Source organism: Taudactylus pleione, unplaced genomic scaffold (assembly GCF_031769625.1).
Source record: "Taudactylus pleione unplaced genomic scaffold, aTauple2 ptg000609l, whole genome shotgun sequence".
NCBI lineage: Eukaryota > Metazoa > Chordata > Amphibia > Anura > Myobatrachidae > Taudactylus > Taudactylus pleione.
This window is the reverse complement of record NW_028285011.1, coordinates 5,209,887-5,281,791: the sequence shown is the minus strand read 5'-3', so window position 1 is coordinate 5,281,791 and position 71,905 is coordinate 5,209,887. Positions and strand designations below refer to the sequence as shown.

General features: G+C 45.3%; 3 protein-coding genes across 6 annotated transcripts in view; 2 read left to right on the top strand and 1 right to left on the bottom strand.

The window, feature by feature from the left end:
• MGAT4A (alpha-1,3-mannosyl-glycoprotein 4-beta-N-acetylglucosaminyltransferase A) overlaps window positions 1-16,361 on the top strand; it is a 114,082-nt gene extending 97,721 nt beyond the window's left edge. For both annotated transcript variants that reach the window (XM_088454113.1, XM_088454114.1), the window contains exons 13-16: window positions 4,696-4,774; window positions 8,833-8,899; window positions 15,611-15,723; window positions 15,806-16,361. In XM_088454113.1, the coding sequence (XP_088310239.1) occupies window positions 4,696-4,774; window positions 8,833-8,899; window positions 15,611-15,723; window positions 15,806-15,835 (289 nt within the window). In that variant the 3' untranslated portion in view covers window positions 15,836-16,361. The remainder of the gene's footprint in view (window positions 1-4,695; window positions 4,775-8,832; window positions 8,900-15,610; window positions 15,724-15,805) is intronic.
• A 12,027-nt stretch (window positions 16,362-28,388) lies between these two features.
• On the bottom strand, window positions 28,389-55,168 carry UNC50 (unc-50 inner nuclear membrane RNA binding protein). 3 transcript variants are annotated; one of them, XM_088454108.1, is made up of 8 exons: window positions 55,029-55,168; window positions 53,883-53,928; window positions 52,424-52,490; window positions 49,739-50,050; window positions 48,680-48,800; window positions 36,048-36,187; window positions 30,221-30,319; window positions 28,389-28,630 (listed from the first exon to the last, which is right to left on the bottom strand). In XM_088454108.1, exons 4-8 carry the CDS (start codon window positions 50,016-50,018, stop codon window positions 28,494-28,496), a joined length of 777 nt encoding a protein of 258 aa, XP_088310234.1. In that variant the 5' UTR covers window positions 50,019-50,050; window positions 52,424-52,490; window positions 53,883-53,928; window positions 55,029-55,168; the 3' UTR covers window positions 28,389-28,493. The 3 variants fall into 3 exon arrangements, with proteins under 3 accessions (XP_088310234.1, XP_088310235.1, XP_088310236.1); XM_088454109.1 differs by lacking the exon at window positions 55,029-55,168 and adding an exon at window positions 54,865-54,999; XM_088454110.1 differs by lacking the exons at window positions 52,424-52,490; window positions 53,883-53,928.
• A 28-nt stretch (window positions 55,169-55,196) lies between these two features.
• COA5 (cytochrome c oxidase assembly factor 5) lies at window positions 55,197-69,302 on the top strand. The gene is made up of 3 exons (XM_088454111.1): window positions 55,197-55,411; window positions 67,498-67,581; window positions 68,997-69,302. Exons 1-3 carry the CDS (start codon window positions 55,310-55,312, stop codon window positions 69,036-69,038), a joined length of 228 nt encoding a protein of 75 aa, XP_088310237.1. The 5' UTR covers window positions 55,197-55,309; the 3' UTR covers window positions 69,039-69,302.
• Window positions 69,303-71,905: the final 2,603 nt, after the last annotated feature.

The window sequence follows — 71,905 nt, the reverse complement described above, 5'->3', positions numbered from 1 at the left end:
AGAGTGTCTACCTTTTGGTAGGGTGGAATGTGCTCAGTTCCATTCCAGGCCTTGCCATAATTGACTCCCCTCCAGATGGATCGAGTTTTTTCCATCGGATCGCTGTTCGAACGATGATACTTTCTCCGGAGGCGAGTTGGTCTCTGTCCGGGTGGCTATGGCCATCTCGTCCAGGGTGTTCTTTGCTACAGACAGTGTCTGGTCCGCATTCGTTTCGGGGCAGTTGGACGTCTGTCGCTTCTGCCCTGCCACTTAACTTGTTGATACTTTAGGCTGTCTTGGACCTTCACTCTGGCCTAACCCATATGTCACGGTAAACCTGAATAGGTTCAGTCCGACAGTGTCACAACAGTGGCTTCCATCTAGGCAACACTGGTAGTTGGGTGGCAATGTCAGGAATGTCATCCATTCTGACATAGTCCAAGGGTCTTCTCCTGGCCAGCTCTGCAGTGTTTATTCCCGGAGCTCTCCATTGGGAAGCGGGCTTCCTCAGCCGTCACGACGTGCATCCCGGGGACTAGTCTCTTCTCCAAGAGAGGTTTCAACTCCTGGTGAGCAGAGGGGGCCTCCCTGAGGGGATTGACCCTCATGGCCTTCTGACTCGATCACACATTACCGGTGTTACAGTCCAGCTCTAGGAGTACTGAAGCTACCTTCAGTGACTCTTTGTCAGTGAAGTGGTCCTTCCACTTTGTGTACCTGTGTCCTCCGGTCTCCCTTCTTCCTCGAGGTCTTCGGAAGTTTAATTCGAGACGGAGGGGCTTTCCTTCTGGGGGCTCCAGTTCGTCCCAGACATCACTGGTACTAAGATTTTCGGAGTCTCCTCATCGATGCTCCGTTCCTACTGCTTCACTATCTGGACCTGTTGTCTCAGGGTCCTTGTTTTTCCCTGGACCTGGATCATTTGTCTTTGACTGCGCCCTTACTGTGGTCCTAGGGCTTCCCTGGCTCTGTCTTCATTGAGATGTTTAGAGCAGATAGGCCAGACTTTGCTGGGATCTGCCACGGACTGTGGCATACATAATTCTTATGGTATCATACCTGTCGATACGATCCTCCGGTGTCCAGGATTTCCAGATATTCTGGCATTCCTTCCGGCTGGCTTGGGTTTCACCCTTGGCCTGGCCTTCCTCACAGTGCGGATCTCTACACTGTCGGTATGGTTAAGATATGGAATTGCTCCGCTCTGGTATCCAGTTCATCCTTTGGAGTGTTTTCTGGATTATGCCTCCACGTCCTCCCTAGGGACTCCTGGGGAGTTAGTAGTGGTTCTTTGTTCCCTCCGGGGACAGTCAATGGAACCGCTGGTTGTGATAGCCTTTACATGGTCTATTGTTTAATCTCTCTCTCTCTCTCTCTCTCTCTCTCTCTCTCTCTCTCTCTCTCTCAACCAGGAGAGTGTCTGAATTGGGAGCGTTCTCATGTGGCTCCCTCTTCTGGAGGGAATCAGCGTTCTCATGTGGCTCCCTCTTCTGGAGGGAATCATGTCAGGGTGTGAGTTGCTCTCGCCCTGTGTTTCTTCTTAGAGTGGTTTTTAGGTTCCATATTATTCTGGAACTTATGGTACGGCCATTCAGTCCCCAGTCCTCTCGGCTGGTGTGGCCTCATTGACTGTGGTCCAGCCTCTTTGGCTTTATGTGATCCGTTCAAGTTCCTTATGGTAATCGGACTCCTTATTGGTGGTCTGCGGTTTCTGGTTTTCACAGGAAACGATAGCCGGCCTATAATGAAATGTTGGCTGGATGGCCTCGTATGTCTTCCTCAGGGGCCTACCCATGGGTGGGCATTTCTGTCGTTGAGGCTTGTTTTTTCTCGGACCATGTAACCCTCGTGGGCGGCTCGTTGTGGCGCCTCGGCTATTTTGCCTTACTAGGTGTCCACGTGGTCTTCTGTCCATACCTTTTTAAGGTTCTAGGCATTGGTTTCCTTTGCCTCTCAGGATGCTTCCTTTTTGGCGTCGGATTCTCCTCTCAGCACAGGAGCGTCCCCACCCTTGGTTGAACTGCTTTGGGACATCCCCAAGGTCAACCCTGTGGACCCCCTATGGACCCTGAAGTAGAAAACAAGAGATATGGTAAGAACTTACCTTTGTTATCTCTGTTTCTACGAAGTCCATAGGGTCCACAGGGCGCCCGCCCTGACGCACCTGGCTTCATATGGGCTGTGTTACTGGTCACCGGTTTCCCGTCTCCTTTTCTGTGAGTATGGTTCTAGAGTGTTCCAGTTTTCTCTCTCTTTTTCTCTCCTCCTCCGGCCTTTGGCTACTTACAAACTGAGGTGCCTCTGGCTGGGGGGCGGGGTTATAGGGAGAGTGGACCCAAGTGCATCCTGGGAGCTAAAAGCTTTAACTGCGTGGTGCCCGGATTTGGTTCCCAACCTATACCCCAAGGTCAACCCTGTGGACCCTATGGACTTCGTAGAAACAGAGATAACAAAGGTAAGTTCTTACCATATATCTTGTTATTTGCAGAGTAGTAGTGAATTACAGTAGCAGTACTACTAGATCAGTGAGTTAATGGGTAATTATTTGTACAAACTTAAGGTGCGTACACACAACGATTTTTTGAATGATTTAACTATAATGACGTCGTTATCGTTAAATCGTTTCAGTTTCTGAGCTATAGCGATGAAAGATAATCATTCAAGCGCGCTCCCGTTTGTAGTTTGTAGTTCATCGTCCCTTCTGACTGTCCACCATAACGATTTTCGTTCAGAAAATCATTCATGTTGTACAGAATGAACGATTCACAGTATGCATGAATAAAAAATCGTTCATAAAAATCGTTCACAAAATCGTTAATTAATTTAGTAACCAACGATTTTTGTAAACTATTTTTGTTCACTTTTTCAAGGGAAAATCTGAACGAAAATCGTTGGTTTATAAAATCGTTACGTGTGTATGCAGCTTTATACTTAAATATTAATGTATTATTTCAGCCTAATATAATTATGATATATAAAAGCCCAATAGATACTAGTTTGTGCGGGCAAATAGTAAATATAATATTTTTTAAGGTAATCCTACCCGTAGACTATTGGTGGGCAATAAGCGGTCTCCCAGCTGTTGTAGAACTACACACCCCAGCATGCCCTGCCACAGTTTTGCTATTTGGCCATGCTAAAACTGTTGCACAGCTTGCTGGGAATTGTAGTTTAATAACAGCTGGAGGGCCGCTTATTGCCTACCCCTGCCTTGGACACAAGTAACGGTGAGTGAGGATTATTTAATGTTCATCTATACCCATAATAAGTCACAGACTTTTAATCACGTTTTTTCCTCTCATTTGTATTCTTTCCATCTTAAATATCTTGTTTGCTAATATAGATTATGATTTTAATTGATTAAAGTATGTGAACAGTGCATAACTGGAAATCCATTTGTACGTACAACAGTCTAAATGGTCTTATTAGGCATAGTTGGTTATTGACATTTCACATTGCTTATGACACCACACTAAGGGTATATGATGAGCAGAAGGAAAGCCATAGTGGTTGCACTGTACGGATCTTATGTAGAACTTTGTGTACTGTGGCCAGTCCTAGAAGCCTCACATCAGAATGGGAAATGGGATTAAGAACAAATTATACAAATTATTATGTGAGGTTTCATGTGACCTGAGGGGCTGATTCAGCTTGGATCACAGTTGCTAATACGCACGCAATTGGAAGATTGTTGTGTACTGCGTATGCATCGCAGTGCGCAAACTGGCCATTGCGATCGCAGTGACTACACAGACCCATTGCAGAGTGATTGAAAGGAAGCACCATTTGTGGGTGGTGACGGGGGGTCGTTGAAACGCAGGCGTGCCAATGCGTTTGAACGTTGTTGCTTAGGCGTGCCTAAATTATCCACTGTGATGACGTACGCAGCCTGAGGCCTGATAGCGTGCACTGAAGTTGGCAATTTCTGAATAAGGTCTGACCTTGTGCAAGTGTGCGTGAGGCTGCGATGGTACTCTATTGTACCGATGTTTTCGCAGTCTTGCTAAACATTACGTATGTGTGTAAGGTAAAGTGGGCGTCCTTATGTAGTGCGGCGGCATAGCTATTGCATCAGCATACTATGATGGTTGAACTGTGTGCGTAATCGCAGCTGCGATCGCAATAGCGATGCAAGCTGAATCAGGCCCTAAAACAGGACAGTACTGAAACTCTTAAGTGCCTCCAAAGGGTATTTCCAGTTTCTTTTGAAGCCCCCATAATAATGCCATGTTTATTTCTACTTGATGATCTGTAGGCTGTGCATGTCTCTCTCCCAGTAGCACATTTGTCGGGTGCCTGCAGTCTCATCGTCATGGCACCCCCCTATAATGTGCTATAACATAGCACATTACAGGGGAGCCCCAAATCGTAGATACATGTTCCTTGTCCCCTAGTATGCAGTGTGCTAATCTTTGTGTAAATCGCTAATGTATAAAATAAATAATGTGTGAAGGCAGAATATTTACAAGGGATTGAGAAAACTTTAGAGGTACAATAATAGCTTATTATTTTCGCTTCCTCTGTTAGGTGTGTGTTATTTGTACAGGAAAATACATTTATGTAAATTAATCCTTACTATGGCACTAGGAAATATTGGACACAACCCTTCAGCAGATGTAGTTCTTGGTAATGGAGGAGTGCATACAGTAGTGGCTAGTTTTGTCTTTATCCTCAATATTATTCTTTGTTGCTAAAATGATTCTTTGATTGTAGGTATCTGTTTCGCAGTGGTAACCCTGAACACCCGGGCGACCTGCTAATGAACACAACTGTGGAGGTTCTATCTTACCAGGTATGGTAACCGAAGACAAGACTTTGCAGCTATATTGATCACTAATGTTTTTATATTTTGATGGATCCAAGACTGTCTGTCCTATGTATCAATCTCTTTGTTACATAAAAGTATGTAGGAACAGCAATTTCTGTATAATTTTATGTATTGCTCCTATGTACTAAAAGCACAAAGCAGGAGATTTCACAGAAATATCCGGCAAAGTGCTAATCAGCGCTGCAGATCATAGTCCCCATTCTTATTAATGGGTACTACGATCTGACCCCTATGTCCTAAACTCCTTTTAGATGGTGTAAACTACTGTAAGCCTATGGGGGCTCCCGGTGCAGATGAGAGACCTTTCGATTTCTCCCCCACAGCCCCCAGCTGGCTTCAAAAGCTGACACTGTGTGCATGCGCAGTGTCAGCTTCCCCTGGAGAAGTCTTCACAAAGCGGTTTGTAGTTTGGCCACGGTAGTACCATCTTCAGATGTTGTAAACTGCTTGGAGCCTATGGAGTAATTTTAATTTACTATGGAGGAAACTGATGTACACATAAACATACAAACCAAGCACAATTAAATCCAGAACTAGTCATGTGAGGAAACAATGCTGACCACTGTTCAGCACTCTTCCTTCCGTGAGGTGATGTAAAAACCCAGTCTCGGGTCTCAGGTATAGCTTATATTCTCTCCTTGCCCCTGACATGCCCATCCCTGGTCACTGGCAACTCTGTAATATGTAATTGTAGCAGTAATGTAGGGTGACAAGTCTACTACTGCTCCCTCCGGTAATCACTTTAGTGCAGCAACTGACAGCGTGATATGTAGGAACATAAGTGGGAGTAGTGTTCTTCTCCTGCCCTCCAGCCAAGTTTGATGTAATGGAAATGTTAGGGAAAGTAAAGGAGGGAACATTTTTTTTTTTTTGCTTTCTGACAGTCAAGATAGTTCAAACCGCATGCAACCTTGCCCTTCGTAAATGGGGTAGTTTACAAATCAAATCACATGAAAACCTGGTTTGATCAAACTCCACAAAACATCCATCTCCGCCTAGAGCAGGGATGGGGAACCTCAGGCCCGGGGGCCGTATAAGGCCAGCAGAATCATTTGGTCTGGCCCTCCAAAGCTTTTTTTCTGTTAGCCTCATCTGGCTAGCAGGGTGCCTAGAATGGCATCCTGCAGCCAGAATCTATGCAGCAGTGCCGCGTGGAGCATCCTTAGGATGCTTCAGACAGTCACACCTGTGTCTTACAGCTCCCCAGAGCATCCTGAGGATGCTCCAGGTATTGCTATAATCACCTGCGATTGTGGCCCTGCCCTCGTGTGACATCACTTAGGGGGCGTGGCCTGCACCAGCCCGCAAATAATGTTATATATATCAAAATGGCCCTCGGCAGAAAAAAGGTTCCCTACCTCTGCCCTAGAGTGTAACTTATCAATTACTGTTCTAGCATCAACATGTGCTAGGAGCTATGGATAGATGGTGGAGGCTGGTTAAGTTCTAATATCTAAGATCCATCTTCTATTGTCCTGTGCCTGGCAACCACTGATTACAAAAAACACCTAGCTTTGGTGGATTAATTGAGAATATAGTGACTGAAGAGTGAGGACACTCGGCTTGTTAAATGTTTTGAAGTTTCTGTTAAGGAGGGTGGTGAGTAAGCTCATCGTCTATCTGTGAAACCTCAGCACAAATATCTCCTATATTGGAAGGGGTTGCGGCCGGCGGTTCGATTCCCGTCAGCGGCAGCCAGACAGGAGCAGAGTGCGACGCAGCGGAAGCCCGACAGCGCTGGAAATCCCGATCGTGGATAGGTAAGTATCCACTAACCTAACTCCCCTAACCCTCCCTAGGGGTGCCTAACCCTAACTTCCCCCCCAAGTGCCTAACCCTAACCACCCCCTTCCCCGCTACCTAAACCCAAGTCCCTCTCGGGTGTGCCTAACCCTCCCGGGGGGTGCCTAACCCTAAGTCCCCCCCCCGGGAGCCCTAAATCTAACCCTCCCCCTGCGGCTGTCCGCTCGCGGCGCCCGGCATCACTACGATAGTGATGCCGGGCGCCGGTCTCCCAGCGTCGGGGAAATGTGGGCGTCTACATCTAGACGCCCGGTATTTCACCCATGCCGGGATAAGACAGTCGGGAAGCCGGCTGCCGGTATATAGGCAGTCGGCTTCCCGGTTTACTTGCCTCCTGTTTTGTTATACATAGCTAAGATTTGTGATCTAGCTTGGATGTGTTTGTAGTTTATTAGCCATTGCCAGCTTTGTTGCTTTTAGAGAAGTATTTCTGCTTCATAGCAACAGTCACTATGTGAATGTGGATCATTACTAGGCAGTTTAACTCCTTCAGCCTATTTAAGGTTTTTATCTTTGCTTTAGTTGAGAGACTGTTAATATGGCTTCTTTTATTCAGATTATAGCAAAAGGGACGCAGTCAGGTGCCATCATTTAGGAGGAGATTTGGATATATTGCAAAAATACTTATTTACCGATATGCTCCAGTCCATGCCTGCTATTTATACTTGTACACATGTTTGTACCCCCCCCCCCAGCTACCCATTTTTCTATCCTGCACATTAGAAAAACCTGGCTGGCAGAAGTATTCTGTGCATGTAGGGGAAGGGTAAAAAATACAAAAATAAATAATAAAGAAACCCCAAACTGAGGCAGAGCTTAGGGAAGATCTGATACAGCATTTGTATAGAAACAGCAATACCTGGGACTGAGGACAGTAGAACAACTGTCAGAGAACTAATAAGTTAATAATAAAAATTAAGGCATATCCTCTTTATAGTGATGTGAGTGTCTACCACAATCTTCATGCCAGTATTGAGTCATTAATGGCAGGAAATGTCCTTTACCCACCCTTTGATTGGGGGACCTCCAGGCCTGTAGATGGCGTTGGGTGTACTGTGCCATTTGACATGAGTAACCAGCATCAGGACAACAACTTGTATTTGGTAATTGACTACAGGCAGATAGATGACTCTCTCTTGTACTCAGTAGCTTCATGGTATTTCCCCAGCAGTAGTGTACCTGAAGCTCCAGAAGGGTTTTTATCACAACTGTGAACTCCATTCTGTAGATTGTAGTTCTGGAAAGGCAAGCCTAGACTTACAGTGCACTGACTGGAAGTGACTTTCAGGGGAATATTCGATTATTTAGAATGTGGCCTTTGGTCTGGAATAAGTGTGCTCGTAGTAGGACCATTCTTCATCATTTAAGAGGTCTCACTCAGGTACTGCTTGGATAAACTTCTGCAATAAGGTTTTCACATGAGCTCCCAGGCCAGCTGTCCATCATCTTGTATTCTAATGTAGACATCAGCCTTCCTTGTTCTTTATAAGACATAAGTGTATTACTGGATTCTGCTTATTTTAGTTCTGTCTGCTGTACTTTCTGTAATGGACACTTAAATATCAGCAGTGATATCTTCTATACAGGGCAGTGGGGATGGAATTGTAGTAAAAGTGATTTGTAAATGTAAAGTGGCTGCACAGGCCTCTTATTCATAACTTCACCCTTGCCTCAAGTGCTCAGATATAAGATTGCTGTTGGTAAGTTATTGTAACCACAGAGCTGTAAGTATTGGGGCGCCAGCTTTGGGGTTCTGTTTCTTTGCAGAAATGTGTTACCCCCTGCATATTAAGGTAGACTGCTAATAATAAAATTGCGTGACTGCATATATCTCATTTTATTAACTGCTGTGCTGTGGACTGTTCTACTTGTGCCTCGATATTTTTGGCAGCTGGCACCACCCATTAGTCAAGTAATTTTATTCATTTCAATGGTCATCACATGATTAGTCTTTAATGGTATAGTAATCTAGTCCAAAAGAATATTTTCATTAGAAAGTTGACTAAAATGAGACTATACCATTACACTGCCACTCAGATGTTTGTTTCATTGGAGATTGGCTCCGCATATACAAGAGTATTACAATTCCCTTTACAAAGAAAATTCATTTTAATATTAGGATAGTGGTAAAAGTTGGTCAGTATACATTTTACTAATGTCCTACAAATCTCTCCAGTTCTTTTGAAAGTACATGACTACATTTTTATGCTTCTTTTTAGAAAGACATTTTGGACTTAAGGAAGGTTACCAAAGACAAAAATCTGTCAGATGGATTCTTCAGAATAGGTGAGATCTTGTTCCCAGCAGTTTATATGGGGTCTATTTACTAAGCCTTGGATGGAGATAAGTAGCAACCAATCAGCTCCTAACTGTCATTTTTCAAACACAGCCTGTGACATGGCACTTAGGAGCTGAATGGCTGGTACTTTATCTCCATCTAAGGCTTCGTAAATAGACCCCTATCTTGGCATATTTCCATTATACTGCAAATGGCAGTTACTGTTTGCTTTTTATAACCAAGGTATACAGTATAGTCCTAGTAACATGTAATATTTCTTAACATAAGATCTGCCAGTCACCTTGCTGGATATTCAATGTAAACAATCAACTGGAACATCTAGAAAAACATGTATAAACAATATATTCAGAAACTATGTATTTGTATAGCAAGGCTCATCCAGTAAACAAACCTTAGGAACATGTCTTGGTAATGAGTTATTGAGAGACTTTTACTTGTGGTGTTTCATCTTAAAAGCCACAATTATGCTGAATTGTGAGATCTGCTAATAAATGGTTGGACCAGGTGACATCCGCATGAAAGTCAAATGTAAACTCTTCTGAGCCTAGATGTACAGGACAGAACACGGCACAAAAATCACACACAGAAATATTCTTCCGACTCCTCTGACCCTTCCTACAACACCAGACAAAGAGATAGAAGAAAGAAGGACTATTGAAAGAAACCCCATTGACTAACAAAATGAGATCTGTTGAACAACTAGAATAAGCTCCAAATCAGTCATGAATTGTTTGATAAGGCTCCTGCTTAAATTATGTAGTAATAAAGTCTGAAAAGCTCAAATCCCCTCCCCCCCCAAAAAAAATAAACTAAAAATACACACAACATTCCAGCAGATTCCCGGCGGTCGTCCACTTCAGATGCTGTTGAATCCTGCTTGTATGGTACTTCAGTTCCCGATAGTGGGGGGGGGGGGGGATACAGTTGTTAATTAGGCATCCTGAGCCCAGTAAGAGTAATTCAATTGTTGCTCTGTTCGGGCACGAACACCGCGGCGCCCATTATTTCTGCTCGCCCCCTCATGAGAGGTGTCATGCAGAAATGTGTGAAAAGTCTGACTTTTCGCACATTTTACTTGTTATGTCCAATAGTTTAGACAGGTTTAGCCGCTTTATGCCACTAAACCCGGTCTATTTGGGCGCGACCAGCACGACACATGAATGGGCGCCTGGTAACACAACAACAGTTGTTTAAAGTGACAGGCAATACGGTGCGCTAAAACAATTGAATCTCCCCCAGTGAGTCTCCATCCTACTTAGCTCATTTGGATCAGCTATCTTGTGAAGGAGCTGGGTGTCCTGGCACAGTGAAAAGGGATATAGGCCTAGTTGAGGTATGATGAAGTTTAGGATTCGGTAGAGCAGAGGTACCTGTTGTTGTACCAGGTGGTTTTCAAGCCACACTGATCAACATACTGTATCTCTGATCAAAACAGATGTAATTCAAAAAGGTTCGCCCCCCCTCCTCCCCCCCAATACTACGGTACAGTGTGAGCAGCTGCACCTGCAGTCACACACAGAACATAGGCATGCCGCATATCATTTTAATCAGCAGAAACTGCTTGTGCGTCCTATCTGCATTGAGGTGCGAATAGAACGCATTTGTAGGTAAAAAGTTGCACGAAAATACGCTCCGCACTACTGAGTCACACCACAGCATGGCACGACTAGAAGGGCTGTTTATCGCACAAGGAAGTAAGATGTATGTGGTTCCATCTGTAGATGATGGCCGTCCCTCATCACATCACACATACTTTTTTTCCCCTTAGTAATTTTAATCTACTTAGTGCAACCCCATGACCACAAATGAGTTATGCTACTTCCCTAGTATGTGAAATATCTGTATTACTCTATTTGTTTTATGTAATGTAGGATATAGTTAAAAGGGCTGGAGAAAAAGTCGTTTACATTTTTACATTTATTTTTTTAGCCAGAGAGCCAGTTTCAAGCCTCCTTTTTATATCCAACACTGATAGATTTAGTACAAGCTGGCTGTAACGATAACTGGTATGACATACAGGTTACAGTGGTTCTACAGGTGCTTTTACACATCACAGGTTACACTTTTGGTAAACAAGCCTGCGCATCTGCATTGACATGTACACGATATAAGTGCAGTGGGAAGATTTGCGGTTTCCATGATTTTGTCCATTTGATGATGTCTACTCCAGTGAGGCGCAGAGGCGTAAGCAATATTATGTAGTGTATGATAACCAATGTTACATAGTATTGGCTCCATAGATAAAATATTACAATTCTAATGCTTTTTAAAAAGCATCTATACCGGGATGTAGTTATGTGACCCCCACACGAAATGCCGGTGGTCGAAATCCCGGCGCCGGAATCCCGACATCAGTTGAGATGCCGACACCGGAATCCCGACAGCCAGCATGCCGAATATAAGTATAGTGGCCCGGATTAGCTGTTAGCCGCGGGGGAGTGGGGATGGTGTTGGGGTCAGGCTGCAGACAGGGGGGTTAGGTTTAGGCACCACCAAGGGGCAGGGGGGGGGTTAGGTTTAGGCACCAACGGGGAGGGTTTGGTTAGGGTGCGGGGGGGGAGGGTTAAGGTTAGGATGCAAGAAGGGAGGGTTAGGAGGTGAAGGGGGGAGGGTTAGAATACTTATTTAGCCACTGTCGGGATTCTGAGCATCAGTATTTTGACAGCTGGCATCCTGACTGCCGGTCTCTCATATCCAACCCATCTATACCCGTATGCTATGATCACCATTTCATTTGGGAAAAGTAATACATTTTATTGTAATATGTTCTTATAAAATACATTATTGAATGTTTATTGCATCCGGCACTGATGGCTGACTTGCTGATCTCAGCTCTAGAGACCAGGGAAGTTGCAGAAACAACGATCAAGTGTTGCGATGGAACGTGCTATTTTAGAGATTAAAGGCCTGATTCACTACGGTTCGCTATTCTGCTTATAGGCACGCACCACAGTTGCCAATATCAGCGGTGATCTTAAATCTGTACATTCACATTGCGAACACAGCCTGACATAAGAACTCCCACTTCCCTTTACTCACATCTGTATACTAGGGCAACATAGCAAAACTATTGGTAACATCGGACCCATATGCACACTTGCACAAGCCATGACCTTACTCAGAAACAGCGACGCACACTATCAGTGCTATGGCTACTTATGGCATGCAGTGGATAATTTATGCACGCCCCTGCAACGGTGTTGAAACGCACTGGCACGCCTGTGTTCGCCCGACCACCCACAAATGACACTTTCTGTCAATCACTCTGCTGTGGGTCTGCGTAGCCTCTGCAAATACAGTTCCCATCACAATTGCTAGTTCGCGTATGCGCACTGCGATGCATGCGCAGAACGCAACGATCGACCGATTGCTTGCGTATTAGCAACTACGTTCCTTGCTGAATCAGGCCCTAAGTTCTGGCAATAGTTGTCGACCGTTCTACAGAATGCCGTTCTGCACTGTATTTCTAAATGACCTTTTTGTGGATGTAATAGTTTATGAATTGAGCTGGGATGATGGTGGTAAATTCCTTCTGCTGTGTGGTGATTGAGGTACGGGAAGGACTGGGAGAATTTATGGCCAAATTCTCTCGAACTCTGAATAGCCAACAGCTCCATCTACACCATGCCCTCAGAATACTTTCCCTACATGAGAACACCCTGTTACCACTGAGTTACTCCTCCCTTCAGCAGTAAGTGGAGATACGTATGAATTATAGTTGTGTATGCTCCGCTATGTAACATGCTTAGTGTGAAAAACCGCAAGATCCGTCTGCAATATGAATTTGCAATGCAAATCTGTGTCAGCCCCTTTAGGACTTGGTAGCTATGGAAGTATACCTAATCATCGCAAGATAAGCTGTCAGCCCATCCTAGTTATCACACAACAACAACAACAAGGTGTTGAATCCGCACTAGAACAAATATATAGATGAGCCTATAATTGGCACATAAATCTTTGTTACACAAAACCCAACTCAAAGTATTCCATATACAGAAAACCTGTATTACATGACAAATGTTGGTGGTGTTCCCCCTGAGTCAGAATACACAAGATTCGTACAAAAAGGAGAGAAAGCAGACTCTTTTTTTTTTTTTTTTTTTTTTTTTTGTGGGGCACTCTTATTGATTTGTATGATTCAGCTAAAATATAACCTTTATTAATGTGGTATTTAAAATTAATGAGTCCAGAAATTATTTAAACAAACTGTTAATTATGCTCGGGGTATACACGGCAAAATTTTTTGTTAAAAAAACATCAGATCCGCATATATCACTTGACGTGAGTTTAGTATCTCTCATTAATAATGTGGCTACCCAACTCTGCCACTCCTACTAATCATTTAAGAGGTCTCACTCACTCATATGTATTTGTGCCAATACCTACACCCAATAAATGAGCATTGATCTCATGTGATACAGGAACCAAGAGCTCTGAGAGTCGTATCTCAATCTGACCACTCACTCTGTGGTTTGATGTTTTATATTCTGACGTTATGTTTATATCTACGGGCATGCTGAGATCGGATCAGATGCCATGAGAGCGGAGGTTGTCATTTCCTTTTCCCTTTATTCACTTACTAATAATATTGTGGCAGTTGATATACGGACAGTAGTTGGAGGATGTAACACTGACGCACAAACACATGCTCTCTGTATAAAGTGATACATATGACACCAGTGCTCAGAGATCTAACACCGCAGTTCATGTATATAATTGATATATGGATGTGGTAATTATTTTCCTATAAACAGGATTAAATCCCATGATAATATACTGGGAACACTTGTATCACTTTGCTGGTAAAGAAATAACATGTCACAAGCATAAAAAGTCACAATGTATATTTAATGAATGTGATAAACCAGGTTGGAACTATGGGCCTGATTCAGACCCACTTGCGAGCAGCTGTCTGCTCGCAAGTGGGTCGATGGTGTGCACTGCGCATGCGCACGACGGAGGGAGCTCCTTCGTGCGCGAGACGCGACGAGCGAAGGACTTTCCTTCGCTCGTAGTGTCTGATCAAAGGGGGCGTGCTGTCGATGTTGATTGACAGCACGCCCCCTTTGGTGGGCGTGCCGGGGGCGTACCTGCCAGACGGAGGCGTTCCCAAGGGAACGCCTACCGTCAGAAGCTGGCCCCACTGACATCACTAATGATGTCAGTGGGAATGATTTTGGCTCTCATAGAGCCAAAATCATTCCTGGCCTTGCGGTTGAGAAACTCAACCGCAGGCTTCTGCTCGCACTGGCGATGGTCGCGATGGTCAAGACCATCGTGACCATCATCCTGCACGCTCGTATAGGCTGTGGGTGGTGACCCACAGCTATACGAGCGTCCAGGAGGACGCTCCATATTTATGGAGGTGGGCCCTGATTCAGAGCGAGCGCTCTGGTCAGAGCGTCCGGCTCTGAATCAGGGCCTATGTGTCCATTACATGGTTTTGTGATATGATATAAATCAGACTTGCTCCGTCGGCCTATACCATACTTGCCAACTCTGCTACAATTTCAGGGAGTCTCCCTGACAATGAGGGAATCTCCCTGTCTCCCTGAAGAGTCTAGCAATCTCCCTCATTTCATCCTTACCCCCATTATGAAGCTGTTATATTAAAAAACAGAGATATATACATTCAAATGTGATCATTAGTGTCATTTCCTTGCATTGGTTATTATAAGGCACAATGATCCCTATGAATTTCTGCAAAGTATTAGTGTGTTTTCATCAATAAACAGATCTTACTAACTGCTTTTGGGCTGGTTTACATTTGGACTAGGGATGTGCAGGCTCGGATAGGTTCGAGTTTGCACGTGGAGTTCGGATTTTTCCCTCCAAAAAAACGGAACTCAGAACGAGGCAAAACGTCATCTTACATGGACGAACATCATCATTCCTGGACAAAAGACCAGGAATGATGATGTTCGTCCATGTAAGATAACGTTTTGCCTCGTTCTGAGTTCCGTTTTTTTGGAGGGAAAAATACGAACTCCACGTGCAAACTCGAACCTATCCGAGCCTGCACATCCCTAATTTGGACGTAAGTCCGGTTTAGGACATGCCTCTCAGATTTATCAGTTCACGCCCACTGTAACACGCTCTCATAGGTGCTGCTTTCACAATCTCCCTGAAATGGTTTTTCAAAAGTAGGCAAGTATGGCCTATACTATTTATTGCTGGACTGAAGGGTATTGTATTAAAGCGTATACTAAAGATTTTTTCTTTTGAATTTAATACGCAATTTATTACATGTGGGTGCACTTATGTGGAACTCAAATTCGCTGTTGATTGCATGTCCTACCTATATATTTGATGACTAGTAGGAGTGGCAGAATTGGGTAACCACATTATTAATGAGAGAAACTAAACTCACGTCAAGTGATATTTGTGGATCTGCTATTTTTTTTAACAAAAATTTTTTTTTGCTGTGTATACCCCGAGCATAATTATTAACATAGTTTGTTAAAATGAATGAGTCCAAAAATTATTTAAACTAATACATTAATAAAGGTTATATTTTATCTGAATCATACAAATCAGTAAGAGTGCCCCATAAAAAAAAGTCTGCTTTCTCTCCTTTTTGTACGAGCCCATCCTAGTTGTAAGGGAAATGAGAGGTAAGCCAGAGAGGATAGAATACAGAATATATTCTTTATACATCTGTTAAAAGCAGCTTATTGTTGTTGTCATTTGGCTTGAAGGTTCATTTGAAGATGGATTTGCAGAAGGACCAGTAGACCCCAGTCTAAATCCTATTTCAGCATTCCGACTTTCAGTTTTACAGAATTCAGCGGTTTGGATCATTCTTAATGAGGTTCGTACCAAGACAACTGCTCCAGTGTTCCTATTCTATCTGCATGTGTGTAATCTATTTTCTGTTTATCTTTATTTTTTAGATTCACATTAAAAAGATTCCAACAGACTGATACTTTGAAAAAAAGGAATCTATTTAAGAAGTGTCATAGGTGGACTGCCACCGATTGTATCATCACTGCCTGTTAGACATGTGCATGTATCTCCTTTGAAACCATTCTTTTCCTACCTCTGTGAAACCTACTGTAGCTAAAATATTGTATGTATTAATTTACTGTAAAGCCTAAACACCCCACCTGTGAGACAGATCTCTGGCACAAATCTCTAACTATGTCTATTGTTTAAAGGGTACATACTGTACAATTTTTTTCATGTACATTCCATAAGAACACCTTACACATATGCAATGCACAACATATGCAGCCCTAATGCACATCTCTGTATCCACTGGTATAAGTGGAGGCTATTGTGTTCCTTACACCATAAGAGGGTCACATAAACGGGATGCCCGTTGTGGTATATTCTCACACACAGACAACATTTAAGCAAGAGAAATTGGCAAGAGACATATCATACCTAAATACATCTAACATGCAATGTGTGCAGGATGTTATTAAAAAGAAATCTATTTTTGTTTTACCAATATGTGTATTTTGTAGATAATCAAGAAAATATATAAGGATAAATTATATATTTAAATATCCACCTGCAACTAGCTAAAATGTATGATTTAAGAGAACATATTTGTGGTACTATATGTTTTAATTATAGATTTCATATGCTTTCTGTTGTCACATTTTTCTGTATATATGAAATAAGCATCAGTCATATAGGGAAAACATGGTGGCTGTAACCCCTATATAATCACCTTTTTTAATACCTGTTGTTTTGTTTTTATTTTCCCTGCTGGCACTTATTCTAAGAAGTGTCAATAATTTCATGTGACAAGCATTATATATTTTACAGCATGATCAGCTAATCCAAATTAAATTTTGAAGGTTAATTAAGCTCCATATGGCATTTACTAAATGTCAATGTATAGGTTTATCTATTTTCCATCACTCTGCAATAACAAGACAGGACTGGGCAGATCAGAAGCTTTGTGTGAATGACTGACACAATCTCCTAGGTAAATGCACGTGCTGGATTTTTGCACTGGTGCATGACCAGTGCGTGATGTCAGCTTTGCACTACCTGTGCGTAGACCAGGGGTGGCCAATAAGCGTCCCTCCAGCTGTTGTTGAACTACAAATCCCAGCATGCATTACAACATTTTTAGCATGGCCAAATAGCACTACTGTGGCAGGGCATGCTGGGATGTGTTGTTTTTTACAACATCTGGGAGGCTTATTGCCCACCCCTAGTGTAGACTGTACAGAGATCTCATGGCGGGCACTGATAAAAGCTGGCACTAATGAAAATACTGGAAACAGAGTTGCTTTTAATTGTAGACTTAGAAGGACCTGGCTTGAATTACTATTTATTTTTCTAAAAGGAACCATTTTAAGAGTGTTTAGGTTGCACTAGTCCAAGTTAGCAAATTCTTTCTGATATCATGTAGAAAAGGGTACAGTTTTCCCCCATAACAACATGGATGCATATGCATATAGTGTGGAGTGTAAAAAGTAGTTTAAAATTGTACAGCATGATGCATAAATTATACTTTTTTTCTTTTTTTTTTTTTGAACCTAATGTTTTGGGTAGTAGTCCTTTAAATTGTCAGCCATTATATTTTATTCTTCTGTATTTTTGTGAATAAGAACACTCACCTTGCACATTTTGGAAGTTATTACAGCACTAACTGCTGCTTGGCTAAATTTATCTGAATTTAATATTTCTGGTGCCCTGGGAAGTTGTCAGATCCTGAGTAGAAAACTATGGGGGGGCGATCCATTTAGCCGCGATCTGTGAAAAATTGTGATTTTTTTACGCCGATTACCACAGTTTCTCCCCAATTTTTTTCCCCTATATAATAGGATATTTTGCCTGAAAACACATAGGTTCGTGATAAGCTCACGAACCTATGTGTTTTCGCCATTGAGGCAGTGAAAAAAACAACATTTATCGTGGATTATTTTTCAGGACTCATCAGGTCCTGAAAATAATCCACAATAATTGATGGCGTTGGACAGTGTTGCTAATTGGATACCCCCCCCCCCTTTAAGTGTTGCATCACTGACAGTCTCCAGTTACAGTGCTGGCTGTGACAGTATGATGGGGAAGACCTAGGATTGTGATTGGATCCCAACAACAAGAGGGAAAGAAGTTTGAAGTGAAAGACAGTCAGTGTTGTCATATGTTCATAAGAAAGCAAGTAGGGTTAGTACAGTTATCAAAATAAATAATAATAATAAAAAAAAAAAAATGAATATACTCTTTAAAATAAGACTCTAACAGTATGAGCACTAATGATTATTTGCTGACTTCATGCCTCTGAAATGCCTATACTGTGTGTCTGTAATTTGTCTGTACCCCAGTTAGCAATTGTTTTGTTGGCAGAAGAGATGCATTGGTTAGGTGGCCTGGTGTTTGTGGAAGGATAACTGCACTGTCTATTTGTCCGTACACATGGAGCGATCAGACCGTGATCAGATATCGTTGTCTGATCGTCCTGCAGGTGCTGGATGTTCGATATTTAACAACCAGCACATGCACCGACCCCAAAATGTCTATAACTACCCACGATCGTTGATCGCGGGTCCCTATGGTGACCAGGCTAACCTGGTCGATATATCCACCAGGTTGGCCTGCATGCATGAGTGATGGTCGATATCGACCATCCGTGCCCGCGCATCGACCATCGTTTGGAGGTTGGAAGGGGCCCAAAAACAGGACAATATGATCGATAACGATATCATTATCGTCCTGCAAAGTTGGACCGTGTATACGCACCATAACACTAATGAAGATACAGCAATTAATACTGTACATTTTAGGATCCATGCAGCTTAAATGTTGAGCAACTAAAAGTGTTGCATAATAGAAAATTGCATTAGAAAAGCATTTTATTTGTAATATAACTCATTTGCAAAACTCAGGAACTGTGGTACAAAAGTGCCTAAAATGGCATACTTATCTATCCAGTATATATTCTACATGATCTTATTTTCCAATGTATTCACCTAACTGACCAAGCTAATGTCAGCTTTTCCATTATATTATTGTGTACTTGCAGAGAAGGGTTTCATCTATTTAGCTATGCAGATAAAATTATTTTTCTTTTGCAATTCCATTGACTTTTGAAATCCCTATGTGTATATTCATTTCATTGTATTCACATTTATACTGTAGCAGATACTTTATACTATTTCATGGTAATTAATTGTCTTATAGAAAGGCATATACTGAAGACTTTATTGCTACACACGTGATAGAGGGCCATTGCCCTACATACTTTGTGTGATTATGTTGTTTATGTGGCTGGCTGTGTAGTTTTTTTTTTGTTCAGCCTTAAATCAGTGCTGGTTTGAACATAGAGCCTGATTTACTACCGATCGCAACTGCAATTACGCACGCAATCGGCTGATTGTTGCGTTCTGCACATTCGTATGCATCGCAGTGCACGAACCGACTACTGTGCTCAGGACTGCGATCACAGTGACTACACAGACCCATCAGAGTGATTGACAGGAAGTACCGTTTGGGGGTGGTGACGGGGGGAGGGAGTGGTGGGTGAAACTCAGGCGTGCCAGGGCATTTGAATGCTGCTGCATGGGCATGCATAAATTATCCATTGCGATGCTGTACGCAGCCTGAGCACTCATAGCGTGCAACAACGTTAGTAATTTCTGAGTAAGGTCAGAGCTTGTGCAAGTGTGCGTGAGGTTGCGATGGTACTGATGGGTTAGCAGTCCTGCTAACCAGAGGTGTAGCTCGACGATCTGGTGCCTGGAGCAAATGCATGATATGGTACTCCCAACCCACTTCTACTAAAGTAAACACACACGTCAGCTATTATCACACACAGCAGTTACCTATTGTCATACACACCCTTACAGCAGTCACCCATTGTCACATAGAGACAGCAGTCACCCATTGTCTCATACACACACAATGCACCCTATACCAGTTCTCTCACCTTGCAGGCTTTGTGCAGCTGGCTGTGATGGGCTCTCTTTACTTCCTTCTCCAGGGTTCAGTCTGGGACCGAAGCTCTGTCTGTCTCCCGGTCAAGGATGTGGAGCAGAGGTGAGATTGGTAGTGTAGCATGTACATAGGAAGAGCTGCTCTCCATGGCGCTACTTCTATGCCAAAATTGCCCAGGTCTAAGAAAGTAATAAACTGCTGTCAATTACCCTAAACACAAATGTTCTGGCACCCCTACCAGTAGTCGCCACCTGGAGTACCCTATCCACCCTCGCTACGCCCCTGCTTGCTAAACATTATGGGTGTGTGTAAGGTAAAGTGGCCGTTCTTGTTGTGCTGCGGCGGCATAGCGATCGCAATGGATTAGCGTACTTTCTTCAGAGTCCATAGGCTCCACAGGGAGATCTTGGGGTGTATGTGATGGAACTGAATCCAGGCACCACGCAGTTAAAAGCTTTCAGCTCCCAGGATGCACTGGTCCACTCTCCCTATACCCCACCCCCGAGGCACCTCAGTTTCGTTGGTGCCCGGCCGGAGTCCGGTCACCATTACGCAGGGGCTGCTTAGGCAGCCCTTAAGCTTGTTATTTTTATGATTTATTTACTTTGACTTCTAGTAGTGTGCGCAGCAGCACTACTATCTGTGGGACGTCTGCACTGCTGCTTCGTCACCCCTCTGGAGCTGCAACGCCAGTACTGATCTGGGGATCTTGGCGTGCATTCCGGTGGTCAGCGCTAGCCAAGGCCTCTGCGGAGGACCCAGAATGCAGCTGGACATAAGGGGACAGGTAAGGCGGGCCTATACCACCGGTCTCAGGACAGACCGGAGGTCGCTGGGTGTGGACGCAGGCTCTAGCCACCGCGATCCACTAGACCCCCAGGGACATTAGGTGCGGGAATCAGTGTCTCGGGAGTTAACAACCAGCCAGGGAAGACAGCTTCCCTGTTTTAGTGGCTCCTCCCTTCAGCTCAGGGCGCCTTTCCTCTGAGGTCTGGCTTCCCTGAGGACGGCCATTTTCTTCAGTGGTGCAGTCGCAGCTCTCTCAGGACAGCATGTGGTCCAGTCCTCCTACTTACCTCTCCCTTGGGTTAGCGTATGTAGCACTATATCCTACCAGACACTGAGTCTGTGTAGTTGATGGTAGTGCCAAATTTGCAGTGTGAATTTTGCATTTTATGAGACTTATGCTAGCGCTGCCTGTCAGTGTCTTTTTTTCCCTAACTGTCAGCATACCTTTCCTCTAATTCTGCCATAATACAGGTGTAGTTAGGGTGGTTCTTGTACCATATATATATATATATATATATATATAAAAAAGGCAATATTTGTGAGGTCGGTCACATACTGTTGTGCGCTGCACTGTGCCATATTTAGGCACAGGCTCCTGTAGCTCACCCAAGCGTCAAACTGAACCAGGGTGTCGTATACTTAGGCAGTGGGCTCCTGCAGCTTATCCAAGCATCAGTCAGGACCAGTGTTGTGCGTGTGTATATATATATATATATATATATAATGTGATTGCACAATGCATATTGTGTGTCAGACATGTCTGACAAGGGTAACGAGCACAATGCTCCACCCGTTCTGCTATCTTGCAGGTTATGTGCTGCAAGTTTAAGTGAGGAGGATTTGGTTTGGGAAGGGTTACGTGTGAGGTGTTATAGTCCTCCCTGCACCTCAAACCCTCCTACAATGGTACAGGAACCCCCTTGGGCTGCCTTTTCTCAGGTCCTGGCGTCCATTGCAGGCCGCCTGGCTGTACCAGCTGTTTTTCCCCATATGGGGTTACCTCAGCAAACCATCATGCCCTCTCAGGGTATACCACAGGTTATGCAGACTCCTCCTTTACCACAGCAGTCTGTCATTACCTTACAGTGAATACCAATGCACCCATCATGGATAGACGTTTTCTCTACTTCAGTGCAGAGCCTGGCGATTTCCTCTGCTGCCCTTCAGACCATGTTGCAGGGTGAGAAACCCATGAAGCCCGCTAAGCAGTCCACACAACTCTCGGAGTCTGAGATGTCATCTGACGACGGGGCGATTGCAGATGCATCTAACCCTGATTCCCCTCTGCAAGAGGCGGAGACTAGGTCAAATATTAATATTCCTGCCTTGGTGCGTGCGGTCAGATCCATATTGGCAATAGAGGATGACGAGCCTGCCGCTCAATCCAAACAGCCTCAGTTTAAATGGGTAAAGGTGACTTCGGCAGTATTCCCTCTATCACACCAGCTGGTAGAACAACATGCCTACTGCCTGGCATTCTCCTGGTAAGAGGTATCAGCCTCAAGAGTGTTTGGCTTCAGGTTATCCATTTTCCGAGGCTCATTGCAAAAAATGGGAATCGCCCCCTGCGGTGGATTCTCATGTTACAGGTTTAATAAAAAGTGCTACGTTACCTATGCCTTCCATTTCTTCCTTAAAGGATCCTACAGATAGGAAGGTGGAAACTTGCCTGAAATCGATATACTCCCTTTCGGAGCTATTGCCTGAGTGTCCATGGCTATCTCATGGGGTAGCTAAAACTATAGGAGAGCTGGGCCGATGCGCTTGAGGACTCCTTACCCACGGAAGCTCCTGAGAATCAGGTGTCGTTGGTTGTCCACATTAGGGATGCGGCTGCATATATTGCTGAGGCTGCTCTGGATGCTAGTCTACTGCCATCCAGTGTCTCGTCCGCAGCCATGTGTGCTTGCCGTTCCTTGTGGCTGCGCTCTTGGAGGGTGGATGCTGATTCTAAGAAAAGGCTGGAAGCCAACCCATACAATGAGATCTTTTTTTGTCCAGACCTGGACAAGATTGTTGACACATTGGCAGCATCGAAATCTGCGTTTCTGCCTTCAGCATCTGTCCCTTCAAAGGCTCGAACTTCTTCCTTTCGTCCTCAAGGAAAACCCAAAGGGCAGTCCTTTCCTAGACAGTCGCAAAGAAGACTGCCAAGCCTAAGAAACAGGCCTGGAGCACAAGAAACCAGAGCATAAACCCTCAGCCTGATGGGGTGGGCCTCCCTCTGGGGGTTCCAGATTAGGAGGCAGACTTCAGTTCACCCAGTGCTGGTGTCAAACCACCAAGGACGCTTGGGTAAGTGAAGTGGTCTCTCATGGGTACGCCCTCCAATTCCTTCGAAGACCTCACCAGTTTTTCTGCACAGGCCCTTCTTCGGACAAGAACACAAGGCCTTACAGATCCAGAAAGCCATACAGTCCTTGCTGCAAGCAGTGGTAATTCTACCAGTCCCACTGTCCCAGCGAGGAAATGGTTGTTATGCTACTCTCTGGTGCAGAAGCCGAATGGGTCTCATCGGCCTATCCTCAATCCCAAATTCCTCAGGGTGCCCAGGTTCAGGATGGAAACCTTACACACTATCATACTGGCTATGAAACCTGGGGATTTTATGGTATCACTGGATATTCAGGATGCATACCTACCTACATGTCCCTATAACACCTTCTCACCAGCGTTATCTCCGGTTTGCTATACTACAGCAACACTTCCAGTTCTGGGCGCTACCCTTTGGTAAACACCCTTGGGGCTGTGGCCAGTCCAAAGTTATGGTTATCATGGCGTCACATCTGCGGAATCAGGGGATCCGGCTGCAACCATATCTGGACCTCCTCCTGCTGGCGGGTTCTCCAGAAGTACTTCACCACCACCTACAAATGACAATTACCTTTCTACAGGCGCACTGGTGGTTAATCAATTGGAAAAAGTCCTCCCTGAATCCCTCGCAGAGGATGATTCATCTGGGGGCCCTACTGGATTCTCAACAGCAGAGAATCTTTCTGACTTCAGACAAGATCTCCACATTACAACTAAGAGTACGCAGATGCCTCCACAGTCGCCAGGTGTCAATACACTCGGCGATGCAGGTTCTGGGATCCATGGTGCATACCTTCGACATTGTGGAATATACCCAATTTCATTCCAGGCCTCTGCAGAGGCTGATCCTCTCCAGATGGAACGAATATCCCCACCAGATGAAAGCTCAGACAATAGTGCTCTCTCCGGAGGTGCGTCTGTCTGTCTTGGTGGCTACTGACATCTCATCTAACAGAAGGTCTCCCCTTTTGGATCCCGGACTGGGTACTCCTAACAACGGACGCCAGTCTTCAGGGCTGGGACGCAGTGACCGGTCCGCACTCTTTTCAGGGTCGTTGGACAGCAGTCGAAGCTACCCTTCCTATCAACATTTTGGAACTTCGGGCGGTGTACAGGGCCCTCAAGCTGGCCAAACACATACTTCACGGAAAACCCGTGCAGGTTCAGTCCAACAATGCCACCACGGTGGCTTACAGCAGCCATCAATGCAGCAATGACTATCACGCGTTCTGACATGGGCAGAGTCACCTCCGGGCCATTTCGGCAGTGTTCATTCCAGGAGTTCTCATTTGGGATGCGGACTTCCTCAGCCATCACAACGTGCATCCAGAGGAATGGTCTCTTTACAAAGAGGTGTTTCAACTCCTAGTGGACAAATGGGGCCTCCCAGAGGTGGACCTCATGGCCTCCCGACACAATCACAAATTGCCAGTGTACGTGTCCAGAACAAGAGATGCCGAGGCAACCTTGGTGGACCTTCCAGTTCGCGTACGTGTTTCCTCCAGTCTCCCTTCTTCCTCGAGTTCTTCGGTAATTCAAACAGGACGGAGGCACTGTCCTGCATGTGGCTTCAGCTTGGCCCAGACGTTATTGGTACTCGGATCTTCGGAGTCTCTCCATCGACATTCTGTTCCTGCTGCCTCAACATGCTGACCTATTGTCGCAGGGTCCTTGCCTTTACCCGGACCTTCTGTCTGATGGCATGGCTCTTGAGACATCCCTCCTAAGGTAAAAAGGATTCCCTAGCTCTGTCATCAACACTATGCTAAGAGCGCTTAAGCCAGCTTCTGCTAGGATCTACCAGAGTGTGGCATACATATTTACAGTGGGGTCGTCCCAGGAATTATGACACCCAGGTGTTTCGGATCTCCAGAGTCCTGGCCTTCCTTCAAGCTGGATTAGACCTAGGACTCCTTGTTCTAGCTGAAAGTGCATATCTCTGCACTGTCAGTATGGTTCGAACATAGAATTGTTCCTCTTCTGGATATCCATCCCTCCAGGGTGTCCTCCGGATTCAACCTCCCTTTGTCCCCCCAGTGGGATTTGGCAGTAGTTCTTCGGATCCTCCATTTGAACCACTAGATTCGATTGAACTTAAGTGGTTAACAGCTAAGACTCTTTCTTCTGGCGATTGCATCTGCCAGGAGAGTGTCAGAATTGGGGGCACTCTGTCACTCCCCCTTCCTAATATTTCATCAGGACAGGGCTGTGCTTCGCACTCACCCTGAGGGCCTGATTCAGGGCGTCCCTATTTTTTTTTTTTTAAACCGGCCTCCAGGCCGCTCGCACGGCTGTGGCTGACCACCCACAGCGTGTGCGTGCGGCCTGGCGATGGTCGCGATTATCGCGACCATCGGGCTTGCGAGGAGACCCTGTGGTAGGGTCTCAGGTCTCGCAAGCCCGAGTGGACTTCCTGCTCTAATCACTAGTGATGTCAGTAGGGCCGCCCACAAACGGCAGGTGTTCCTTCGGGAACGTCTGTCTGTGCAGTCACCCCCCCACCCCGCCTATAAAACTGGGCAAGCTGTCGATCAACATCGACAGCCGCCCTGTCTTGTAACGAGCCCCGGAGTGATTTCTCACTCGCTTCAGGGCTCGTGCACATTGCACGTGAGCAATGGCCCACCATCGACCCGCTTGCGAGCTCGTCTGAATCAGGCCCTGAGTTCCTTCCTAAAGTTGTTTTTAGTTTCGACATTAATATGGAAATTATAGTGCCAACCTTTCAATCACCAAACCTCTCGGCAGGTGAGGCTTCTTTGAAAGTGGTCTGCGCCCTCAAAATATGTGAACCGTACCTGTTCCCTCCGGAAATCAGACTCCTTATTTGTGCTCTATGGTTTCCACAAGAAGGGATGGCCAGCCAATATACAAACATTGGTTAGATGGCTTCGTATGACTATCTCAGAGGCTTACACCCAGACTGGCCTGCCTGTTCCGGCTTCTGTTAATGCTCATTCTACTCTGTGGGTCCCTCATGGGCAGCTCACCGTGGTGCCTCAGCTGTTCAGTTTTGTAAGGCGGCCACATGGTCTTCTGTCAAGACCTTTCTAAGGTTCTATGCCTTTGATACCTTCGCCTCTCAGGATGCGTCCTTTGGGCGCTGGATTCTCCGCTCAGCTGAGGAGCGTCCCCACCCTTAAAAGGACTGCTTTGGGACATCCCCAAGGTCTCCCTGTGAAGCCTATGGACCCTGAAGAAAAAAATTAGAGTTATGGTAAGAACTTACCTTTGTTAACTCTCTTCCTTTGAAGTCCTATTGGGTCCACAGGGCACCTGCCCTGCCGCACCTGGCTTCAGATGGGCTATCTTGCTCGTCATCGGTTTCCCGTATCCTTCTCTGAGAGAGTGTGATTCTAGAGTGTACCAGTCTTCCTTCTCTCTTCTTCCTCCAGACTTTGACTTATTACCAACGGAGGTGCCTCTGGCTCGGGGTATAGGGAGAGTGGACCAGTGCATCCTGGGAGCTGAAAGCTTTTAACTGCGTGGTGCCCGGATTCAGTTCCATCACCTACACCCCAAGGTCACCCTGTGGACCCTTCCAAGAAAGAGTTAACAAAGGTAAGTTCTTCCCATAACTCTCATTATCGCAGTGAAACTGTGCGTAATCGCTATTGCAAGCGGTAGTGAATCAGGCCCATAGTCTGCTGATGAGTCTACTGCACAGCCAATCCAGCAAGATGTTGAATTCTTTCCAGGGACCACTCTACTTTACAATTTATTGCTACAACCTTCTATCAAAGACTAAACATGGTCTTTTTACTGTAATTGTTTGCAGTCACTGAAGCAAAAATCAACACTACATAGAGTGTGACTACTGCCTACACATCTTGTTTATTGATATTTATACAGTAAGTGGCTAGTTTTATGTTTTTGTTATTAATATATAAGCTGAAGTACCCAGCATTGCCTGGGTTTATATCTTCAAGTTAAGTTAAGTTAACTTCAAGTTAAGTTAGGCATCCCAGAACAATTACCACCCCTCTGTGACGTTTTTGTCCAAATCCATCCAGTGGAAGGCTCAGAACAGGCTCCCTGGGTCAAAGTTCTGCCCAGCATAGACACGGGAGGTTCAACCGGGACCTGAACCCCCCGAAAACCGTGCTAGGATCCAACTGGACCGCCTTGCGTTGGTTTCATCCCAATCAGTGCATGGGTGTCCCAATGCATAACCAGGTAGACAAACAAACACACCAATGAATTTTACATGCAAGATATATAGTTAAAGTCAAGATTAATTTTCACAACTAATTGGTAGTGTATTAGAGGCTTAATGTATTGCATACTTGGGTATTACTTTGTAAAAATTACAGCTGCTGCTTCATTTTATAGGCTGGTATTACACATTGAGTCTCCCATATCCAAATACGGATTATTTTATTTTTTTTTAGCATGACTGACATAGTGAAACCTTTGCTTTCTGATTGTTCAATGTACACAAACTTTGTTCAAGGCAAAAAAATATAAAAAAAATATTGTATAAAATTACCTTCAGGCTCTGTGTGTAAGAAACATGAATTTCATCTATGTACACAAACTTCGTTTGAGCCACTGAATTATTGAAAATATTGTATAAAAATACCTGCAGGCTGTGTGTATAAGGTGTATATAAAACCTATTTAGATTTGGGTCCCAGTCCCAAGATATTTCATTAGAGTGTGCAAATATTCCAAAATATGGAATATTCCGATATCCAAACTAACCCTGGTCCCAAGCATTTTGGATATGGGAGACTCAACCTGTATCAGTAATGGAATAAAAAGCACAAGTTCCCTATAATATTTGCACCAGTTTATGAAAAATTCACCTATACAGTTGGTTGCTGGCCTATAGTTGGGAATGCAAAACTTAGGACGCTAGAGGGAGATTAATTGAAACAAAGAAAGTCAGAAGAATTATAGGTGTATTGCTATCAAAGTTAAAATGGTTCTTTACTATAAATCCACGAGTAAAGCCCCTATAACAAAGCCAGTGTATATCTTTGGTGATAATACAGATAGATAAGGGTGTTGTGAACACTAGAAAGAACTTTTGCTTGATTATTCTTTAAGATCTAGAAAGGAGTATACATTTTTTTCTGCATCCTCAGAATGTTTAAATTCGGCCATAATTACCCACTTTATAAGAGTCTGGGAGAAACCCCCTAATATAATGCTGCAAATCTCAGTACTGTACAGGGGTGGAGAGCCACAATTCAGTGCATATTGTGTTGTCAAGCCCCAATGGGACCAAACCTGGGAGCCTCCCAAACATTAAGGCACAGTGAGCAAGTAAGGTCCATGCATACACTGATTCCTTGTCAAATGTGGCTCTCTCCGATATAAGGATATGTGCTTACTGACTACAACCATGTGTATTGTCCCTTTCATGCCACACCTTGTTGGTTTTGATCTTGTAGTGTATAACTAAGCAATGACAATATTTTAATGTACTTTCAAATCATTTATAACCATTTCCCAAATAAAATTCCAAATAAGATTTCTTAAATCAGAGACTTTACCTATATTCTACAACAAAAAGTAATATTTACAATTTGTACAAAATCAACAATTGTTTAAACAATGCAGCCAGCAAAAAGTCCATTCAGTTTACTCTCTGCTTGTAGAAAGTGCAGAGCATTTCGGTGAAGTTCCAGCCAAAGGCCAATGACAAGACGTAGAGCAGTATCAATGCTGAAAACGGATAAAGTAATATCACTGTGTGTTTCAAAAATGGCAGAGCTAAAAAGAGGAAAAAGAAAAATATTGTTTAACACAAACACCATACCCATGCTTTTCACAAAAACACATTTCCTGTCTCGAGGAACACTTTATTCTTTTAACCGCAAGTACAGTACTATACGCTTATAAAATTATTGAAGTATCTGACTGAATATCATACAGAACATTCATAATAATCTAAAATAATACTTAAACTAGCTCTCATTTTCATATAAATTATAAAAGATGAAAACCAGGATAGCCTTATTTTTGTACGTTGTCGTCTTCAAAATTTATCCTGAAACACAACAGTTGCATTGATCATGGATATCTGCAAGTAATACACTTTGGGGCCCATTTATCATTGAATATTTGAGGTAAAATCTCCGAAAACACCAGTTTTTGGAGGTTTACCTCAAATTTCTCCTTCATCCACTAGGGAACACTGAAGTATTAAGGAGGGGCCGCAGCAGGTATCGCCGTTATCTCTCCATTCCCGCAGGTTTCTATGGGGGATGCGATGCTGCCAGATTTACCAATATCCGGAATGCGATGCATTCCCGATATTGGGCCCCTCAGCTAACGCCATCTGAAGATGGCATTAGCTGCTGTAGCCTATGGCTACACACCGCATAATTAGCCGTCAGCAGGTTCCTCTGGAATCCTCCGCAGGCAATGGCCGCCAGTCACCAGGACTGCACATGCACAGCAGCCCCGGCACTGGCCGCCAGCTCTCCAGAGACATTGCAGGTTCCTGCATATCCCGGAAGATACATCCGGCCGTTATGATCGCATTTTGCAATGTGATCATGGACGGTACTGACAAATTGCAAAAGCGTATCATTAATAAATTGACCCCTTTGTACCAGATTAAAGAGCCACCCTATTTAAACGCTGTAGAGGAGAAAGAGAGCAGAGCACATCCTTGAACATCAAAGCAGACCTTGTTAATCAGGAAATCATTGTTTGCTTGCCTTTCTCTCTCCTGATACTGCTCATATCCTTAACAAAAAAAAATACAGAGAGGGGGGTGTCCCCCAGCACACTAAATTGTACCTGCAGCAATAGATGAAAACTATATGGTAATAGTCAAAAGATATTTGTTGAATGCATTGACAAATACATGGTAAGCCATCAGGCCAACTTCACAGAAGCTCCCGTGCAGCTCAGTCGCACACAGATATACAAGTGTTACATAGCAAATGAAATCAGTGTAGTTCGGTGTGGTCGTGAAGCAGTTTTGCGACACTCATTTTCTGGCGAAAAAGAAACTCAGCGCAAGCCCAGTTGCGCCAAATATGGCTGTTTAGCGCGACTAGAGTAATAGTGTACTCGACACATCTGTAATGTATTTTTTTTAAATTATAAAATTACCCACTTTCACATATAACTTTTCCAATAAGACTTAAATAAGTGTTTCAATTCTGTATTAAGTACAGTAGATTAAACTAATGCATTCTCACGGAGCATCTAGTACTGAGGGAATTGTATACCTTTTCATGAATCCACTTCAAGAGGAGATTTGAGCCTTTCAAAATGGATAACCATTATTACCACTACCATGTTACAAAAAAAAAATTCAATGTTGTAGAATAAAAGAACAAAACTCACCGCTGTATCCAAGGAATGTAATATAAATGTAATAACCAATTGCAATCAACCAGAATGTGTTTCCAATAAAGTACCCAACGAACCAATTTGATGCGACCACTGTAAAAGACAAAATAAATTATTCCAAAACAAGGGCAGGTGACACCAAGGTACTGGTGACTAATAGCTATGGGGGTTGGGGAAACTAATATAAATGAATTTAATCAATTACTTTTAAGAATTAAATAGAAGTTAAACGATGACTTGACTTAATTTTACATGTACATATGTAGATACACTATATGGACTATAGTATTTGGCCACACCTGTTAATTATTTAATTTGTTTCAATCAGACCGGTTGCAACAGGTGTATAAAATCGAGCAACTAGCCATGCAGTCTTCATTAGCAAACATTTATGATACAAAATGGGTCATTCTGAAGAGCTCTGTGACTTCAAGTGTGGTTCTGTGATAGGATGCCACCATTGCAATAAGACGGTTCATGAAATTTCATCCCTGCTGGATATTCCATGGTCAACTGTAAGTGATATTATTAGAAAGGGGAAGCGTTCCATTGAGCCTCTGGCGGAGATGATCAGAACCCTCAAATCCATACATGGTCCCTTGCTCGGAGGCTTCTCCCATAAAATAAACTTATTCGCAGATGATATTTTACTGTGTTTACTCCACCCAGAAGAGTCCCTTCCAGCATTGCATGCCATCTTGGATCAATACGCAGCAGTGTCCTTTTACAAACTCAACACAGCAAAGACAGAAGCCCTCCCTCTTAACCTCCCAACTGTAATTTTGGAGAAACTACAGGAGACGTATAGATATACATGGAAATCTAGGTCCCTCAGATATCTGGGGGTGCATTTAGCTAGAGACCATGATCTTATTGAATGTAATTTTGGGCCCCTCTTGAAAGCTTATGAAACTTTAACAAAAGAATGGATGCTACATGTGGTGTCCTGGCTAGGAAGGATTGCGGCTGCAAAAATGGTGCTTCTCCCATTTATTTCGGACCATTACTAGACCCCTATCCAAATCCATATGTAACAAATTTTACCAAATACTCACTAAATATATTTGGAAGGGGAATCAACCCAGAATAGCGAGAAATACCCTCTCCCTCTCTAAGGAGACAGGCGGAGTGGCCTTCCCAGACTTGGAGAGATACCATTCAGCGTGTATACTTAGCCAGGCAAGGCACTGGTTCATAATAGACTCTCCCAAACCCTGGGTAATTATTGAAAGGGAACTTATGCGCCCCTTTCCCCTTCCTGATCTATTCTGGCTGCCCTCTTCTGAAATCTCCTTCAGACCGGGATTCTGTAAAGCAGTCCAGACTACAATAGTATGTTGGCATGCCTGTGTTTCCTTAGATGAAGAGATTTCCCTGCCTTCTCCTAATCTGTCTCTCCGATCAATAGCCAATTTGATCCCTGATATGCACTTAGGTTCCTGGGCGAGGGCGGGCCTCTCTTCTTTGGGGGATGTATTCGCGGGGGAGGATTTGGCTTCTTTTGTGTCCCTTCAGACGCAATTTGGTTTAACAAGGCAGGACTTTCATAAATATTTACAGCTGACATTGGTTGCACAGTCACCTCCCTTCTCCACTTAAAAAACCTGCCTTCCCATCGCTGCTGCTGACTCGCCTGCGATCCTCTAATCACAAAGGTGGTATATCTTGGTGGTATCAGTATCAGATGTTAAAAAAAAAAAAGGGAAACTTCCGTGTCAACTTAAATGGGAGAGGGATCTGGCTGTGAGCCTTTCTGATGAGGACTGGAATATTATTTTTCGTTCCAGTTTTACTATATCCAAATGTATCAACCATTCAGAAATGTATTACAAATTACTTCAGAGAGCATATTTTACTCCTGAAAGTATGCATAAGATCTGGCCCTCTGTCTCGCAATATTGCTGGAGAGGTTGTGGTTTGGTGGGAGACATCTTTCATATCTTTTGGTCCTGTCCTCTACTTCGCCCCTTGTGGAATGTGTTTTTTTTTATGATTAGTAAAATAGTTGGTGTAACTATTCAGGCGGAGCCTCTAGTTGCCTTATTCCACTTTTATCTTGGGGAATTATCACGTGGCGAGAGATATATTATGGGTCATGTGCTGATTGCTACAAAAGCTACAATTGCTCAGGGGTGGAAGACAGACTCTCTCCCCAACATCAGATTCATAGAAAACAAGATCCATAAGCATTTTGTTTTTGAAACAACGGGTGAGAAATACTCCTCCTCCGTCAATTCCATCCATATGAAATGGTTTAAATGGGGAGAATATAGGGAAAAACAAGGCCATTCCACCATTTATAGTGTTCCGGTTGTTCCCGGTGTTCTCTGTTCACCTCACGCAGATCCGGGGTAGTTCCATTAACTGATTATTTAGTATTTTGTCTATATGTGTTGTGAAGTGTTTTATAAAACATTTTTCTTGTCCTAAAATGTTTAAGTATCAATTATATGTACAAGGACCAAGATCGATTGATTTATATTGTGATATGCAATATGTCTGGCTTACCCTTTTTCCCTTCTTTTTCCTTCTGTATCCCCATTTCTTTGTATTAAACTTTCAATAAAAACTATTATAAAAAAAAAAAAAAAAGAAAGTGGAAGCGTTTAGGAACAACAAAACTCAGCCACGAAGCGGAAGACCACGTAAAATCACAGAGCGGGTTTAACGACTGCTAAGGAGCATGGTGCGTAAAAGTCGCTAACGCTCTGCTGATTTCATAGCTGAAGAGTTCTAAACTTCCACTGACATTAATGTAAGCACAAAAACTGTGCGGCGGGAGCTTAATGGACTGGGTTTCCATGGCTGAGCAGCTGTATGCAAGCCTCATATCAAGTCCAATGCCAAGCGTCTGATGGAGTGGTGTAAAGCACAACGACACTAGACTGTGGAACAGTGGAAATGTGCTCTGTTGAGTGACTAATCACTGGCAGTCAGATGAGCGAGTCTGGTTTGGCAGATGCCAGGAGAACGTTACCTGCCTGACTGCATTGTGCCATCTGTGAAGTTTGGTGGAGGAGGGATAATGGTATGGGGCTGTTTTTCAGGGTTTTGGCTACGCCTCTATCTCCAATGAAGGGCAATCTTGATGCTTCAGCATACAAAGACATATTGGACATTGCAATGCTTCCAACTTTGTGGCAACAGTTTGGGTAAGGCCCTTTTCTATTCCAACATAACTGTGCCTCAGTACACAAAGCAAGGACTATAAAGACCTGGTTTGATGAGTTTGGTGTGGAAGAACTTGACTGGCCTGCACAGAGCCCTGACCTCAACCTCATCGCACACCTTTAGGATGAACTGGAATGGAGATTGTGAGCCGGCCTTCTTGTCCAACATCAGTGCCTGACCTCATAAATGCTCTACAGAATGAATAGGCACAAATTCCCACAGAAATACTCCAAAATCTTGTGGAAAGCCTTCCTAGAAGAGTGGAAGCTGTTATAGCTGTAAAAGGGGGACTAACTCCTTATTAAAGTATATGTATTTGAATACAATGTCATTACAGTCCCTGTTGGTGTAATAGTCAAGCATACAAATACTTTTGTCCATATAGTGTATTTCGACTGAATCGCTGCACATCTATGAGGTCAAGGGAGCATGTTTTAGAAAAATATTTTTTAAGAAAGGTTTACTGGTCCATCCTTTAAATCAGCAAACTGGCTTATCATTCATATCACAATACTAAAGCTAATAGGCATTCCAGAAACAAGGTAGCTTATTGTCATGGACAGAAGCAATTTGTGAACAGTTATTCCCTCTTGAATTCTACTCCAAATCAAAAACACAAATGCCGACCTCACCCTCTTTGAACGGCTCTGTAAACATTGCCCCATGTCTAAGGGAATGGTCTCTCAAATTTACAATATCCTCGTTGATGCGGTTCTCCCCGCTAATAATCCCCATGAGTCCTCCTGGGAAGTAGACCTTGGCCCCCCACCTGATGCGGAGGCTTGGGACGACATGAGACTGACAATTGCTAAAATCTCTATCTCTACTCGCCTTAAAGAAACTTCTTATAAATTATACTACCGCTGGTATTATACCCCAGTACGGCTCTCACATATGTATCCCTCTGCTTCACCCCTCTGTTGGAGAAACTGTGGCCTTCGAGGTACCCTAGCCCATATCTGGTGGACCTGCCCAGTCCTCGAACCCTTTTGGACCTTGGTCCATACTCTTCTGAATAATATATTTGAGAACCCGATTGCGAAGGACCCATGGACCTTCCTTTTAAGTTTCCCCCCTCCTGATTTTAATAAGCGCTCTGTTAAATTGTAATCCCATATCTTAGTTACTGCCAGGAGTTTGATTGCTCGCAACTGGAAGAACCCTCTTCCACCATCCCTCTCTAAAGTTGCAAATCAGGCATAAGGCGGAGATGGAAAATATCACCTTCTATCTTCATTATAGAGGTCATATGTTCTCTCAAGTGTGGGCTCCATGGCTCTTATATGATGGCACTGCTTCACCTTTGGTCTCCACACTTGCTACCCATATATGATTCATGCGCATTGGATGGCTCTGCTCCCTCTGCTCTGGCCTCTAAGTGGCAAACTCCTCTAACTAGCTGAATACTTTTCCTGTTCTTCGAGCAGCACTTTCTTCTTCTAATGCTTTCTGTCCAATATCTGGTATTCTTAACTATATCTTATTTTCTTGGTAGTCCTGTTTCCCACCTCCCCCCCACCTACGCCTTTTCCCCCTCCCCTTCCACCAATCCCCTTATATGTTATGGTTTATTGCCAATAACTTTATTTAAAAAATAGCTCATTTGTAAGGCTTATTCTGTTTATGTCTTCCATATTTGTCTTTGTGAGCTTTCTAAATGAAAAAAAAAAAAAAACACAAATGCCACACACAGACACACCTCTGGGATTCCTGGCAGTCCCCCCCATGTCACCAAACTTAAGGCACATATCCACTACATGATTAAAATTAACAATAACGACATAGTTCATTAATTGGGCAGTAATTATGCCGGCAACGACCAGCAATGCGCTCTCCCGCTGGTCGTTGTCAGCATCTGTCGTCGCCTGAACATGCAGGCCAACCTGACGAGATCGTCGGGTTGTGCATGTTCGGGAATGAGGGAGGGTGTCTGCACTGAACGACATATCATTCAGTGTGGGCACATTATCCACTGCACAATATAAGGAATGATTGAACAATAACGATGTCGTTATAGTATATTCGTTCTTTCATCGTGTAGTGGATATGCACCTTAAGGTAAGCAAAAACTTTGTTCAAGACTAAACTAACTTCAGACTGAACCCACCAGTTTCGGATTCCCTTTATATCTTTCTGGAGTCCACTAATTGTGGTATTTCTACCCAGCTCCCAGGCATTGGCTTCAGCTACAATGCAAGCACTCACAGCAACTAAACTCCCAAAGTGTCAGCCCCTGTATATGACAGGCAGCACCTAATAAACACACATCTCTTTTTCATCCACCTTCAGCCAGCCTTCTGACGCAGTCTTCCAAAATATACTGCCTACAGCAGAGGTTTTAAGGATATCCATGCTTGAGCACAGGTGACTAAATTCGTACCTCAGTCAATTGGATTTAACCATCTGGACTCAAGCATGGATATTCTTAAAACCTGGACTGTAATGGCAGAGCATGGGAACCCATGGTCTACAGAAATCAGCTTCTGCAACTGGTCACTAAACTTCATTTACTACACCTTCTCCAGTGAAAGCTTTGTAGCTCCCTACAAATAGAATACCTTGTTATTCCTATGTAAGGCTAAGCTGCGATGTGCTATTAGGATGAGCAACAAAGCATGAAAAAGACAGACTTTCCTCTACAATTCCTTACATTTGATAAAAATCAACTGGATGAAGTGCAGGATGACCAGAAGTGGATAGAAGGCATTTAGATGGACATCAAATGCATAGCCCCATTCCACATCGTACTCTCTTCCTGGATGTTTTACCATGTACTTGTTAGAAATAAACCTGAAACACAAAACACAGTGTATAAATGTTAAATAACGATAGCTGAATGAAATCACATATAGGTACAAAGGATAATTCAAGGATCGGATTTCTTTACAGTGTACAATCCTGCAGGTTGGAATGGAATATCTACAATGTAATATAAAAACTGTGAAGATTATTAATAAAGTTGTTTCCTAGTGGCTGACATTATTTTGGGTTTTAGGACATTCGGCTCACCATAGACTGCATCCACAATCCTCAGTGTCCCGTGCAGACATCCATCTCAGTTTGCAGCATTAGTACATTGATTTACTGAGATACTGTTACTGCCCTGTACATACGGCCAAAGTACAATATGAAATATTTATATATATTTATAATTTATGCCATACTGCTGCATGTGGACACATGCGTGCATAACATTACAGAGAAGTGCATGGAATTGGGGGCTAAGACTATAGCATCTGCCGGGGTGAAAATTCTGCATCAGCTAATGGGAAGATCAAGTGATTACTTGATAAATATGGATGGATTAGGTGCATAAGAGTACCTAGTACTGCTTTAAGTGTACAAACAAGATTTCATTTATTGTGACAATTTGTACATTCCAGCGGCACTGTAGGGAAGCTTATTACTAGGTGCACTTTGTCCAGTGTAATAAAACACACCCAAAAAAGTGTCCCAAGTAATAAAGACAGACCCACATCCCCTCTCACTTGTGTTCAATTTAACAGCTTCAAGACTGCCACGTTTATCTGACCTGATTTTACAAAGTCAGGAATATATGTTAGATTTATACTACAAAGCCTCTATATGGCAATGTGTCTCCAGCTACATGTTATAATGAATCCATTAAGTGCTCCTAAAATTACTTCACATGAAACTGAACATACAAAGTGATCTTTCTCTTCCCAAACTTCACTGGGAATTTATGTAAAACAAAATAAATAATAATTTTGCCCAACTTGGCTGTATTTGATTTTTTTTCCTCTTTGTATCATATGCAACCAGAGGAATACACCTAAATGCATACGGCACTGGTCACTCTAATATGTCACATAACCATCACTGTTGTGTACAGGGATCCCATGTGTCTGCTTTTCTCAGCGAATGGACGGATTGCATGGAGGCTCTCCAGGCTAATATTCCATAGCCAATTTTTTCCCTCTTAATTGTTTGTTGGACCATGTAATTTAACTTATCAACAGTAACCTAACAATTTAATTTGTAACTACCTACATACTCCCCTAAACACTAAAGAATTCATATAAACACTTAATTGTTTAAGGAAAGGTGTAAATGCAAGCATTCACTATCCAACATCTACATAAAGCAAAAACACAACCCCCCCCCCCTTCCAAATACTAGTGGAGAAAAATAGATAAATAAATAGAAACATAAAGAGCAGTCTGCTCTCACAGCTAATAGGGAGAGAACTGCTGATCAGACAGCACGGCAAGACCCCCCATCCGGCGGCAAATGTAAATCCAGCAGCTCTCAGTCCCCCAGTGTATACCTACTCTGAGCAGCCACTGGGCAATTGAAAAGTTGCGATGTTCTACTGATAGCCAAATATATATATGAATGGTCGATACGTTTAAAAAAAACAAAAAACGATAATAATGTTGTGTTTATAAATAAAAAAGATTAAAAAAAAAAAAACTTACTTTTTTAAAATAAAATTGTGTTGGATAACTTATAAATATATGTTCTTAACCTAATTCAATCATAAAAAAGGACAATTCTGAGCTTTTTTTTTTTTTTTTAATTAATAGCCAGTTAAGTGGTTAAAGTTATTTTGTTTTTATACATGGTAGCACTAGCACCTTTAGCCGGGCGCAGCGCTCTGCCTGATTTTAAAGTGCTGAAATGCACCCTGCCCTTATGGAGGGTGTGGTAAGTTAACCGCTGGACGCATGGCCGGCGGTTCAAATCCCGACAGAGGCTGCCCGGCAAGGGTGAAAATCCTGATTGTCCTAAGGTAAGTATCGCTAACCTAGTTCCCTACCCTAACCCTCCATTAGGGGTGCCTAACCCTAACCTCCCCTCCAAGTGCCTAACCCTAATCCCCCCTCTAAGTGCCTAAACCTAACCTCCTCCTTCCCCGCTGCCTAAACCTAAGTCTCCCAGGGGGGGTGCCTAACCCTAACCTCCCCCCAGGGGTGCCTAACCCTAATGGTGCGTACACACTGGGCGATTAAAGTGGACGACTGAACGATAACGATATCGTTATCGTTCAGTCGTCCACTTTATCGTCCATTTTTAACACAAAAAAGATGAACGATGACGACGACGCGCGTTCCCGCGGGTCGTTCGTCATCCTCGTTCATCGGGCTGACATGCAGGCCAACCTGACGACCTCGTCAGGTTGCTGCATGTCAGGGAATGGGTGAGAGAGCCCGGCGCTGAACGATATCGCTAATGATATCGTTCAGCGGCTGTGCTCAATGTCATGAACGACATTGAGCACAGCCTGCCAGGGACACACTAGACGATATCGCTCAGGGAGCATATCGTCTAGTGTGTATGCACCTTAACCCTCCCTTCCCCTAGGCAAACCTTACCCCTCCCGGCGGGGTGCCTAACCCTAAGTCTCCCCGGGAGCCCTAAACCTAACCCTCCCATCCCCCCGCGGCATCCAGCTTACCTTCGTTCGGTATGCCGGGCGTCGGTCTTCCGGCGTCTGGTTAATGACAGGCGTCGAGTTTTCAAAGCCTTTCATTAATACCACGCTGGGATTACAGTGTTGGGAAGCCGGCGGTCGGGATTTAGACCGTCGGCTTCCGGACTACATCCCCTTATGGAGGTGCCCCGCTGTCCTCAGCAAGCGGAAAATACCCCACCACTGGCACTCACAACTGTGTGTGCGCGCCTGACCACCATCGCCCTGGCCCAAGGTGAGGAGGTCAAAAGCAAGCTATAGAGTGCATGTGTCTCCATTGGCCACTGGGCTGCAATGACAACAGAGAACAGTCTCCAGTGGCTGGCAGTGGTGATACCTCTTTTGCTATTGGCCTCAGCATGCTGACTCTGCCCTCCTCCTCCTGCTGGCTGCGTCTGCCCTTGGCGTGAGTGTGGCACGGTGTGAGCTGCTGCTGTTAATGACCACGGGAGACGGGCTGCGGCAGCACAGGCCTATACATCCCCAGGTGATCATCGATGAGACCTTAGTACAGGAAACGGAGAGCACCAGGTGAGGACTCACAAGCAGGAAGCATTGTGCCAGGGGATCACCTGATCCCATTAGGCTGGGTCTACTTATACAGCACCAGCATACTCTACACTGCACGTCTATTGGAGCCGTATGTTGTTTCTGGTGTAAATGAATGGATGATGGTTATTTATAGGACAGTCTTGCACTCTCCCAGAATGATGGGAACGGTGTGTGTCACAAGGCCACTCCTCCTCCACGCCCTTTTTTTTGAACACCTGCACCAAAGACACGTGCAGGAAAATGTGCCCTACAAAATGAAAAAGTACCCTCCTATGTAATCAGCACACTGTCGTAAAAAATTCTATAGTGAACAGTTAATATTCAGTATCTGCGAAGGGGGCAAGTGTCTAGCCGCAGAACTTATTTATAAGCAACGGTTACTGTGGTCACAGTGATTGGCTTTCATAGTTATCACATGGCCATGAACCATACTGATTGGTTCCTGGTTGATGCTTTGTGATTACATCTGTCTACTGTACTGACAGCAACAGTATGGCTGGACCTTGACGTGACATTTGTACAGTTTCCTCCCTATACTGTACCAACCCATACAACTGGTGCAGACTGATTTTACCAGGTTTTTTCCTATCACCATCACTTGTGTGCATAAAAAGGCAATACCGGTCTGCAGAGTTTGGGGCTTGTAAAATGACCCTTCCTTATTGAGTTTGACAGCAAACAAACAAATTGTGTCACTACAACTTGTTATGAACAGCTGCTGCAACAAGAACTATGTTTAGGCTGTGACTGGCAATACTTAGAGCTCTGGGCCAATATTATAGTAGATTTCAAGGGCAGAAACAAATTCTAAATCAATAAAATGTGGAAGTACGGCTTAGATACAGTGTTGCTATTTAATGCTTTGACTAGCTTTAAGTAGGAGACTGGTACAATTAAAAATGCAACCAAGTTTCAGGAGGCATGAAAATGAACCTTAATGTGTATGCAACTTGAGAGCTTTCATTTCTACAGCTTGGAACAATATAGAAACATTAATACGTTAAACCTGCCTTACATCATCTGTCATTGAGAACACCATGTATAATAAATATAAATAGACAATTACCCTTGATATAAAGAGGCTGTACAAAGACATTTAGGGTCTGATGTTCATGGAGCGGAGCAATTTTTAGCTAATGCTCATGTGTGAACAAACCTAAAACAAGAGATATGGTAAGAACTTACCTTTGTTATCTCTGTTTCTACGAAGTCCATAGGGTCCACAGGGTTGACCTTGGGGTATAGGTTGGGAACCAAATCCGGGCACCACGCAGTTAAAGCTTTTAGCTCCCAGGATGCACTTGGGTCCACTCTCCCTATAACCCCACCCCCCAGCCAGAGGCACCTCAGTTTGTAAGTAGCCAAAGGCCGGAGGAGGAGAGAAAAAGAGAGAGAAAACTGGAACACTCTAGAACCATACTCACAGAAAAGGAGACGGGAAACCGGTGACCAGTAACACAGCCCATATGAAGCCAGGTGCGTCAGGGCGGGCGCCCTGTGGACCCTATGGACTTCGTAGAAACAGAGATAACAAAGGTAAGTTCTTACCATATCTCTTGTTTTCTACTTCAGGGTCCATAGGGGGTCCACAGGGTTGACCTTGGGGATGTCCCAAAGCAGTTCAACCAAGGGTGGGGACGCTCCTGTGCTGAGAGGAGAATCCGTCGCCAAAAAGGAAGCATCCTGAGAGGCAAAGGAAACCAATGCCTAGAACCTTAAAAAAAGGTTTGGACAGAAGACCACGTGGACACCTAGTAAGGCAAAACAGCCGAGGCGCCACAACGAGCCGCCCACGAGGGTTACATGACCCGAGAAAAAACAAGCCTCAACGACAGAAATGCCTACCTATGGGTAGGCCCCTGAGGAAGACATACGAGGCCATCCAGCCAACATTTCATTATAGGCCGGCCATCGTTTCCTGTGAAAACCAGAAACCGCAGACCACCAATAAGGAGTCCGATTACCATAAGGAACTTGAACGGATCATATAAAGCCAAAGAGGCCGGACCACAGTCAATGAGGCCACACCAGCCGAGAAGACTGGGGACTGAATGGCCGTACCATAAGTTCCAGAATAATATGGAACCTAAAAACCACTCTAAGAAGAAATACAGGGCGAGAGCAACTCACACCCTGACATGATGCCCTCCAGAAGAGGGAGCCACATGAGAACGCTCCCAATTCAGACACTCTCCTGGTTGATTTAAACACCCTGAGAGAGAGAGAGCTTAAACAATAGACCATGTAATGGCTATCACAACCAGCAGTTCCATTGACTGTCCCCGGACGGAACAAAGAACCACTACTAACTCCCCAGGAGTCCCTAGGGAGGACAAGTGGAGGCATAATCCAGAAAACACTCCAAAGGATGAACTGGATACCAGAGCGGAGCAATTCCATATCTTAACCATACCGACAGTGTAGAGATCCGCACTGTCAGGAAGGCCAGGCCAAGGGTGAAACCCAAGCCAGCCGGAAGGAATGCCAGAATATCTGAAAATCCTGGACACCGGAGGATCGTATCGACAGGTACGATACCATAAGAATTATGTGTGCCACCGTCCGTGGCAGATCCCAGCAAAGTCTGGCCTATCTGCTCTAAACATCTCAATGAAGACAGAGCCAGGGAAGCCCTAGGACCACAGTAGGGGCGCAGTCAAAGACAAACGATCCAGGTCCAGGGAAAAACAAGGACCCTGAGACAACAGGTCCAGATAGTGAAGCAGTAGGAACGGAGTATCGATGAGGAGACTCCGAAAATCTCAGTACCAGTGATGTCTGGGACGAACTGGAGCCCCCAGAAGGAAAGCCCCTCCGTCTCGAATTAAACTTCCGAAGACCTCGAGGAAGAAGGGAGACCGGAGGACACAGGTACACAAAGTGGAAGGACCACTTCACTGACAAAGAGTCACTGAAGGTAGCTTCAGTACTCCTGGAGCTGGACTGTAACACCGGTAATGTGTGATCAAGTCAGAAGGCCATGAGGATCAATCCCCTCAGGGAGGCCCCCTCTGCTCACCAGGAGTTGAAACCTCTCTTGGAGAAGAGACTAGTCCCCGGGATGCACGTCGCAACAGCTGAGGAAGCCCGCTTCCCAATGGAGAGCTCCGGGAATAAACACTGCAGAGTTGGCCAGGAGAAGACCCTTGGACTATGCCAGAATGGATGACATACCTGACATTGCCACCCAACTACCAGTGTTGCCTAGATGGAAGTCACTGTTGTGACACTGTCGGACTGAACCTATTCAGGTTTACCGTGACATATGGGTTAGGCCAGAGTGAAGGTCCAAGACAGCCTAAAGTATCAACAAGTTAAGTGGCAGGACAGAAACGACAGACGTCCAACTGCCCCGAAACGAATGCGGACCAGACACTGTCTGTAGTAAAGAACACCCTGGACGAGATGGCCATAGCCACCCGGACAGAGACCAACTCGCCTCTGGAGAAAGTATCATCGTTCGAACATCGATCCGATGGGAAAAACTCGATCCATCTGGAGGGGAGTCAATTATGGCAAGGTCTGGAATGGAACTGAGCACATTCCACCCTACCAAAAGGTAGACACTCTGGTAGACCGCGCATCACAAAGAGTAATGACATATGTCGAATGCGTAGATATCCGCACACTCCAAGTTGAAGAGTGGAGATCTTGTCTTACGCCAGAAAAATTCTCAGAGTCTGAGAATCCAGCAGTGCTCCCAGATGAAGAAAACCCTGTGAGGGATGTAGGGAGGACTTTTTCTCCGTTGACTAATTATCTGTGCCGAGAAGAAGCCACGGTTATCCTGACCTGGCGGTAAAGTACCTTGGTGATCCTGCTAAAAGCAGGAGACCGTCCAGAGAAAGGAGCATTCGGATACCCTGAACAGGTGAACTGTCAGAAAATCCATAAGGCTGGTAAACCCCGGTGGAGTTGAGGACAGTCCCAAAAGGCAGAGCCCGAAACTTACAAGTGTTGCTGTGGCACAGCAAACCTGAACCCCTGCTGATGAGATGGCTCTGTACGTACCCGTAGGTACGTATCCTGAATACTCAGATATACCCTAAAATCCCCAGGTTCCAAACGTCGGATGATGGAGCATGGACGATTCCACCTGAGTCCAGGCACCGTTGGAATCTGATTCAGGGATTTGAGACAGAGTATAGGCAAATGAGGACCAGTCGGTCACCGCCCCAGAAAGAAAGTAGAACAACCAGTCCCTCACTGAGATAGTGAGGTTGGCCGAAATAGCTCTGCTTACCACAAAGACTGTATAGCTTTCTGGGATTGTAAGGCCCTGATCAGGTCTGAAGAAGGGCCCATGTAACAATGCCTGTGAGGAGGCTGCCTGAGCAATGAGAGTACCTCACTCTGGAAATTCCCCAGATGTAGACCTGACCCGTCAGGCTGAGGGTATATCCTCAGGTGTAGAAACAGGGTCGTCCGGAAGTCCAGGACTGCTCGGTACTGGATATGGTGGCCCCCATGGAGGCCGACAGCCTAGGAAAAAACAGGCCTTTAGGCTGACCCTGAGGACAAAAAGACTTAACAGAGTTAGTCCGAATGTAGTGGGAGTAGCTAAAGACGGTATCTCCCCATTAGTGATACTGCCAATGATGCAACGATCTTGTCAAGGTCAGGACCAAACAAGATCTTCCCCATGGAAGGAGTGTGCACCTCTGCTTTCCCATAACGCAGCCATAGGGTACTGCGGCGGATACAGACGCCGCCGAAACCCTGAAAGTTAGAAGACCGGCATCCCATGAGGTAATCCCACATATGACCACTGCATATTTTATGTGAGCGGCAAAAGATATTTGAACCTCAGGACGTGTTGGAGGGGAAAAACGTCACAAAAGCATCACCATGCGATGGCCATGGTAGGACGGGCAACAGGCCCTGAAAACGAGTACATTGATTTCAGGCAAAGTTACCACCTACGGATCCGTAAAATCCGTCCAGGCCGGGATGGGAGGCGTATTAATGCCTGTAACCCGATGATTAACATACAAATCCATCCCAGAAGGGGATTTCCATTACTTGTGAGGACCCTCAGGGAATGGGAAACAGGAGGCCTTTGTGACTCCTCGTATCTGGCGACAGCCAGACTCCCGCTATGAGATCCACCCGCTGGGCAGAAAACGGGAGATGTATGATACAGGTGCAGGATCGACATTCTCTATATCCAGAATGAACCTGGCTACCAGCCCCAAAGCAGGGATAATAATACTTGAAATCGGCTCCCCCCATGTGAGAGGGAAAGAGCCGAATATACCATCCAGTTCACGGCAGAGCCACTGGTCAGTAACCACAGGGCATATATCACGCCAATTAGTATTTCTATAAAACAACATCCACCAGGGTGGCCGTTGTGGTAATCCCTGCAAGGGGAATGACAGACCGATGTGGTATCGGAGGTAATTCATGTACTGTGAAAAACCCCGGCGGGGAGCGACAGTCTGTTGCACAGGGGTAAATTGCAAGAAATTGCGAGATACCCCGAGTTCAAAAGGGCAGTATGGTGAAGTAACTCCAAGCGAGTGACGACAATGGGGCCCGCCCGGCGATCCTCAAAGGAGAGGATCCTGAGAAATAAACCGCCCTTTAAGGGGGTCGTGCAAGGGGCCCCGCACCAGATGGTGCCGCATACATAAACCTTTCTGAGTTAAAATCCTCCGCACTAATTTCTGCAGGCTATGACTTGCAGGATCGCAATAATGGGTGCAGTATCGTGTGCAATCTCCTGGTCAGATATATCTGACTATCTTGACGGAAATATTAAGCAGCGCCATACCGGTCCTGACTGACGCTAAGATTAGCTGCAGGGACCCATTATCAGCGTATGCAACTCACAGTTCCATCTAAAATATGGCAACGTGCAGCACGCAACAGTATGTGACAAACCTCACAGATATTAACAAATATATATATGTGAGGTCTCAGAACCACCCCAGGTACACCTGTATTAGGGCAGATAAAGAAAAGGGATAGATATACACTGACAGGTGAGAGAAAAAGCAGACAGTCAGCACTAGCAAAAGTCACATACAATGCAGACATATATATATATACATACATTTGCATGACATATAATATACTGCACAATGTCGCTACATTCAACTGCCCAGATTCAGTGTCTGGGAAGGCTATAGCGCTGTGTACACTCACCCAAATGGCCAGGTACGCAGGGGGACTGGGCTCACTGACATCCTAAGAGTTCTGCAGCACCACAGAGAGAAAATGGCCACTGGAGACCTCAGAAGAAGCGTGGCCCGCGGAGGAAGCAGCTCAGCGACGCCAGACTGTAGTATTGAAAGGCGCGCTGAGCTGAGGGGAGGAGCCGCTAGACAGGGAAGGCTTCCTCCCCTGGCTAGCAATTAACCCCCCGGGATGCCGGCTCCCGCTGCCGCTATAATCCCTGGTGGGCTAGTGGACACGCGGGGTATGCCTCCATGGAGGGGGAGCCCGCCGCCACCGCTAGCGCCTCCGGTCTGTCCCCAGAGACCGGAGGCATAAGGCTGCATATTCACACGTGGATCACCGCAAGCGGTGACCACGCGACTTACCTGTCCCCGTCGATCCGGCAGCAGCCCAGGGATTCCTCCAGAGCCCGGCTAGTACAGACTCTGGGGTCCCGCTGCGATCCCCAGATCTGTACTGGCGTCGCAGCGCCGGCGGGGTGTAGGAGCGGCAGCTTAGACGTCCATTGGACAGTCTGATGCTGCCGCTCTGAAGAGTAGTAAAAAATAATAAAATAAAACTCTTTTAAGCTTAGGGGCTGCTAAGCAGCCCCCCTGCAGTAACGGTGACCCGACTCCGGCCGGGCACCAACTTAAACTGAGGTGCCTCTGGCTGGGGGGTGGGGTTATAGGGAGAGTGGACCCAAGTGCATCCTGGGAGCTAAAAGCTTTAACTGCGTGGTGCCCGGATTTGGTTCCCAACCTATACCCCAAGGTCAACCCTGTGGACCCCCTATGGACCCTGAAGTAGAAATATTAGCACTGCACATGTACCACGATGGGGTGCTTCCAGAGCTGCAGTAGTGATTCAGGCACCTGCAGGAAGAACGGTATAGGCAATGTTACTGGGCGGTGACAAAAATAGGTGCACGCAGAAACAGCGTGTTATGGGAGTGTCAAGGGCATGACGCTGAAGGAGGCCATACTCAGACAGAGAAACTGCACCCATAGGGCAGGTACAAGTTTCCTAGCTGCGACCAATGTTTGTATCTTTATGCACTAGAGGAAAAGCCGAATCTATAGACTCTGCAAGTGGGTGCCTCAGTCCTTGCACATCATACACACAGAGTTACACCAGGAAGTGGCTTGTAGCGGCCATAGGGTGAGGCTGCAGACGCGACAGCTGCAAAAGACAATAAAGCAATTGCGTCTCAGAATCTAACCCTTGGTAACCTTCCTTCCATGTACAATAATGACTAATGGCTGATATCAATTCTCTCCATGTTATTTACAATGTGAATATTCACAACGCTACAGATTGAAGGCATTATCTAATTTAGGACACACCTCTCCCAAAAATGAAGTCAGCGCTGACGCCACAAGTCAGTGCTGGGACAGTCAGCGCTGAGGACAATGCTGCACAACATCATAAGTCAGCGCTGGGGACAATGCTGCACGACGCCATAAGTCAGCGCTGGGGATAATGTTGCACGACGCCATAAGTCAGTGCTGGGGATAATGTTGCACGACGCCATAAGTCAGCGCTGGGGATAATGTTGCACGACGCCATAAGTTAGTGCTGGGGATAATGTTGCACGACGCCATAAGTCAGCGCTGGGAACAATGCTGCACGACGCCATAAAATGCTATATTTGTTATGTTTTTGCTATACAATATTATGTTTTTTATTCATGTAATTTTTTCACATATATTTTAACCCTTTTCCAACACTTATTAATTATTCTCAAACATCTATACTTTCACTTCATTGTCACCCTTTTTACAGTTTTCGTGTGATGCCCTGGGCTGGATGATTTTTGGGGTGCCCTGCGCCCCAGACATGAACCCCTTAGTGTTAGGGACTGATAGTAACAGAGAAGCCGTGACGTGGCCTAGCAGCTTCCCATGGATTTGCAAATGCATGCAACTAATATCTCTGAATTTCTATCACCATATAGTGTTCATATATTGTTGCAGGTACAATTCAGTGTGCTGAGGAAAAATAGGGGGTTAACCCCCCCCTTTTTTTCTATACTGATCCCTGCCCATAGTGCCAGTATATGTGGGAGATGTATCCTGGGTGTCCCCGTGTACCAGCACAGCAGTTGTCTTCACACCCTGTACTGTTACCCACACAGTTTCCTATTATAATGACCCTATTCACTGCAGGAGATGCCTATACCCGGTATTGATCGTGAGTATCTTCCACTCTAACTATAGCATTCCCGCTAGCCTGGGCACAGCCCAAAATTATGGAAAGGGGGCATGTCACACGACAATGCCCCCTCTCCAAGAGGCCACACCTCTTTTAGGGTGCACTCAGGTGTGCCCTCCTAGGTAATAAGCACCCTGTCCTAAAAAATTCCTAGAGTGAACACTACATAAGTCCTCACTGGGGACAATACTGCATGACACCATAAGTCAGCGCTGGGGACAATACTGCACACAGATATACAAGTGCCGCATATCAATTAAATCAGTGCAGACTCGAGAAGCAGTTTGTAGAATCCATTTGCGACTCAGATGCATTTTCAGGTGAAAAAGACACTCAGTGCCATGTCAGACGGGACCTGGCACGCAGAGATGGGCTGTTTGGTGTGACTACAGCAATAGTGTATCAGAACACAGCTATAAGTCAGTGCTATGGAGGATGCTGCATGATGCCTTAAATCAGTGCTATGGAGGATGCTGTGGGAGGACAAGAGCTGCGAAGATACCAGAAGTTATAGATAATTCAGCAGCTGTTTATTACATGTGCTACAGGCATCAAATCAGGTGCTGAAACTACTGTCATGTCCTGTCATATTTGGGATGTAGCGCACTTGCAACTTACACAGATGCACTTGCACAATAGCAAAGTGTCCGTGGAAATTAAAAAGTTAGCAAATCTAAATAGAAGAAAACATACACAAAAGATGGGAGCATGCTGCAGGACATTTAGAAATTTGCAGAATACCATCTTTTTGACGGAGTTTTAATCAAGACTATAAATATTTGCCATGTAACCTTACTATAATCTATTCAACTAAATCCTTTTGTCTTGTTACTTTCAGCACGTACTGAATTAGTCTTCCTACACCGTTTCTTACGTGTAATTTGCAGTATTTAAACAATGCATTAAGTGAATAAACATACCACATTAATGTTGAAATCAGCAGCCCAACACCAACACAGTCAATAAACACAACCCAAAGAAGCAGTTTCAATATTTCAAAAAAGCCCATATTCAGGACGAATCCAAACGTTAGTGTTGACACTATGAAGAAAGACAAACACATAGATTGTGTGAACAGTCTATTCACAAATTCATGTTCCTTCATTCTTTTCCCAAATGCTAATGACACATTTATACTCAAGTAAGTAATCCTCAGCAGACCGTGTTACTAAATTACTCGTGTGTACCACCAAAGACCATATCTAATTGTAATGTATAACTGTGCAATACAAGACCTAATACAATCATTTATCATGGAATAGAAGACATATAGCGTTCCCGCTAGGCTGTTTTAGCGGGGCGCGGCGCCCTGCCCTCCTTCTGGAGGGCAAAAGCGCCCTGCCCTAACAGCCTGCGGGAGCCGTTCTCACCCACGGGACGCAGTGTCCCGCGGGTGGACAGACATGCGGTGACCCGGTAACCACCGGAGAATAGACGCCGGGCGCATGCGCCCGGCGTCTATTCTCCCTTTCTGCAGCGCTTGGGGGCTGCCCGGTATGTCCGTAAGCGCCGGGCACGCCCCCAAGTATGACGAAAAGGGGACGCGTCTTATAGACACACCCCCTTTTCGTAACCACGCCCCCTTTTCAGACGCGCGCGCACAACATTGCCCTCTCTGGCTCCGGCGCCCTGCCTGCCGCCGGAGCTAGAGGGAACACTAGACATATGCAGTCCTCACAATCCTAAAAGTGATAATGAACGTACGGATACAGGGGGGAATTCAATTAAGGGTGAATACATTCGCCCGGCTGCATCTGTGCGGCAGCCACTGCACTTTACAGCAGCGGGACCTCGCAGATAAGTGTTCGCCACACCATAGGATAGTGAGCACTCATGAGCTAATCAGGCATTCACCGGCCGGACGAAGGGCGCGAGACGGGCTGCCAATTAAATACCATAGCAACGGCAATTCGCACCCTTCGTCTGCAATTGAATTCCCCCCATAATGTGTCTATTCTGTGTATCCCAGCACAACATACCACAAAGCCATATACTCAGCAGCACCAGGAACGCTGGATCATCTCTTGCCCACTGGTCTTTGGTTTGTTTTCTATACTGGAAGTTTCGGTATACTTTCTGTGGTGAAGTGAAAAGATAGAGCATCTGCCAGAGGGCAAACTCAAAGTCCATATGTCTGAAGTGGACAAGTCTCCGCAGGTACTTATAGCGTTTGGCACCAGCTGTGTGCCTGGCTGCATCCATAGAGCTTATTGTGCCGTTGCCCTGAGTCCGAGAATTGACTGCTGTGGTGGGCAGCATCTTGTGGGAAGATGGGTGTCCTTACATATATCCTGCATGCAGAAAACAGAAACAAACTGTCACAATAAACTAATGACTAATATACAGGGAGAAGTATTGTGGAAATAAAGAGGATGTTTTCACTTCATTATATATTATTTGCCAGACCTTAATTCAGAGGTTGCCAAACTCTGTCCTCAAGGTAACCTAATGGTCCAGGTTTAAACAATAACTATGCTTGGGCACAGGGCGTAACTAGAACTTTGTGGGCCCCATAGCAAAATCTTGAAAGCATCCCACCCACTCCCAATGGCACAGAGGTTAAAAAAAACAACACACAGTTGCCCCCACAAGAAAAAAAAACACATTAGCCCCCACATGAAAAAACATAGCCAGTGCTGCAGGACTGTACTTCTCTACACCTCTACTTCCCTCTATAGTGCACTCACTCACCATCCTCACAGCACAAATGGCTGTATTTGCACTGTGCCCTTATTATATGTAATATTCACTTTCTATTACATATACTAAGGACACAGTACATATACAGCCATTTGTAACATTGTTTAATTGTTGTGCAGTCATTTGAAACAGTTGCTAAGTGTAACAGAATATATTCCGACTGGAACGCAGACAGTAAAGCCGCCCATACACGGTGCAATATGCACCTTGCGACGTGGCGGGGAATGCGACGGCCAACATATCGGGTGGTCCCCACACACGGTGCGATCAGGTGGCCGACCGCCCGATATGCTAGCACCCCCCTCGCATAGCGCTGCATGGGATCGCATATCGCATCCCCAGATCAACTGAACCTGCAGTAAGATCTGGAGGTGCGATGTACGACCCCACAGGTGCACGCACTATCCGATATGTTGCCCATACACACTACGATATAGCAGCGATATCGTACCAATCCGTCAGATCGGCTGCTTTATCGCACCATGTATGGGCATAAGAGATAAGATATGAATTAACACTGATATATACTGACATTTGTAATTACTGCAACACACAATCTAATTCTTTGTTTTATTGAACATACAATCGCGGACACAGATTTTATAGTAAAAACTAAAAATATTTCACCATTTCTCTGGAATTATTCATTTTATATAGAAACAATAAAAGTTATATTTTATGAGTACTTATGTGAATTGTTCGCCATACCACTATCTTTTACTACTTATATTTGAAGTCTAGTTACAGTGGGTAGCACCTCTCCAATACTTGATTAATAAGGAAAATATAAATTATCATTGGAGGGTATGTCACAAACTAGTGCGGTTGCTTCCCTCATTCATCACATCCTCACAGCACCACATACTTCCCCTTTCACAGCCACCTCACAGCACCCGTCATCACAGCACAGCACCTCCCCCCCACAGCACAGAAAAACCTCTCCCCTCATAGCCCCTCTCAGCACAGCCCTAGTCATCACAGCCCCTCACAGCACAGAAAAACCTCTCCCCTCACAGCCCATCCCCTCACAGTACAGCCCTCTTCATCATAAGCCCCTCACAGTACAGTCCCCCCACCTCACATCTCAGCTCCCCCCCCTCAGCACAGCCCCTCTCCACTCCACGCTAGCAACAGCAAACTTACCTGTCAGCTCTGCACAGCGGGGGACTGGCGGTGGCAGCGGCGGAGTGACAGCAGCGCCATCCTTGTGACTCCTGTACAGCAGGGGACTGCGGCAACAGCGGGGGATAGCAGCGGCTGTGCCATCCTTAGTGTGGTTCATGTACAGCAGGGGACTGGCGACGGTTGCTGGGGATTGGCGGCGGCAGAGCCAATGTTCTTAGTGGCTGAGTATCCGGAGTAACGGGCGGGCTGACACTGCTGGCAGGTGACTCCCGGTGGCCCAATCCATGCGTGACTGAGAGCAGGGCGAGCGGCGGGCCCTGGAGGCAACCCGGGCCAGATAGCAGACACACCCCTTGCACCCTCGATTATTACCCCACTGCTTTTTGCACCCAAGATAGTTACTCCACTGCTTGGGCACAGGAGAACCTCAGTCTTTTGATTTAACCATCTGTGCTCAATCATGGATATAGTTAAAACCTGAACCATTAGGGTGCCTTGAGGTCCAAGTTTGGGATCCTCTACCTTAACCTGTTAATAGGTCAGTGCAACTAACTACCTGCTCAGATCAGTGGTGTAACTATAATGGGTGCAGACAGACTGTGAAGGCGGCACTGAGAGTCTTTAATGCGGGGAAAAATAAAGTGCTTTTATTCTTTGACGTTTTCGGAGAGATAGTCTCCTTCTTCAGGACACCTACAGGTACATATATATCTCCCCAAGGTAGGCACCGGAGCAAGATATTTGCATTTCAATTTCTGGAGTGCCGGACGACTTGCTTCTAGCTATATATAATATGTACACACACACACACACACACACCTATTGAAAAGGTAACTTACTTGTAACCAGTATGTTGAACAAATTCTCGCAAGGCCTTAGAGGAAGGTCATGTAGAGTAGCTTTTATCTGTTTAGCAAAAAAAATGTAATACACAAGAGGCAATGACCAAATGCTTGATATTTTGCACATTGCTGTCAGGTCATTGTCAGAAATATGCAGTCAGTGTTCTGATGACTATACCCTTCCAAAAAGTGCTTCATGCTTTAAAACTATAGCTAATACCAAGTTGCTCTGCCAGAATGTATACACATCATGTGACAAATGTATAAAAAGACAAAATGTTTCAAGTCTTAATGATGTTGCTCCCTATGCTTAAAAGCAGTGTTTCTGAATTTACTTGGCACAAATTAGCAGAAAAACTAAAATTATGAAGAAATAAGCTGATTATTATGGCATGAACTGTGGTGGCTGTCAGGCTTCAGATATACAGCAACATCTGATCAGTGTGTATATGCACTTAGGCCCTGATTCAGAGGCTCTGAATCAGGGCGGGCGCTTGTTTTTTTAGTTGTTGCCTCTTGGCCGCTCGCATAACTGTGAGTTACCACCCACAGCTATAGCGGGCGGCCAGGTGATGGTCACGATGGTCAAGACCATCGCGACCATCGGGCTTGCGATGAGACCCTTGCGGTAGGGTCTCGTTGCCGCAAGCCCCAGTGGACTTCCTGCTCTAATACAGCAGGAAGTCCACCTACTGACATCACTCGTGATGTCAGTAGGGCCGTCCACAAACGGAACGCCTCCTTATGCCCAGCCAACCCCCTGCCCCGCCTTCCAAACGGGCGAGCTGTCGTTCAACATCCGCCCCTTTTGGATGCGAGTGCCTGAGCAAGTGCTTTTTGCGCTCGCTCCGGAGCTCACACACGCCGCGCGTGCGCACTGCCTAACAGTCGACCCGCTTGCGAGCGGGTCTGAATCAGGCCCTTAGACCAGAAGTCAGACAATGTCAGCATATGGTGTAACATGGTAAATGTTTGTCACGCCATGACTTGCAGGTCAATCTACTTAGCCATGAGGGGTGCGAGTGGCTGGTGCAATGGTGTGGAAACCCCAGCAATGGCACCTCATCGGACCCCTCTCCAGGCCTGATCTTGCTCCAGATTCACAGATTTTTGTACGCAGCCCCACAAAAATCAGCGAGTCCAAAGCTACTGTAAGTGTGGCATATAGCATTTACTCACAGGGCGAATTGAACTTGAATCAACCCCATGTGTATAAAGAACACTTTTAGTGTCATTTTATAGACATCCAATGCAATGAGGCACTGAAATGAAGGTAAAACAGCTGCTAATAAAAGCAAAATCACAAATATCCGGCCTACTCTATACTTCTCCATGTGCGCAACTCTAAATTTATATTGCAGAAACTAATTAAATGCATTTGATTGGTATTTATTAAATAAAACAAGGGTTAAAATGACAAAAATAACAATATAGCCATGTTGTAGTATATCTTTACCTTATATGCAGCTATGTGTTTCATGTGCCAGCTCTCTATCACTAACCTGTAATAACAATACAAGAGGATGAGACAGGGGCTTACCAGGATACAACGCTGGGATGTCACAGAGCCGGGAAACAGATGAATGACTCCCCTCACTGTGCCACACTGAGACATCCTGCAGCAGCTGCACACACTGATGTCATGTACATACACAGCAGGCATGACACACACATAACTGCAGCGTCATGGTACATACACAACAGCAGAACCCTTGTGGCGCCATATAAATAAAGAATAATAATAATAGTAATAATACAGCACACACAACTGCAACAGATACAGCACAGATGTAGTCACAGTGTGTATGTGAGTAGATAGATACTTGCCTACTTTTGAAAAAGCTTTTCAGGGAGACTGTGAAAGCAGCACCTATGAGCGTGGCGGTAAAGTGGGCGTGTACTGCTACATCTGAGAGGCGTGTCATAAATATGATTTACATCAACATGTAAACAAGCCCCAGAGCAATTAGTAAGATCTATTTGTTGATGAAAACCCACTGATACTTTTCAGAAAATGCATGTAGCCATAGGGATCATTGGGGGTGATTCAATTGTTTTTTACAGCGTGATTATTAATGAGCGCCCAGCGTTGCAATTCAATTTAATTGCTCCGTCGGGCGTCTTAATAAATAAGCCGCAGGCAAAAGAATTGAATCACCCCCATTGTGCCTTATAAACAATGCAGGGAATACTAATAATCACATTTGAATGTATATAGCTCTGCTTTTTATATATGGAACAGCTACATAATGGGGGTAAGGTGCAATCAGGGAGATTGCCAGACTCTTCAGGGAATCAGGGAGATTGCTACTATTTCAGGAAGTCTCCCTGACAATGAGGGAGAGTTGGCAAGGAAGGAAGGAAGGAAGGATAGATAGATAGATAGATAGATAGATAGATAGATAGATAGATAGATAGATAGATAGATAGATAGATACCATTACTGCAGCCCTGTGCCACATGCCCGATCATAGGACAGGAACTTGTCATGGAGTTGACATGTAGTGACACAGCCCCCTCCCCCTTCGCAGCTCCTGCACACCGTCACCCCCGCTGCTCACAGACAGTAAGTTGTGCTGGGTAGGGCTGGGGGACATCTCACCTGAGCGGCAGCTCCCGCAGCTGTGGCCCCGCCCGGAACACGTAGCGCCCGGTGACAGCAGCAGCAGCAGCACAGCGATGAGCAGGACACGGAAGTCTCTGGACGCCGCGCAGGCGCTGTTGGGAAATGTAGTTTGTTGTCTTCCTACGTCTGTCGCTATGAGGTGATGAGCGGAAATCGCAGAGGGTGCGACGGGATCTCTCGCAGTGCATTGTGGGTTAGAGATGGCGCTGCCCATGTGAAGGTGTCTGGCCGGTGCCAGCGGAGGGAGAGCAGCAGCCATGCCCAAGTACTATGAGGATAAGGAGGAGGACAGGCATCCCTGTGCCGGGGTGAAGGAAGACCTGGCCGCCTGCCTGCTGGAGAGCGCCTGTGTGCTGCAGGTACTATGTGATGCAGCCAGAGCACAGCCTGGGCCTTCCCTCCCCCCAGTTAGTGTAGCTAGCTCTCCTGTCATGTACTAACTACAGCAGCATTTTCAGTACAAAATATGACAGGGAATCTATACAGGGAACATGACCAGGATAAAAACTGACAGAGACCAGTAGATCTGACAGCTTGAAAGTGGTAAGCAGGTACATAGTCCTGCCCAGTGCCCCCTTCCCTGGTGCCTGATCCCTCATGCCGTGTATCCACTAGCAGATATGAATGAGCGATTGTACGATGACAACACTGTAATCATGCGTCTTAGTTGGGTAAAGAAAGATGCTCGATACAAGCAGAGTCGCACGGGATCTGGCGGGCCCGAGAGGGGTTGTTTAACATGACTGAAGCAGTAGCGTATTAGGACACATCTGTAAGAATTCCCAAATACATTTTCATTCTATGAACTTAGACATAGGTTCTCAAACTCGGCCCTCGGAATCCCACACAGGTCACGTTTTCCAGGGCACGCAGCAGGTGCACAGGTGTATTCATTACTCACTGACACATTTTAAAAGATCCACAGGTGGATCTACTTATTTCACTTGCGATTTTGTGAGGGGACCTTGAAAACATGCACTGTTTGGGGTCCTGAGGACAGAGTTTGAGAACCTGTGATCTAAGAAAATGTAAAGTGAAATATGCCAAAGTAGGTGAGTACTTTTCATGGCACAGGCAGTCCAGGACCTTGGCTCTATACTGTCCTTGTCTTGGAACTTTTGGTGACAGGCAGAGTGTGCTCAATGTTTTCTTGTAATCTTGTTAAATTATATATTGTTAGTTGGCGAGGGGGTTCTATTGGTCATGATGGTAATTCTGAACTAGCGCTCTCAAAATAAAATAATGAGAATAATCATAACTTACTGGATTCACTGACCTGTTGCTATGTTTTCATGCTTGTCCATTGTTGACAAACTGCTATGTTTAGTTTTGTATACCTAGCTAACACGCATCACGGTTCTTTTCTCTTCTAGTCTGCTATTAAAGACAGTGACTAAGGTGACTCTTTGGGAGATCAAACTATTATTTTGAGTGCAATAAATAAATCTGCATCTGACCGATCACGTCAAAGCATCTGTTACTATAAAGACTAAGGAATAGATTTACTATACATCGGCTTTAGAAAGCCGTTGATGATCGGCGGCTCTGACTGATGGATTTCAAAGGGAAATAGTAATAATATCAAACCATGCTGATTCAGCAGTAATTACTATTGCCCTTTGAAATCCATTGGTCAAAGCCAACCTGACAGAAAATCTACCCCCATAGCAACCAATCAGATTCTACTTATAATTCTATAGAGTGTACTAGTTCAATAATACCTGGAAGCTGATTGGTTGCTATAGGTAACTTTCCACTTCAATAGAGGTATGATACATTTCCCCCCTAATTCTGGTTTTGTCTGTCACAGTGTGTTTGCTTTTGTTCCTTTGCAATCAATTAAAGATTTCAGTAAGAAAGTAGAAAGAATGTGTGCACACTCCATTCAGTTTATTTGTCATTGTTAAAAAAAAAACATGCAGGCTATGACAGCTAAATGTCATTTTGTTCATCCTTCTAATACCCCTTTTCCACTGCCCAAAAAACCCGGGTTATTGCCGGGTCTACCCGGGTCTGGCTGTAGTGGAAACGGCTCCCAAAAAAATAACCCGGGTCAATTTACCTGGCAATCCTACCCAGGTCTTGACCAGGGTTGAACACGGGTAGGACCCAGGTTATATGGCAGTGGAAATGGGCCCTACCCGGGTTAGGCGACCCGGGTAACATTTCTAGACGGTGATTGGAGCTTCTGAGGCCCTTTTGTGACCTCATCTTTGTGTGCCTCAAAAAGTAAATTTCTACTTCAGGGTCCATAGGGTATCCACAGGATACCTTGGGGTATAGGTGTGACGTCAGTCGCAGGGCACCAAAGAGTTAAGCTTTCAGCCTCCCAGGATGCACTAGGTCCCCCTCCTATACCCCGCCCCCGGGCCAAGGCACCTCAGTTTAGTTTGGTGCCCGGCCGGAGTCGGGTGCACCTGTTGGAGTGGGGGCTAGAAGAGCCCCTGAAGCTTATTCTTCATGCAGCTGTGGCTGCACATCTGGATGAACAGCATGGACAGTCAGTCCTGACGTCCATGCTGTCTTCCCTACACCCCGCCGGTACCAGAACGCCGGTACTGATCCGGGGATGCTGGTGGGCGTCTGGGGTCACAGCTAGCGGTGACCCCAGATGCTCCAGACCATGGCCGGATTCAAGGGGGACAGAGGTAAGCAGCGGGGTCCCGCGGTGGGTCCCCGCTGATCACATGGTCCTAAGTCCCCAGGCAGGGGGCTCCCTGGGGACTGGCTGCAGCGTGGAGCCAGGCGACCAACCTGCGCTTCCACTACCCCCTGGGACAGCGGACCGCAGCAGAGCGGTAGCGCTGCGGCGTCCCAGGGGTTAAATGCATGCCAGGGGAGCGCGCCTTCCCTGTCTCACAGCCGGCGCCTCCCCCGCTGCACACAGCCCTCTCTGCATGCTGCCGACTGGTCCTGTGGCAGCGCTCCTCCCCCAGGCCAGCCTCCTCTCTGCTCCTCGGCGGCCATCTTCTCCAGAACGCATGGTGAACGCTGCTGGAAGCGCTGGACGGAAGCATCGTGGTCTGGGTCCCCCCGCATACCTCTCCTCCGCTGTGGTCAGGTCTGTGTATGCAGCGCTGTGTCCTACCAGGCCCTGTGTCTGTGTAGTTGAGTGATCAGCGCTGTTAGTGCAGGAATTGTTATTTTTCTGCATTGTATGTGACTGTGCTAGCGCTGCTGCCTGTAACTTTTCTTCTCTAAACTGTCAGCTTTATTACTGTCCCTGTTCTTCTGCTAAAGCCCTTGCGGTGCGGTGCTGCAGGGTGGTCTCTCGCCTATTTAATACTTAATTGGTGAGAGAGGTCACATACGTGGTGCCATCATGTCTGAAAGTGATTTTCCCCTCCGGCTACAGTGTACCACGTGCAAAGTACCGTTAGCGGAGGGGGAGGGTAGCGCGGAGGGCCTTTGCCGGCAGTGTTTGTCCATGGCGCGGCCTATTACGGTTACAGCACCGGTACAGGAGCCGCCCTGGGCTTGTTTCGCTCAGGCGTTAACAGCTTTAGTGGGCCCAGCTTTTGCTGGGTTGTCCCAGCAGTCTGTGGTGTCGTCACCCATGCAGGGGTTCCCACGACAATTGGTGGTACCCCACAGTCTCCCTATTTCCCCGCTCCCGGGTTCTCAGGAGCCAGCGTGGGTTAACTCCCTGACGAGTTCTGTACAGCACTTGTCGGATGTGTTGCAAGGGGAGTCTGTGATGCGGCCTCATAAAAGGCCGGTGGCGTCTCTGTCCGCTCCTTATGAGGATGACGAAGGGACGTCTGATGATGGGGAGATTCTGGATCCTTACGATCAGGAACCTCTCCATACTAAGGACGCTGATGCTAAGTCCAAAGTATATATTCCTGGACTTATTCGGGCGGTCCGCACAGCCTTGGTGATTGAGGACGAAGTTCCCCCAGCGGCTAAATCTAAGTATGCCTTTTTCAAAGATGTGAAGGGCGATGCCACAGTCTTTCCTCTTTCGGGTCAGTTGGTGGACCATTTAGAGGAGGCGTGGAAACAACCTGGCAAAAGATACCAGCCGCAGAGACGCCTGGCGGTGGCTTATCCGTTCGCGGATAATTATTTTGCTAAGTGGGAATCCCCTCCACAGGTGGATTCTCACGTGACCCGTCTTGTCCGTAGTGCCACATTGCCGATGCCATCCATGTCCTCCCTTAAGGATGCTACGGACCGCAAGGTAGAAATCTGCCTGAAGTCCGCTTATTCCCTTGCAGGGGGGGCAGCACGGCCGGCTATGGCCATTTGCTGGGTTGCCAGAGCGATGGAGCGCTGGGCGGATTCATTAGAGGCTTCTTTTGAATCCGACTGTCCGGCCGATCAGGCGGAGTTGATTGGCAATCTCCGTGATTCGGCCACCTACATCAACGAGGCGGCTCTAGACATTAGTACTCTGGTGTCTAGAATTTCTTCAGCAGCGGTAGCTGCTCGTCGCACCTTGTGGCTGCGATCCTGGAAGGCGGACGCAGATTCCAAGAAAGGTCTGGAAGCGTTGCCGTTTACCGGAGAAGTTCTCTTCGGTCTGGATCTGGATAAGATTGTGGCCACGCTGGCGGCAGCCAAATCTGCCTGTCTCCCGTCGGCCGCTGCTCCTTCTGGTTCGGGACCATCGTCCTTTCGGTCATCTAGGGCCCAGGGCAGGCCCAAACCACAGTCGTTTCCTCGACAGGCTGGCCCTAAGAAATCGGTCAAGCCCCGGAAGCAGGCATGGAGTACCAGACGTCCGGCCCCCAAGCCAGATGACAAGCCTGCGGCCTGACGGTCCGGGCCTCCCTTTGGGGGATCCCAGGGTGGGAGGCCGCCTGCTACAGTTCGCCCAGTGTTGGTCGACCACTACGACAGACACTTGGGTTCTGGAGGTGGTTTCCCACGGATACGCCCTCTCCTTCCGGCACAGACCCCCGGCTCGCTTCTTCACCACGGGTCTCCCATCAGACCGGAACAAGGCTACGGAGCTGCGGAAGGTATTGCACACTATGCTCCAGGCTGGAGTTATAGTGGCGGTTCCATTCTCCCAGAGGGGCCAGGGTTTCTATTCAAATCTATTTTTGGTACAGAAACCCAATGGGTCATATCGTCCGATTCTCAACCTCAAAGCACTCAACAAGTCTTTGCGGGTCCCGAAGTTTCGGATGGAGACCCTACGGTCCATCATTCTGGCGCTGGAACCTGGGGACTACTTGGTGTCATTGGACATACAGGACGCTTACCTGCATGTCCCTATTCTTTGGCGCCATCAACAGTTCCTCAGGTTTGCAATCAGCAGCGACCACTTCCAGTTTCGGGCGTTACCTTTTGGCCTGGCAACAGCACCACGTGTTTTCACCAAGGTGATGGCGGTCATGGCGGCTTCTCTGCGGCTGCAGGGAGTCCGCATGTTGCCGTATTTGGACGACCTGTTATTGGTGGCAGGATCTCCAGAGCTCCTGTTACGCCACTTGGACCTGACCATTGCACTGCTGCAACGGCACGGCTGGCTAATCAACTGGCAGAAGTCCACTCTAATCCCGTCTCGGAGGATTCTGCATCTTGGAGCCTTATTGGACTCGGGACAGCAAAGGATCTTCGTGACGGAGGACAAGATCTCTGCTTTACAGTCAAGGGTGCGCAGTTGTCTGCACAGCCGCCGGGTGTCCTTACACTCGGCGATGAGGTTACTGGGCTCCATGGTGTCGGTGTTCGACATGGTGGAATACGCCCAGTTTCACTCCAGACCTCTGCAGCACCTGATCCTGTCCAAGTGGAACGGGCTGACTCAGTCTCTGAAGTCCCAGACGATTGTGCTCACCCAGGAGGTTCGCCTGTCCCTTACGTGGTGGTTACAGACGACCCACCTCAACAAGGGACGTCCGTTCTGGGTTCCAAATTGGGTCCTGTTGACAACGGACGCCAGTCTTCGGGGCTGGGGAGCAGTTTCGGGTCCACACTTGTTCCAGGGCAGGTGGACGCCGACAGAAGCGGAGCTTCCAATAAATATCTTGGAACTCCGTGCGGTCTTCAATGCTCTCCAGCAGGCACAGCGGTTTCTCCAGGGTCGCCCGGTGCAGGTCCAGTCGGACAACGCTACCACCGTGGCCTACATAAACAGGCAAGGAGGAACTCGCAGTCGGGCGGCTCTCGTAGAGGTCTCTCGGATCCTGGTTTGGGCGGAGCGCAATCTTCCGGCCATATCGGCGGTCTTCATCCCGGGAGTGCTAAATTGGGAGGCGGACTTTCTAAGTCGCCAGGACGTTCATCCGGGGGAATGGTCCCTGCACCCGGACGTTTTTCAACTACTGGTGGACAGGTGGGGTCTTCCAGAAATCGACCTCATGGCGTCCCGGCACAACAACAAGTTGCCGGTGTACGGGTCTCGCACAAGAGACGAAGGGGCGTCTCTGGTGGATGCTCTGTCCGTCCGGTGGACGTTCCGGTTCGCATACCTGTTCCCTCCGGTCTCCCTTCTTCCACGGGTAATCCGGAAATTCAAACAGGAAGGAGGGACGCTCCTGTTGATAGCTCCCGCGTGGCCCAGACGGCACTGGTTCTCAGACCTTCAGGGTCTGTCCGTGGACATTCCTCTGCGGTTGCCGCTACGACCGGACCTTCTGTCTCAGGGTCCTTGCCTTCACCCGGACCTGACTCGGCTGTCTTTGACGGCGTGGCTGTTGAGACGGCCATGCTGAGGTCCCGGGGGTTTTCCAGCTCTGTGGTGCGTACCATGTTACGAGCTCGGAAACCGTCTTCCGCGAGGATATACCATCGCGTGTGGCATACGTTCTTCCAGTGGTGTCGACCGAGAGGTTATGCACCGCGGGAGTTTCGTCTGTCTCGGATTCTCGCCTTCCTGCAAGCGGGACTAGATCATGGGCTTCGCCTTGCTTCTTTGAAGGTACAGGTTTCGGCCCTATCTGTCTGGTTTCACCGTAGGATTGCTACAATCCCGGATGTGCGCACCTTTATGCAGGGTGTTCTCCGCATTCAGCCGCCCTTTGTTCCACCTGTGGCGCCTTGGGATTTGGCTGTGGTCCTGAGGGCTCTCCAAGGACCGCCGTTTGAACCACTGGGCTCAGTGGATCTTAAATGGCTAACAGCTAAGACTGTTTTCCTTCTGGCCATTGCTTCGGCCAGACGTGTTTCTGAGTTAGGGGCTCTTTCTTGTAGACCCCCTTTCTTGGTTTTTTATGGGAACAGGGCAGTGCTCCGCACTCGGCCCGAGTTTCTTCCCAAAGTTGTTTCCCAGTTTCATATTAACGAGGAAATAGTTGTTCCGGCCTTTAACTCACCGGGTCTTTCCGTGGGTGAGGCCTCTTTGGATGTTGTGCGGGCCTTAAGGACTTATGTTGACCGCACTTCTTCGTTTAGGAAGTCGGACGCTTTGTTTGTCCTCTTTGGCTTCCGTAAAAAGGGTTGGCCTGCTTCAAAGCAAACTTTGGCAGCCTGGATCCGTATGGCTATTTCTGAAGCTTATCTTCATGAAGGCCTACCGGTCCCTCCTTCTCTGAAGGCTCATTCCACTAGGTCTGTGGGTCCTTCGTGGGCAGCTCGACGTGGTGCCTCGGCAGTTCAGATCTGCAAGGCTGCTACGTGGTCTTCTGTCCATACCTTCGTGAGGTATTACAGGTTTGACACCTTCGCCTCTCAGGATGCTTCCTTCGGGCGGCGGATTCTCCTTTCTGCACAGGAGCGTCCCCACCCTTAAAGGATACTGCTTTGGGACATCCCCAAGGTATCCTGTGGATACCCTATGGACCCTGAAGTAGAAAATATGAGATATGGTAAGAACTTACCCTTGTTATCTCTATTTCTACGAAGTCCATAGGGTTCCACAGGACTCCCGCCCTGTCGCACCTGTGCTGCAGATGGGCTTTGCTCTGGTCACCGGTTTTCCGTGTCCCTCTGGTGAGAATGTGATTCTTGTATGTGTCCAGATCTTTGTTCTCTCTCTTCCTTCTCCTCCTCCGGCCTATGGCTTGGTAACTAACTGAGGTGCCTTGGCCCGGGGGCGGGGTATAGGAGGGGGACCTAGTGCATCCTGGGAGGCTGAAAGCTTAATTCTTTGGTGCCCTGCGACTGACGTCACACCTATACCCCAAGGTATCCTGTGGAACCCTATGGACTTCGTAGAAATAGAGATAACAAGGGTAAGTTCTTACCATATCTCATATTTTTCAATGAAATCTATAGGGTTTTACAGGGCTAACCCAGGTTCAGTGGACACGGGGCCGACCCAGTGAAAATTTTGTCTGAAGCCGGGTCCGACCCAGGTTGGGCCAATGTTCAGAATCCCGGGTTCGACCCAGGATTTTGGTGGAAAAGGCGTATGTCTAATTTAGAGATAGGAGTGTATCGAAGTAGAAGGTACAGTTTTATATCGTAGTAAAACCTTACAACACAATGCAGGGAGACAAATTAAATGTTCAGACATACTATGAGCTGGGAGGTGGTCTCATCTGAATAGTAAATTGCACTGTATAAATTATGGTAGTATATGTGTGCTGTATGCAAAAACATAAATTTTTTCCTGGCATTCAAATGCAATACACGTTTAAGTTTATTATTACATTGTTTGTCTAAGTGCAAATACCGACAAGGAAATAGGCGTCAAAATAGTGACGCCTATCTTAATACCAACGCTGAAGGACGCTAGTCTGAACGAGATAAGTTCGATGCGCCCTTAGCATTAGCCGTAGGGGGGAGGGTTAGGTTTAGGAGGGGGGGGGGTTAGGGTCTTCTCCGAGAAGGTTAGGTTTAGGGGGGGGGGGGGGTTTGGCACCCTCGGGGAAAGGTTAGGGTTAGGCACTAGGGGGGGAGGTTAGGGTTAGGCACCACTAAGGAAGGGTTAGGGGGGGAAAGGGGTAGGGATAGGGTACTTACCTGCCCTGTCGGGTTCTTCTCCCTTCGGACTGCCAGTCGCCGAGACTTCATACCCCTTCCATGCAAATTTCACCTTATATTTGCTGAATTCTAAATGAGAAAACAATATTAGTTCTCTGATTAGTGTGTAGAATTTTGACCTGTGTTATGCTGCGTATCCACTACGCGACATTACTGAGCGATTGCACGATTACGACATCGTAATCGTGCAATCGCTTAGTAATCGGGCACAAATCGTGCACATTAATGTTGGAAACGACCAGCGATACATGCTCCCGCTGGTCATTTCCGACATCAATCGTGCACATTAATGTTGGAAACGACCAGCGATACATGCTCCCGCTGGTCATTTCCGACATCAATCATCGTCCGAACATGCTGGTCAATCTGCCGATAACAACAAATAGACCATGTTCAAGGATGATTGATGTGCATACACTGTGGCACATCCACTAGCAGACTGAGAAACGACTGCACGATTACAATGTCGTAATTGTGCAGTCGTTTCACAGTCTGCTAGTGGATGTGCCCCTTTAGAATAAGGCAGCACTGCATACCCAATTGTAGTAGGAAAAGTTGTTACTGTCTCCAGGTAGTAGTATAAAGATAAAGTGATGGTTCAAGTTCATTAGAAATATCCTTATGTATGGCTATGTATTCAGCACAAACCCGCATACAGTCTCAGAAAAACAACATTTCTTGTCTTAATGTTACTTTCCACTACAGACAGATCTGTTAAGTAACCACATCATCTTAATTTCTGAGATATAGGTAAGACCATCAGAACTCTGTAATGGCAATTCTGCTTGCTGTCTCCTGTCTGTAATTCAGCAATCTCTGTATAGAAAGCTACTACTATCTAGGAGACTAGAGGCCACTGAGACTGGCTTCTGCTAGGCTGGTATTTTACAGGGACATCTTATTCTAATTCAAAAGTGTGAACTAGTACAAGGCAGGCAAGCTGTGTACTGGGGAGGGGGGCGCCTTCCTATTTAAAGTTACCTGACAGATAAACTCTTGGCTGCCTCCTACTCACCACACATTGATCACTACCACAACATGGCCAGTGATGTCCTATAAAACAAAGGGATTTGTTCCTTGAAAAGTTTTTGGTGCTGCTTGGCTCTCTCCATAGCAGGAAAGGCCAATACAGAGGTCAGATCTCTTCTGAAGGGAAAGTGTAGAACAGTGCTGGAGCCTCACTAAGTACAGCAAGGGGTGGGTTGGAACGGACTCTCTCCAAAGTACTGTTGTTGGGTAGACAATTGGATTTTTTTTTTTTTTTTTTATAAAGTGGAATACCGTTTTAACTGGCAAGGTATGATTTTTGACATTTGAGCTTTTTTATCTTTTTTTTTTTTTTTTATTTGGCCAGTGGACTATGTGCTGTAGGATGTGTATTAAGCTGAATGATATAGAGTGAGTAGTACATACTTGCCAAGTTGTAAGCCTGCATACCACACAAACATAGAGGACTGGATACAAGTCTATTATAATTGTAAATGAATTCTCATATAAGCACAGATGTGTGTGACCAGCACATAATGATTGCATGTGTTCCCAGATGACTGATCATAGTGAAACACTAGCCTGCCAGTTAGGAAATGGACTGCGGGGATACCATGGAGTCATTACTTTTGGTACTTGCCACAGTTTAGAAAGAGAGTTTTTATCCAACGTGTAAAGGACTTTAATCCTATAATTTGTATTTCCCCGTTGTATTTGTCTACTGTAAATATTAATGGATTGCAGTATAAAAATGTTCTCATTATAGCAATATAGCCATTTTCAATGATTTCAGTATTTTCCCCTCATAATCTCTTTCTCTTCCCAGAGCCTAAAGTGTTAATGCAATCAATGTTTGTTTATCATCTATCAGTAAAATATTTTGGGACTTCGCACAATAGCAGTGGGTATGTTTGATATTATTGGGGGTGAAGTATCAAGTCAAAAGGGAAAAAAAAGGTAATTTCCCTTTAAACATGGCATCAATAGGCCCAGGTGGCTCGGTAATATTATCAGAGAGGAGTGTGACCAGAGAATAAAGTAATATACCAGAGCTATAATTGAGTGCATTTGCCCTATTGTGTCATCCGTGTGCAACCAGGAATGCAGCTCATGTGACTCCGTATAGCAAACACTGCAGCTGGGAAGCTATGTACTGTAAGCACAAGCTCAATGAGTGACTGTCTTCTTGCACTACCAAACCAGGCTGCTGTATTTTGCTGCTGCTGTGGATGCAGACTATAGAGGTGTGAAAGAACGGACCAATAGGAGGCTAGAAACTGATATATATGCCCGTATTCAATTTGAGGCGAAAAGGTATCGAGAGCTTATCCCCGTATTCAATTTCTAAGGAAGCGAAAACGGGACCTGGCGAAACTGGAACAGGCGAAAAGTCCTGTCAATTTTCTGGAAATCGTCCTTGCAACCCCCTAAAGATGTCCAGACATGAGGGATCACTATGGGTACCCCCGATTTTGCCTGCTGAAGGGAAGTCAGGTTTTTAAATAGCAGCGACAGGTGCATAAATGCGGCTTTGAAGAAGGTGGTGAAGAATAGCACTTAACTAATTTTTTGCCAAAAATAACTATGCTCATCAAATTTGGGGTACATGAAAATTGGTGCAAGGATATTTTAAAGTCCCTAAAGTGATTTTTAAAAATTCTTCAAAAATGCACCTGCCTCTACCACCCGCAATGAAGAAAACACCTGCCGCATACTTGGGAACTCCTCTGTTATCAATTACGCTACTTTAGAAGTTTGTCCCCCATTTTTTTTTCCACCCCCAAAAATACAATTAATTTTTTTGGGGTGTTCCGATTTTTTATTTTTTTTTTACTTTTTTTGACACATTACTTTTAGGGGACATTCCCAGGGGTGCAGGCTATTTTTTTTTAAGCCTGCACCCCTAAACCCCAATTCTGCATTTTTTTTCGCCTCCTATTCTGTGGAGAAAACGTGTCCCCGTTTTTTTTACAAAGACTTTTCGCATCGGCGAAAAGTCATTGAAATTGAATACGGGGATAATTGAAGTAGGCGAAAATGACGGAGGGACTTTTAGCCTCAAATTGAATATGGCCCTTATTCTCCGAACATTTCTGGAAAGCAAAGTAAATTCTGTTACAATATTTTTAATGTTTTTTTTGTATGTGTTCTCTTTGCCGCTTTTCTCCACTTATTCCCTCTTTAAATTCCAGGGGGCAGTGGTGTAAACTGTGTATAGATTTTCTCTGCTTACTTATTGTTCCACTATAAACCTAAATGCCATTTTCCAGTTGGGAGTCTTTAATAACGCTGTGTACTGCACCTAAGTAACACGTTATGATGGTTGTTTTAATTTCCTGTGGGAGTTGTGTCCTCAGAAATAAAATGCATTTGGTTGTTACACTTGAATTCTCTTAAGTAATAAAAATAAAAAGACATTTTACTTTCCAAAAGTCCCTAGGCTCAAATAATATGTAAAAAAAAAAAGGCAATACATAGCTAATAGAAGTGTGAGAGATAATATCCCTCTGAGCCAGTCTGTGTGTGTATAGAAATGTGGTGTACATGTCCTTACACTAAACATTGTCTTCTCATGCAGGATGGAAAGACCCCCAAGGAGTGTCTGAAAGAAGGCCATTGCAGATCTCTGCAGGTCACCTTTTTTGAGTGTAAAAGATCAATCGTAAGTGCATAAGACTATGATTATGTCCACCCCTGTTCCTTCCCGAACTCCCAGCGCCTATTTTGTCACTGGGCTTTGAACTACACGTTGTGTTTCCTGTGTGTAAATCCTCCGGGTCTTTGTAGTGATTTGGATGACCTCTTTGTTCAATTGACTTGATTAGCCTGGCTAACTAAGCTACATACACTTCTCACTAAACTATATATACTAAGGAAATATACAGTAACTGTAACTGCATCCATGGTCTGATTTAGCATTAGACACAACAGCCCTGAACCTTAGAGCAGTACAGGATAATAGGTGCATTATCCCATCACAGCATGTATGTCGAACCCTAACCCTCCTTTAGTGATGCCTCACCCTAACTCCCCCACCCCCGGTGGTGCCTAACCCCCCCCCCCCTTCAAGCACCCTAAACCTCCAGGGGGGCCTAATCATAACCCCCCCTATCTGTAGCCTCACCCTTGTGGAGGGGGTGTGCCTAACCCTAATCTACCCCCAGGGGTGCCTAAACTTAACCCCCCCCTATCCTTGGGCAAACTATATACTTAACCGGCTGTAGATGATCAGGATGGCAGGGGTCGGAATGCCGACGCCGGTATCCTGATGTTGTTCAGGATGTCGGCATTATGGCGGGCGGCAGGATTCCGGCGTTGGTTACAATGCATTACATTGTTCTGCAACAAAACAGGACAAATGCCCCAGAAGTGTGACCACTGGTTAAAGAGCAAACGTTTTAGAATTTAGCAGATCCAGTAATGTAAATCCATCTGGAAGAAGCTTTTTACGGAAAAATAATAAAATAACTGTTTTGCAACATGAATATCCATAATAAACCCTTTATTAAATGTATACTGAAATATGAGTTTTGTATATGGCATTTGCACAACCTTGGCCTATACATATATGCTAAGCCTTGCTGTATCACAGCCACACAGAAACATTGTATCTATTGGAGTGTTGCTAAAAGCATAGACTTGTGTATTTGCACATGAGCAAAATATGCAGAGATCAATCCTATCAGAATAGAAAGTATCTGCCAATAGTTTGGTAAAGGAACATCATAGGTCCAGCTGATAGAGTATCACAGACTTTCTAGTGGGGCAGGATGCTTGACAGGAAATTTAAATAGTTACATTATAAAAATGTTATAAAGATGAATTTCCCTTTTCTCATTTTCTGTATTATACTTCGCATTAGGGTGCTAAGCACATATTGACTAATTACTGACATAGGTTGACCATTGTAAATTATATTTTGAAAATCTGTGACCTGAAGACAGTTGGGTACCTTTTTCTCGTTGGTGACTAATACATATAACGGATACACATAGTCTCCAAATTTAGCTTTTTGTGTCTTTTATGGAATCTTAAATTGATGTCTTTACACTGACTGATGTCACATTTATTTTTTAGTTGGACAACAGAGCACGTTTTCGAGGAAGGAAAGGATACTGAGCGGGGAAGATACACCAAGCTGATGGCCGCCGCACACTGATATGTAATAGCTTAATGTTGGACAGTTCTGTTGTCTTCCAGCAGGGGGCACAGATCCCTCACTTGGGAGGAAGAGAGAGGCTGGGAAGCTGCACCAGAGAGATAAAATATTATTAATACTTGTCAATCATGCATTGTTAATCATATATTTTCAGAGATGTTTAGTTAACTGTAACCTGTTAATTGTGCATTAGAGAGCATTATAATAAATGTGTTTTATTTTTATATGATCATTCATTGCCTAGTTTGTGCTCTCCCTTTACTATCTTATTCTTTACAAATTGTGAACATTTAGTTATACAATATTGCACTCTCCATACAAAACCTTTACAGCAGTGATCCTAACCATCTATTTTGTATACAACCATTACTGTCGTGTACTATAACATATAATGCCCAACGCTTATGACCGTAAATATTTACTAAGTAATTCCTATATTATATTAATTTATAGCACGTACACTATAGGCAGTGAAAAAATGCATTTCAAGCGCCCTCAAATGTATATACAAAGTAAGCCTGTGTATAGCTGATCTGTAATGTAATAATTCTATCTATAATAAAAACTAGGTGAGTTTAAAAAAAAAAAAAATGTGTATAGTTAATAAGCCTGCCTTTAAATCATAAGTATACCATTAGTCTGTATTTTCCATGTACTCTATTCTGAGTATAAGTACTTGTTGAATCTGTCTAATGTACACCTGGGATACACATAGCATGGGCTGAGAAACTGCTCTATGGGATAGGTATCCTGTTGATCTGGTACAGTGTAGTAATCCATACAAACCATTTACAATGTGTATTATAGATACTTACAAATCTGTTTGCCAGGAATATAGTGCTGGTTAGCCATTGTTGGACAGAAGGGCATATTTGCCAGTGCTTGTAATGTTTTTCAAATTACAATTAACCTCAAGAAGGTAACAGAAATCTCACCTTGGATAAAATTATGTTCATTTAAATACATATCCCTTTCAAAAAGTGAAAGCAGCCATTTTGTGTCAATATAATGGGAATTTTACAAGTTACAGACCTATATATGCTTCCAAGTATAATGGAAATAGGCATATTTGTGATGCACTGTACATCTTTTCTTGAGCCCATTTTAACATGTAGAAAATAATATTGACATGAACAGGCCTACATCTGACCTGCCTTCTCTTCATTACGTGATGGGCAGAATGTATACCAATTTTACAATTGAGAAAATACTATTATTATTGAGTTATATGGTTCACCAGCTCTGGACAGTGGGGAAAATAGCGCATACATAAGCAGGAACCATAGAAGTTGTGAAAAAGGGAGGGCCCTGATCTTCAGAGAGCTTACATTGCAGTAACACAATACATTCTGCTGTAGCATCAATATCTGTGTTCCCTCTGAGCCATGTGTTGGGACCCAAGATGTGGTTATATTCTATTGCTCTCTCCCATTTTACTTTTGTCTCCGTTTGTTGGATCATAAAACAGCTGTTTTAAATAAAGATTATATGAAAATGGAGAAAAGTGATCAAACTCCATTTGATCACATATGGAACACAGGTAAGACTAAAGCACCTTGTAAGTACAGGTAGAGGTACAGTTGGTATATGAAGTCTACATACACTTTTTGCAACTGAAGCTTTTGTGATATGAAGTTAGAAATCGGTGTAAACCATGTCCGATTATATTCCACTTTTGTGACATAGAAACCAACAAGATTCAAGTGAGAAAAAGAGTGAATGCACTTATCCATGTGATCCAACCCCCTTATACGGTGATACATTCTGTACCGTTTGTAACGCTGACCTCGCCAGGTGTCAATAGTTACCTGTGCGCTGTAACCAGGGGAGCTCCTGCCAGAACACCTTTAATCAGACTGTCTGCTTGCCATTTGTTTTATCTATTACAATGAAACAAATTGGTTGCTATAGTTTTAATGCATATTTGCATTTAAATAACACAGTATTTCAAATATGTAAAACAGTGGGAAATATGTGGGCATAGACTTCAGCCAAATATATTACTGATAAGGTGTTACACCAATATATAAAAAGCTAGAGCATGAGTGCAAAGTGTACAAGTTGCAAGCTACATGTTTGGGTGGTTCTTCTAGAGAAATATTTAAATTTCTTTTAAATTGTTTTTTTAGATCATCTAACAAATCAGCCCAATTTGTATTCATATCCTCCACTAGATGGGGTGATTTGCAAATACTTCTTTTTCTGCTATCTTTTATGGGGTATCCAGATGGATGATTGGCAGTCAATAGGTCGACCTGTTTAAAAGGTTGACACGGACGAAAGTTTGATTTATATATGCTCAACAGTGCAGAAGTTTGACAGAAAAAAAAATGGTTGACATATTTTTGCATGGTTTTTCAACCTTTTTAGGGTGAGGGTGCAGGAGATGGGTTAGGGACTAGGTGGAGGGTTAGAGTGAGGTTAGGTTTAGTAATTAAGGGGAGAATTAGGCTTAAATTAAAAAAAATGTGACTAGTTGTGTGACGACCATTTTAACCTGTCGACTTAATATACCACAACCTTATAAGAAAACGCACACAAGAGTTGCTGTAGTGCTTGTGTCTAGGACTATCAAAATGTCAATGGCTCTTCCCTCATTTACAACAAAGAATTGAAAAACAGTCTGAGCAACTAAATGTATTTCTTTTAAACAGATTTGTTATACTTGGGTCTCAATTCAATTAAAAGTGCGATTGTGATTATTCATTGAGAGGGGTGTAGCAGAGGTTCTACACTGTGGGCCTGATTCAGACCCGCTCGCAAGCGGGTCGATGGTGCCCTAGTGTGCATGTGCACAATGGAGGGAGCTCCGTCGTGCGCATGCGCG

Bases quoted from the DNA above. Each gene is read 5' to 3' on its own strand.
- UNC50 (XM_088454108.1), bottom strand. From the start codon at position 50,018: ATGCTGCCCACCACAGCAGTCAATTCTCGGACTCAGGGCAACGGCACA. The intron at 48,801-49,738 runs GTATGTTGTGCT...CTTTCTTCATAG, and splicing joins GCTGAGTATATGGCTTTGTG to TGTCAACACTAACGTTTGGA. The intron at 28,631-30,220 runs GTGAGTTTTGTT...TCCTCTTTTTAG, and splicing joins TACATTCCTTGGATACAGCG to CTCTGCCATTTTTGAAACAC.
- COA5 (XM_088454111.1), top strand. From the start codon at position 55,310: ATGCCCAAGTACTATGAGGATAAGGAGGAGGACAGGCATCCCTGTGCC. The intron at 55,412-67,497 runs GTACTATGTGAT...CTTCTCATGCAG, and splicing joins AGAGCGCCTGTGTGCTGCAG to GATGGAAAGACCCCCAAGGA. The intron at 67,582-68,996 runs GTAAGTGCATAA...TTTATTTTTTAG, and splicing joins TTGAGTGTAAAAGATCAATC to TTGGACAACAGAGCACGTTT.